The sequence below is a fragment of the Stegodyphus dumicola genome, chromosome 3 (genome assembly GCF_044657685.1).
Source record: "Stegodyphus dumicola isolate Sdum_Otavi_A_Nest chromosome 3, ASM4465768v1".
In the NCBI taxonomy this organism is placed as follows: domain Eukaryota; kingdom Metazoa; phylum Arthropoda; class Arachnida; order Araneae; family Eresidae; genus Stegodyphus; species Stegodyphus dumicola.
The window spans coordinates 229,834,239-229,906,327 of NC_140770.1; the positions used below are offsets into that span (position 1 = coordinate 229,834,239).

General features: G+C 32.1%; 1 protein-coding gene across 1 annotated transcript; it reads left to right on the top strand.

Moving 5' to 3' along the window:
- Nucleotides 1-30,676: 30,676 nt before the first annotated feature.
- LOC118193004 (uncharacterized) lies at nucleotides 30,677-37,637 on the top strand. The gene is made up of 4 exons (XM_035364036.2): nucleotides 30,677-30,830; nucleotides 32,548-33,336; nucleotides 35,520-35,836; nucleotides 37,406-37,637. The coding sequence occupies exons 1-3, from the start codon at nucleotides 30,822-30,824 to the stop codon at nucleotides 35,799-35,801; spliced, it is 1,080 nt and encodes a 359-aa protein (XP_035219927.1). The 5' UTR covers nucleotides 30,677-30,821; the 3' UTR covers nucleotides 35,802-35,836; nucleotides 37,406-37,637.
- Nucleotides 37,638-72,089: the final 34,452 nt, after the last annotated feature.

The following is a 72,089-nucleotide window of genomic DNA, read 5'->3' on the forward strand; positions in this document are numbered from 1 at the left end:
TACAGTGGCAGCAACAAAAAAGATAAATTTCCCGCCTCTGTTAGTAGTTTTATACTTTGTGAATTGCGCACTAGAAATGCGCACTAGAAATCCTTATGATCGCAATTCCTGTTTATTTGCCTTGAAACTTTGATCATTTGCATGTGCGATCAAGATGTTTTTGCATACCAAATTTTGTCACGATCGCAAGTCCTTCTTGGTGCTTCGATTGTTTTGCAATAAAGTGTATTTCAGAAACGTAGTGGCTCTGTTAAAAATTCGTCGGATGCTTGAGAAAGATCTAGAAATTTTAAACTATATTTTAAAATTAATTTTATTATGCTATACTGATTATATAAATTTTATATTTTATTTTATTGAACTGTCTTTGTTTAAATTTTTATGTACATCCAGTTAGACTATTTACCCCTTTCATGATTTATTCTTCATCTTTCGATTATTTAATTAAATTTCGCAGAATACTGCGTGAATTTAATAATTTACTATTTTAATTTAAAATTTTTAAAGTTCTGTTTATATGTTTATAATAAATTCCATAGATAACTTGAGATTCTTTACTGCTTATATGGAATCAGAGAGCTCCGTAGATACATATGATGCATAACGAAGGAAAACAACTTAGCAGACGTGTCCCTAGATTCAACACATGATTTTTAGGACACATATTCTTCCTTACACACTATCATTATAGGCTCGATAGGCAGCCCACAATTTTATACGCATCAATTTAATACGCATCAGTTTTTTACCTGCTGCTACTTAGAAAATTGACAGGTTCTCGCTAAGTTTCTTTTTATATTATTATAACGTAAACTGCATATATAGAAATCGTGGGGCGCGTTTAGCATACCAAACTAACCATTTGTACTAATTTACACAAAAATGTATCTGAAGTATTTTTCCTCTTCAAAATAAAAATGACGATTTAAAGATGAAGCCAGTTGTGACTTTCTCTAAAGTCATATCTACGCAACCGTTTTTTTACCGGCCATGACTGAGAGTGATTGGTTTCATCTTTTCTAGTCAGCTTTCTGCTAAATTCTATTAACGTACCAGGACTGCAAACCTCTAAAATAACACATATACATACAGACCATTGTATAATTTGAAAAGTCGTTGTTTGGTTACAATTTACTTTAATTAACATTTCCATGACCAGTAAGAGTGACTTCACACAAGATATGAGACGCTAAACACACAAGTTCGCCGTTAATCCAAATTGCTGTTTTTGCTTCATTTTATCTTTAGATCTTATTTTCATTCTTTTGGATTAAATTTCCGAAGCTTATTGAAACAGATTATTCAAGTAACAGTTGTTTCAACTTTGGTTATAGGTAAACGTTTTGGAGACTACTTTGCTTCACACCTAATTTTAAATTAATTTTGTATACGGATGAAATGCTGAAAATGTTAAATTTGACACATTCATAAAAGAAACATTTCCGAGAGCAGTTTTACAAGATTTTCCTGCATAACTAAGAAACAAAAAGTTTGATGAATGCAAAATTATCCCATTTTTATGAGCACATAAATATGATGCATACTGCTTCTATACTAGCACTCTTCTAGAACTTTCTTTTAGTACAACAGGTTTGCCTCTAGGTAATTTCAGAGTTATCCATCATTTCCTTTTCTTACCACCCCAGCTCTAGTGTTATTCAGAACACAGAACTTTGCTTTTCATTTAAACAGGTGTTTGATACAGGTCAATTTTGCAGATTTTAGAGTTGCTTTTTGTTCCTTTGAAAATGTTTAATGCTTGCCATTTCTACACCTGTCAACTTTTACATTCTATGTATTAATGGTCGGCTTGACGCATGTCACATTAAACTGAATCAAGCTTTAGACACATCAGTTTTACTTTTATGTCCAAAGCCTTGCATTTATTGTCAGCGGAAAATCCTAGTAAAACCTTTCCTCGAATGATCTTTGAATATTATGAGCAAATAAATACTAACGTTGTTAAAAAATGCCTTTATTTGATTCCTTAATGGGTTTGAAGAATAATAATTCTTGCATAAAGGATATCCGAGGAAAATTGTAACTAAAGGTAATTGTATCTAAAAAATATTTATCTTGATGAGTAATGCTAAGGTGATATATGCAATGGATATTCCTTACATTCTTCTGCTGTATTAATATTATGATTTGTAAACTTATCGTTTTTATAACTTTGTAAAACATACTGTAAACGTAAAACAATCACCTAACAAACAGATATGAGATGGAATAAAACAAATAGGAAAAGTCTGCAGACAACAGCCATAGTAAGAGTAGGTTAGGTTATTTGAACACGGGAAAGTCTCGATGGCTATCTGTTTAAGAGGAGGGACGTCTTTGTCGAAGATTTTCTGAGGGACACTGGCTCCCACTCACGTTACGCAAGGGAAAAACTATGAAAAACAACCATACAGCCAGGAGTTAAAATGTACAATCTTCTATTAATACATACTATCAAAATACATTACATTTCTTTGAACAGATATGCAAATATCAAATAAGAGTGGTTAAAAGTACCACTTTGGTGAAGATTTGTACACATTTTAAATTAATTGGAACTGTACAGTAATTTCAGTATTGTTGAAAACGCATTAATTATGCTAATAACTTTAGTCACAAGGAAATTTTAAAAAAATCTAAGGAAGTGCATGTTTATAATCTCAAAGCATTTTTAGGAAAATGCATCTTTTGAAAGATAGGCATTTCAGGTTCAGAACTTTCCAGTGGATTCATCTCCACACAGAACACTGATTTGGCACAAATTGTAATGCCTTTGCTCATTAGATGCATTAAAAGTGAAATGGAAGATATATAAAGCCATATTTAAGGATAAAACTCTGTGTGAATTAAAAAAAAAAAAAAAAAAAAAAAAAAAAAAAAAAGCTAAATAATGAAGGGGAAGTTCATTGAATCTAATAAAAATAAGAAAATATTTTTAGATTATTTAAGTAGACTATATATATATATGAAAACACAGAATGAAACATTGCACAAACAGTTCTGTACTCCACTTCCACAGTATTTCAATGTATTATCTATGGTTATATGCACTTAGGAAGATGGAAAATAAAATGTCTTCATATAAGAAAATTACTATTAGGGTAAAATATACGGAAAGAGAAAATATATTGCTTTACGATTTTAAATTTCAAAATAAATATTTTTGAAAATGAAGCTCTGCAATGAAAAGCCAGAAACCATAATTATGATTACTATACATGATTATGAAATTATAATGATGACAAGGCTGCACGTATAAAAATATTTTCTACATATACATACTGTAAACGTAAAACAATCACCTAACAAACAGATATGAGATGGAATAAAACAAATAGGAAAAGTCTGCAGACAACAGCCATAGTAAGAGTAGGTTAGGTTATTTGAACACGGGAAAGTCTCGATGGCTATCTGTTTAAGAGGAGGGACGTCTTTGTCGAAGATTTTCTGAGGGACACTGGCTCCCACTCACGTTACGGAAGGGAAAAACTATGAAAAACAACCATACAGCCAGACCGTTAGCCTGAATTTGAAACCAAGCCAGGTAGAATAAACCGTATTCAGCTGTCTTAAACACTTGGCAACTGATGGACCCAAATATAATAATAAGAGAAATTTATGTATATAAGAACGCAAAAATAAAGTTCATATAAATTTATTAATTTTTAATTGTACATTTAAAGAAATATATACTAAGTAAAACTCGTGATAACAGTCATATACAAATTGCGTCGTAAGGAAGTAAATTTCCTATTTTCTTCCATTAAGTTAAAAAGTCAAAATAATGCAATTTTAATTAAAATAATAGATATTAATTATTTATTAAAAGAATAAATAAATTTTTCTTAGATATAAAAATGTATTTGGGGAGAATATTTAAGGCGTTTAAATGCATTAGAAAATGTGATTTAAAAAATAATGTAAATAAAAATATTTCAGTATTTCACTTGTGGTAGGCAAATTTTATATTGAAACAAGACTACACTGATCACCAATAAGTATTTGGACACCTATCTGCGGTCCTAAGGTACGTCACGGACCTTAGGACCTATTCTGCGGTCCTAAGGTACGTCACGGACTCCGCTGGTATATATCGTGTAGGAAACAGCATCGGCTTTAGTCGCATGCAACATGCCTCGCAGTTCGGAGCCCAGGAAACTGATTCCGACGACAGGTTTAAAAGTTTGTCAAAAAACGATTTATAACACAATTAGAAGGTCTGGAAGGTTCACTTATACATCTAAATTGACTAAGCCTCAGTTACTGCAGAGACACAAAATAGAGCGTTTGAACTTTGGCCAGAAAGTCATGACATGGGACAACCAATGGATAGAAATTATTTTTTCTGACAAAAAAAAAAAAAAATGGAATTTGGATGGACCAGATGGCTGGAATTTCTACTGGCGGGATATAGGAAATGATAAAGAATTATTCTCCAAGCGCCAATCTGGTGGAGGGTCTGTCATGACTTGGGGCTGTTTTGCTTACAATGGTGTGGGCTCAATTGCATTCGTTCAGGTAGAATGAATTCACAAGGATACCAAAATGTCCTAACAAATCATCTTTTGCCAAATGCTGAATGTCTTGCTGGAGAAAATTGGAAATTCAGCAAGACAGTGCATCGATCCATTCGAGTAACAGCACAAAAAATTGGTTACAAGTCAACAATGTTGAAACTGTGAAATGGCCAGCTAGATCACCTGATCTCAACCCAATCGAGAACCTTTGGGGTGACTTAGCAAGAAGAGTTTATGCAAACGGGAGACATTTACATCAAAAACAGAGCTGAAATCTACTATCGAAGATGAATGGTATAAAACCGACCCCACCCTTTGTCAAAAACTCGTTTCATCCATAAAAAAAAGAGTATTTGAAGTAATTCGAAGAAATGGCTCCTACACAACCTTCTAAGAATTTGTAATTTTTTTTCTTATATGTTATTTTGTATGTTGGCCTTAAAGTTTTTACTAGGCTCAAATATTCATCTGTGTGTTCTGTAATATTTTCTAATAATGAAATATTTGCAAATTAATTTTTCTACTTTTTTTACTTTTATTTAAGCTCAATAATTATCAATCAAATGGTATTTTAATGCCTCAGTTTAAATGTTTCCATTTTCTCAAAATTTTTACTGGCCTTAATGTTTTTACTCAGGCTTTATTATATAAAATATTTAGGGCTCTTTGTTTCAGTTTTTCACTCTTCAGTTAATCAAAATAAAACCAGCTTTCTTATAAGAAATATTTTTGGTCGTAAATTTTTGTATCTTACTACTATCTGCAACTCTTTTTTTTTTTGGTACCAAAATGCCGAACACTTGCATTACTACGTATAATTACGGCAGGTGTAAATTAAATAACAATACGGGCTTTCCCTAAGATTAGTAAATGTCAATTATTGTTCACGGAGCCCGAGTAACACATTCATACGTACATGTACAGCGTGCTTTTAAACTTCCCTCCCCCAATTCAGTTCACTTTTAAGCCCAAATGAGCGTTTGCTCAGAAGGGCTATTATCCTCGAAACTGGATTTTTACGTTGAATCACTGTAAACGGCTGAATCACTTTTCAAATTATTGACCCCAAATATTATCGCCCTGTATTATTTTAAAAGAAATTAAATAAAGGAAAATGTGGATGGATGTAGGTATGTTCTCGCATTCTGGAAAAAAAAACGGTGCATACAGCCATCAAATCCTAAATAACACAATCCTCCACCCGCACACAGGCACCTGGAAATCGGAATTTCCAATTTCCTTGATTATATATTTCATATTTTGTAAAACTTTAACAAATGTTTGATTAGCAAACTCAAACATTTCAAAGCGAGCAATGGCAACACTGTATAGAAGAAAAAAAAAATTTGTGTCCAGCGCGCGTACTGTCTTTCAGAAATTGTAATGATGTGCGCTGTTTTTAAATATTTTGTGATATTGCTGTTGAATTGAATTTTATGTGGTTTATGGACGAAGAACATGATATTAATAAATAGAGGTAACACACAAAACGTTAAAGAAACGCCGCTTTGGGCGTAATATAAAATCTGAAAGCTTTCAGACATTTTTATTTTTTAATTATTTATTTATTTGGTGAGAGAGAAAGACGGAGTCATGAGATTAGGGGTCCTCTAAAACACACTGGACTAAATCGCTTACCTTGTGGCCTACGCAGTATCCAGTTCCTGTTATTCTATTTTTATGAAATAATTTAAACATTCACGCATACTTCTGATTAATAATTCTAACTTATCTTAAGTCAGAAAATAGCTGCAAAATTTGGTGATTTTGGAAAATACTTATACGATTTACGTAGTTGAAACCATTATATGGAATCTAATATATATTTTGAAAAATAAGGAATATAAAGACCTTTATTGGATTTAATCCTGTCTCATTCCGCTTTTTGAAGTTTATGCAAGAAATTAAACTAAATATAAGAAAGCATTCCCACCCCTGTTTTCGTTTCTCCTCCTGTTTTTAGTGCATTGCTGCAGTTGTGTAATTTTCTTTAATGTGTGTATTATTATTATCATCATCAACTGGAGACTGATTTTTTAGAAGAATTTTTCTCCCAAGTTTAATCAAAAGGAAATTTTAGATACAAACTATAAAAAGGGTATTAAAGCAATGGGACTGATTAAATATCAGCTTAAAGTATTTTACATGCTTTAATTGCCATAAAAATTTAAAATAATGTTAAAGGTACACATTACTGTCAAGCAACGTCGAAACTGAACGTTCACTGCGCAATCTAATGCACCCTCATTTTTCTTTTAATCCCTCCTTTGCAATAAAAGGAAAGGCTGATAGTTGTTAGTTTACCAGGTTAAGAAAACCTAATAAAATGTTTTGTTTATCTAGGTAGCAGTTTAATTTCTTAATTCCTTCATTTAAATAGCTATTTAGCATTTTTACCTGCAGCAAAACCTGACTATCAGTAACTTACTGCGCATGTAAAAGTTTTCCGAAAAATCAAACTTCAGAACTTAGCCTTTAACTATGTGTTAAACATTATTGATGAAAGAAAGTTTTATGATAACCCTTTTATTAAAGAAGTGATTTATTTACAAGAACAGGCAAGCTCATTCTGTACGCTACGAGATATTTCGTTAGCTAATTATTTAGAAATATTAATATAACACGAGAAAATAGGTGTCTGCTAAATACATCACTTTTAATTGCTCTTAATTAAGATCAAATCATTAAAGAAATGTAAAAGAGATGCAATTAGAGCAATAGATCCCCGCCAGCTGTAGCTGATAAGACAAGATTAGAAGGACTACGTTTAAATATTCATGAATAACTTTGTGTAAAGATGTAGCGGGTTCTCTTAAATTTTGCATGGTCTAGCGTCCTCTAATCTTTTCTACCCCGCCAAACTCCCATCGGCGGTTTACGGACTGAACAGAACTAATCTGAACATGATAGAAAACACAAGAGAAAAATAACTAAAGGTTTTACTTAGGACTATCATTTGTAAATTTCCGAATAAAAAAGTACGATTTAGATTCTTTTATTTTGGTAGACGTTAAATGGACTTAGATAATGAACTCAAATAATAAAATGACTTGGTTAGACTTTGAATCAATTTGAGTCAGTCTGAAAAAAAATTAAATTTTATCGCTCTTAAGTCACTCTAAATCTTTCATCATTTTTACACAAGTATTTACATTCATCTAACTTACCTTCTCCGATCTTGCATATCCTGCGTTTTCTCGAGTTAAGCCTGTATCTCCTATGTGACAAATGCTAAGGTACTTTGACAAAGGACATGTGCAGCTTTAAGCTTATCGTTAGCTGCCTGCTTATACTTATTGGTGATAGAGTCTAAAACCGTCCGTAAACACCCTATGGCTTTAGAATAAACATTAAAAGAATATACACTTTAAGTCTGTATTGCAGCATACATTTCGAGTACTTGGTGAAAGCATAGTTTTATTACAATTTCATTTGATGGTATTTCTCTCGTGTTTGATAAAAATCATTCTGGTTGAAAATTTTAATCCGCATTAAAATATTATGCTACATGCTTGTTTATCTCCTCTGTGTTCATATTTCAAATGACAAAGTCATATTCTAAGATAAACGAGCTTCAGATATTATTCTAATACTTGAACATCTCGCTTACTGAATCGAGGAGACATGCACATCTTAAAACTTCAAATGAAAAGCTATGATATATGATATGAACAATACTGAGGATACTAATAGTAAGTAATGATGCTAGATTGTGAGGTCTGTTATATTCGATCACATCCACCCAATAAAATCACTTCAAATTCAACCTCTTAAACAGAATCACATTCTATATTTTCTGAAACATAGAGGTTTGCATGTTGGAGTGAATCTGTAGGTTCTATCTTGTACCGTTGTCATTTCAAACTCTGAGCTCGGAGATGATAACAAAAGTACTCTGCGGGGAAAAAAAATACAGTTCTATATCTCCCGTTCTACTGGGCCGATTGAAAAAATTCAAATTGCGTTTTTGATATCACGAAAGCGCAACTTGGGATATGTATTAGATTTATATATAGCACTGTTTTAATATGATTTATATATAGCACACAAAATACGATGTTTTCGGAAAAGACATGCCAACTTTTTTCCATATTTCGATTCTACGACTCAAATTATGCGAATTTGCTAAATTTTGTAAAAATCACAGGAGTAGGTTTTTAAAAATTAGCTTTAAACTTACTTGATTCGTTCTCGCAGAATTTGAAATTTAGGCTTAATCCAAATAAATCGTACTTTTTTTAGTATTTATTTTAAAAATTTGTATTTTTAAATATTTTTTATAAACTTTCCGAAAAAATTTTGTATTATAATCTATAAAATTTTTAACATCATCTTAAAGTAGACGTATTTCTAAGCATATCTGTAAAAAAAATTAGAGTTTTTATTTAAAATTTCCTACGATATACATGAATATACATTTTGGCGCGTTTTTAAGTTTGAGGTATTTATTATAAGCGATAATAACAAATTGTTAAAATTGTAAGGTATTTCTCCCGCCTTCCTAGCGTGCCTTTGTGGCTTAGGGACCAGTACACTAAGCCGGTGTTTTAGAGGTCCGCGGTTCGATTCCCGGCGACGGCAGTTGCTGATTTTTCGATTCTCCTACTTCAAAAAATCCTAATTTCTCTACAAAATTATTTGAAAGAATGAACGATGGACCATTTTTTCCTCTCGTTGCATCAATTAAAAATAATGTAAATAGGTTACTATAAATTAAGAATTCCGCCAAGCGAATTATTTATGATGCAAACTGAAAAAATTCGCCAAGACAACTTTTTAAATTTCTCCATAAATATCTCACAAAAAGTTATAAAATTTAATATCTAGGCATAATTTCAGTCATAGAATCGAAATATGGAAAAAGTTGATATGTTATTTCCGAAAAATCTCCGATGTGTCAAAATACCTACGTTAGAATAATGCTATATATAAATCTAATATATATAATAATAATAAGTCGCGCTATAATAATAAGTCGCGCTTTTGAGACATGAAAAATGCAATTTGAATTTTGTCAATCGGCCCAGCAAAACGGGACATACAGAACTGCCCCTTTCTTTCTTTTTGCGCAGTGTACTTATTAACATACCGGCATGTAAAAAACTTTTAAGAAGCATAATATTTTTCATATGCGAGAGAAATACTGTCAGTGTAGATTCACAGAAAAAATATCTTCTATGAATATGTTGCTTCAATCAAAGTAACGCATTCCTTAATCGATTTATATTCTATGGCTTACACATTTGGCTTTAGTTAATGTTCGGTAAATGGTTTATGCTGATTAGATGTTATAAAGATTTATAACTACTACTTATTTTTTCTTTACTTTCGCTTTTATTACAAAGTTGTTACTGGATAGTTTTCTTATTATTCCATTAGGGTGCGCTGTAATTATACACTGACTACCAATAAGTATTTGGACACCTGTGATAGAAAAGAAAAACTAACTTTATTCAAAATCAATAGTTGGTAGAGCCTCAATGAGAGGTAATTACAGCGGGGACCCTCCGGGGCATAATTTCCACAAGTCTTTGTATGACAGCTAGTGGTATTTTCTTCCACTCGGCTTGGAGAAGACATAGAAGTTCCTTCACCGATTCTGCACGGGCAGTGTACCCCTGAATTCGGCGATGCAACTCGTCCTAGAGGTTCTCGATAGGGTTCAGGTCTGGACTCTGGGGAGGCCAGTCCATTCGATGAACTCCATTGGCCCCATAGCGAGCCTTGTTTAACGTCGAAACTTGACAACTGGCATTGTCGTCCTGAAAGTAACAGGGGTCCAACCCGTAAAACTGCCACAACGTAGGAAGCACATTGTCATCCAAAATAGTGCAGTAGGCATCGGAGTTGAGCTTACCATGAATGGGGACCAAGGGTCCCAGACCATACCAGGAGAAACACCCGAAGACCATAATTCCACCTCCGCCGAACTTGACTGTTGGCACAATGCATTCTGACAGGAGACGTTCTCCAGGTAGACGCCAGACCCAGACCATGCCATCCGAACGGTAAAGGGTGAACCTTGATTCGTCACTCCAAAGAACCCGTTTCCACTGATCTACGGTCCAATTTCGATGTGCCTTGCACCACATTAACCGAGCAGCGCGGTTGGACTTTGTGATCAAAGGCTTATGGGCAGCAGCACGACCATGAAATCCAAGCAGATGTGCTTCCTTACGGATGGTATTCATTGAAACAATACTCCCGGATGCCTGTTGAAACTCCTCGCGGATGAGGGCCATCGGTTGTGTGCGGTTCTTTCGAATTTCTCTGGACAGCACTCTTTGGTCTCTATCTCCCAGTTTCGTTCGTCTGCCGACTCGGGGCACATTCCGACAATCACCACTCACCTTCCACTTCTTAATCACATAGGCCACTGTCGATTTTGGGTACTTCAGATCGCTAGATATGTCCCTTAAGGATAGGCCACATTTGTGATACCCGATAATTATACCTTTCTCGAAATCAGAGAGCTCCGAACTGCGAGGCATCTTGCATGCGACTAAAGCCGATATGTTTCCTACACGATGTATACCAACGGAGTTTGTGACGTGCCTTAGGACCGCAGATATCGTCATTTGAATAGGTGTCGAAATACTTATTTGGTAGTCAGTGTATTTATGTAATCAGCTATGTTCACTTTACTAGAGATAGATATGATGTATATAGCCGGGAGTCGTTCAGCTGGAGGGAAGGGGTGTGGCTAGGGTTTTCTTTAGATACAGTATATCGTAAGCTCTTCTTATGCAAAAGCGCAGGCATTATGACATTTATGATTATCCGGGAAAAGCAAAACTACGCATCTAAAATGGCAGATTAATGTAAAAAGAGACTGTCTGTCAATTACAAATCTAACACCCACATTTTGACCTAAAATATTTAAGGATTACGTTTAAGTCACTTAAGAGAAAATGCAAACCCTTCGTGAATTTCTGATGCAGAGCTCAAAAGTGGTATATCGTTTCTGGATATGTAGTTCTTGCATTATCAGTCTTATATTATGTGCCGGCACCTGCAAATGCAAATACATGAAAAAAAATAAATATGAACGCGTAAAAACCGCAAATATGTAAAAGAATAAAAAACAAGAATACGCTGAAATTACCATAATTTTGATATAAGATTTTTACTAAAGACAGAATATTTGCAATCTCAAATTACTTATATCAGACAGGAATTAGATTAATATTAAAGGTAAGTATAATGAACAGTTAAGAGTTTTAAATTTAGTGATAAATATTATACATTGTACGTTAAAATAAAATGTATCGCTAACGATAAGCATAATCAAGTTTTTTAGAAGCAAGCATTACCAGGTATCATGATATAGAATGATTCAAAATGTAGATATAGAATATTTATATTCCAACTTTGTTTTTCCAACTTTATATTCCAACAATATTTTACTTTTAAGCTTTCTTTCTTGCGTTTACTTATTTATACGTGATAGTAGTTATTTGTATATGATATAATTTTATTTTGCAACAGAAGATTATCAGCTAGTATGTAATATAAGTTTTTTTAACAACTGAATATTAAATATTGAGCGAAATCATAGGTAAACTGATGTGATATTACATTTTAAAGTGCAATGTATGTCAATTACTGTCACCGACTGAAAATACATCTAGAGTTAGATCTTGCTCATTATTTTGTGATAGCAAATTTTTAACGCAACCTCATTTTATATTTATACTATGAAAACAAGAGATGATTATCTTAAAGTAGCTCGAAGCAAACACAAGAGTAATCAAGTGCATCACACTTTAGTTTCATAAGATTTTAAGTCATTTGCATGTTGAGAACTATAATCTCTAATTGCATGACTGGAAGACACAGCAAGTGTCACTAAACTGAAGAGGAACTGGAGCACATAGTTCATTTCGTTTGATGGCTGAAAAGTTTATTTTAGCCCTGTTTCCTTTTTATTATCAGAGTAAAATAAATATTCAATGCTACATGCGAGATATTTTCGGAGAGGAGAATATTTAAGAAAATGATGTAAAATCGCGAATACAGAGATTAGAAAATTTTTATTGTATAAACAGTAATTCGCAGGCAGAAGTAATAGATGCTGCTACGATGAATATCTCTATTCTTTGGCTAGAAAAATGGAAACGTATTGTCAATTTGCTTTCGTTTGTATGCAGAACAAAACAAAATATATGTTAATATGCTTCAGAGCAGCGTAAACATTATTCCACTCGCAAACTTGGAACTCTATTTAGATTTTGAATAGTTAAAGGTCATTATCATTGAATTTAATTTTTAAAATGTTTACAACAGAAAAATTAATGAAACAAATTATTAAAATTTTGAATCTACAATAAACATTTTTTTTTGCACAATACGCCTCATTTTATCATTCGTAGTTGGGTTTGACAAGCTCGATTTTACCCCAGTTCGATTGGATAGGTGATCTATGCTTAACAGAAAAATTAAGCTTCTAAAAATTCAAAATTTTGATTTTAATACTTATGAAAATAGGCAAGGTAAACGAATTTATAGGTAAGATACATTGAAGTAAGGAAATTTCCCAAGTTTACAGAAACTTTCAAAGGTACGCTTTTTCGCACTTGTGTTGTTAACACAAAAAGCTATGAAAACTCCTATGAGATGGAATTAGTTAGTTTGTTATTTCGGCAAAACAGTCTTGGGTGCTTTGCTTTAGTAGGGGTTCCTCCATGAAAGCCTCTCAGAGGGGGGGGGGTTGCATTTACGTTTCAAATGGAGGAAACTATGGAAGTCTTTTTCAATCGGGAACTAAAGATTGGATGATCTCTCAATCTCCAGATTTAATACTGGACCAATAGCGGATAAAACCTCTCTCATGAGAATTTCATTCGATTAAGGTTAGGATATATACATATATAAGGAATAAATGTATTTGCATATGAATAATTATTAAAAAATAGCAGACCAACTGTTTAATTATTTTGCTAAAGTTATTTTTTTAATTTATTTTAGGTTACTTGAGGATAATTTTAGAATTTTAAGAAATTATTATATACATTTATAAATATATATATAACTTTTCAGACTAGAAGGTTCTCCCATCAAGTTGGTGAATATGTTGACTAATCGCAATTTTCCTATTTATTTTAATGCGGTAAATTTGCCTTACCAGGCTTATTGTATAGTTTTCTTGCACATATTAAGTATTTCTCTTACACTTGTTAACAGCGGACGAGTCATGAAATAAAAGAAGGAAATATATATATATATATATATAAATTATGGATTCAAAGTTTTTAGTAAATTTTAAATTGACAAAATATGTTAATAACAATATTAAAGCAAAGATTGTGTGCGCATACTTCTCCAAAACATTCAACGTATTTCTCGCAAAATATGGGTAAATTTAATAACGTACCAGGTAAAATGGGTAGCCAAAAACGTGTGGATAACGAAATGAGATGGGGAATTATTGGTAGATTGGAGGCAGGTCAATCACAAGTGCATGTGGCTACAGAGCTCAATGTAGTGCACAGTATTTTATGGAAACAGTTTTGAAACATTGAAACCATATCAGGAAGACCTGAATAAGATCAAACAAAATCCACAACAACGAATGAGGATTGTAATTTGGCTTTTTAAGCGCGGCGGCTACTCGACTGCTATAGCTTCACAGCTCTGACGTGAGCTGTATGCTGTCACTGGAACACGAATTTCACGATTTACAAAATGCCCTAAGCTTTCATGAGCTGTATGCCAGAAGACCCGTTGTTTGCTTCCCGTTCACTCCAGAACACTATAGAGAGCATTTAGCATGGTGCAGGCTTCAGCCGAGCACCGTGCTTTTTACAAATGAGTCGAGTTTGTGTCTGGACACTGTTTCTCGGCGACAGCCCTGTGTTCAGCTTTTCAGAGACTCAAATATTATTTAAAAATACAAATTTTTAAAATAAATCACAGAAAATGGGCGAATATTGTTTGGAATGAATCTAAATTTCGAAATGGGAAAGAAAGAATAAAATAAGTTTAATAAAAAAATATATTACAAATTCAATTAACATTGATGAGCTAAAGTTTTGAATATTAATTTTTTAAAAACTACTCATGCAATTTTTAAAAAACGTGGCAATTTGGCATAATTTGAGTGATAGAATCGAAATATGGGAAACAGTTGGCATGTCATTTCAGAAAAAGTCCGAGTTTGTGTCAAAATTCTCATATTGGAACAATGCTACATATAAACCTAATACATATTTTAAGTCGCGTTTTCGAGACATGAAAAACGCAATTTGAATTTCGTCGGTTTGACCAGTAGAACAGGAGATATAGAACTATCGCTTTTTTTTCGTGCTGTGTACATAGCGATAGAAGGATATTAATTGACAGAGCATGTGCACGAGTTTTCGAAGTTCTCAGTGTCGCTGCTAGCCGCGATTAGCATGCGTTCTGCATGCTGCCGGCTGTTCCGGCTGTCGTGAGTTAAATATTTCTAAGAGGTCTTAAAATAGCGAAGTATGAAACTATGGGTCCAGAAGGAAACAGTAGCAGGTGAAAGGTGCGGGACTGAATTCTTAGCGAACATGCGCTTAAGGGTGACGTGACATCAGCGAAATGTTAAAGAAATATGGGTAGAAAAGTAAAACCTCTCCAAGGACATACATTAAATTGCTCAACACTTTACAGAAGAATAAAACATGTAACCAAAATATTTTAATCAAAATACCTGAAGAGAATCAATTTATTAAGTAACGTTAATAACATGGCAATGAAAAATGTTCTTGAGAGATTGATACTCCCCTTGGTGTGCTAATCAAAATTTAACAAATCCCTTAGTCAAAATCAAAGTGAATACGTGCCTTAATAAGAGTTATATCCTATAAAAGGATCATCAAACTTTGAACCCACATTTATCTTCTAAGATAAATTAAATTAAGCTATTAATAAAAAAGGGACTGACACCACAATATGAGAGACTCATAAACACACATACAGCTAGGGAACTTGACATAAATCAGCTTTGAAATATTCGTTTAAAGTGATTAGTATTCACTAACTGAACAAGAGATTTGAGAAAGCTAGATTTATGCTTGTTCGCCATTATACTAAAGGGTGTCCCAAAATTAACGCAAGATTTGAATTCAATATTAAAGAGAGTTTTTAGTCTTTATATATTTATTTTGTAAGTGAATCATAATGTACATAGGATAGGGTTATTTAAGGAATAACACATGGGGAAATGGCCTCCACGGTTTTGCTGGCACATACGCACCCTTTCGTGGAAATTTTTCATAACCTTTCTGCTTAACTGTGGCTGAATTTCCTTGATACAGCGTTTAATTTCCCCTTGTATTGCACGTGGGATTGTTGACATAGACCTTTGACTTCAAATAACTCATTAGAAGAAATCTAATGGTGTTAAATCACATGATCTAGGGGGCTAATTCTGATCACCGAAACGAGAGATTACACGATAAGGAAATGTCTCATGCAGTAATTGAATTCTTTCATTCGCGATATTGTTATGTCGCGATATCGAGCACCATTAACAGTTGCTGCTTGACCAGTCTCACTCTCAAAAAAAGTATCATCCGATGATGCCTCCTGTCTAAAATCCGCACCAAACAGTGACACGTTGTGGGTGCATTTGTTTTTTGTTAATCACACGTGGGTTCTCCGAACCACAAACACGGCAATTTTGACCATTGAAAAAGCTGTCGAGATGAAAATGTGCTTCACCGCTTAGGATTATTTTGCTCGAAAAACCAGCATCCACTTTTTGATAATTAATAATCCCTTCCACGAACACTCTTCGCTGTTCATGGTCATTAGGCTTCAGTTGTTGTGTTAATTGAATTGTGTAAGCATGAAGACTCATATCTTTTGTGATTATGCGCTGTAGAGAGCTTCTTGAAATTTGCAATTCTTGTCGCCGAATTAACGTTCCTGGGTTTTGATCAACACTCTCACGCACTGCTTCAATATTGACATTTGAACGGCTTGTTTTTGGACGACCGGTGTGTTTAGCGTCTGCAACTGATTCAGTCTCCACGATTTTTTCAATTAATCTTTTCACAGTTGACCAGGTTAAAACACTATTTTTACCATATTTTGTATAAAATTTTCGAACTGGGGCGCTAAACTTTCATTATTTTTAAAATATGTTCAATAATGAAGACACGTTGTTGTATCATATAACGCTCCATTTTCACTAAACCTAAACTCTCTGCTTTCAAATTGTTCATTTTTCAGGGTTGCCAACAACTTAATGCAAAAATGGCTCCAAATTCAAATCTTGCGTTAATTTTAGGACACCCTTTATATACAACTTCCTTTCAGTACAATAATAGTAATTTCAATGAAATTAAAAATTTAGTATCACATTCTTAATTATGAAATTTTACACATGTAAGTAAACAGCACTAACACTATTGTAATTTTAGCTGCTTATGATTCTAGCCTTTAAGACCTGAACTTAATACGGATGTGAATAAAACCATATCTCTAAATTAGGAAAGCGTGAATTAATGTGTACTGCTTAGGTAAGAAATTATTTTAAATCATATAAGGAAGACCTAACTTGGGCTAGCTTGTCTGTCAACTTCGTCATATTATTTAATTTTTCAAAGCTAATAGAAACAAAAAAGCCTTAGCCTAAAAAGGAAAACACTGTAGCCATTATTTTTACAAAAAATCGTTGTTTAACAAATGATTGGCGAAATATTTCCTGTTTAGTAAGGATTTCGAAGAACTTCAATTTTTCTACAATAGATTGGTGAGCAGTTTTTGAACTTTCTGAATCGGAAAACTCGAGCTTTTAATGTATCTTCTTGCGATATGTGCAAACCCTTTAAATAACTTATACAACACTGCCGTTAAATTCTTTGATCATGATTTATATTAAGGAATAGTATTTCATTATGTGCAATGCCAGTAATTTCAAAATTAAACTTAACTTGGAGAAATCATAATTTAATATTATTTTCTTTAAATGATGGAATCTGCACCTGCAAGTGAGAGATCTGCTGACATTGTTCATTTAAATCCTAGCTTTCATTTTCATTAGATACAATTCTGAACACAACTTAATGAACTGTGTAAAAGTAATGAGTATGATATAAAGCAATTGTAAAAAATATATTACGAAATTAAATTATTCCTGAGCAAACCAATTAAAGTTTGAAAACCCTTTACCTTTATCTATTAGAACAAATAATGATCTCTAAAAATGGCACACATAAGCATTATTCTTTTTCAGTACCTTGAAAAGCTCAGATGTGGGATCATCATTTCTTCATACTTGATGTAGTTTCATCATTTTGATAACACAGTGTCAAATTAGAAAAATAATCATGGCTATTATATTGGTTGTATTACTTAGTGTAGAGTCTAACCAAAATTAACAAAGACGTCATTATATAAAGAAAGTAAATATAGTTAAGCTGCCACACGGTGATATACTTTCTTATTTTCCTAAAATCATTTATATATTTGTCGATGAAATACTTCAGAATGTTTTCTACTCTGATGTCCTGAAAAATATATAAACATTTCATGATCACAGATATACTGATAACAATACAAATGACGTGCCTAATTTCTCAAGCATATATTTAATTTAAAAATAAGTCAAAATATTGAGTCTCACCAGAAGGCTTGTTAAAGACTTTTCTGCTCTCGCATAGTTCGCAGTTTACTGTTCTTCGACAAATTCATGCTGACACAACTTTATCTTTTTAACCTAATAATTAGACATCGTTTTCTTCATCCTTACGTCTCCTAAAATTCAGCATTAAATTCACATGGTTTTAAAAGCAGCATGCTTTTAGAGCAGAGCACTAAATTAGCCATCATTTATTTGAATTTTCAAAAACTTTATTTATGACAAAAGAATGAAATTTTTTTGAACTTATAATCATCAGTAAAAGTTTGTTTGTGGCAATTTGACAGTTTTAGAAAATTGTAAGCGCAATTTTAGGTTCTTGTTCTCCTTCTGAAATATAACATTAACTGCTGTAAATCTTCTGTGAATCCAATAGATCCATATATTTACCATAAAAAAATATAAATGCAAAATTTGCTAGCGTTGCATGCTTGAAAATTCTAAAATCTTAATTTCAATTTTTATTAAAGACCTTTTTCCCTACTTTTTTAAGGAAGGAGATAATTTCTGTTGTTGTTGCTTATGCTTTTGTTTGAGCGTCTTTACATCGCACTACTTTACTTGCTTTCTCATAGAATTCGATAAAATTGATCTTAATTATTTATTTATTAAAATCCCTCTCCTTGCTTTAAAAAATTACTTTAAAATAAATGAAGCTTGCTATAAAAGGTTTCCGCTATTTTATAAATGCTATTTCTCCCCCCCCCGCTTTACAACGTATATATTTTGCTTTATTTCATTTTGCTATTTTCATAACCAACAGAGTTTAAGGATTAATTAGCGTATAAAATTATTTGCAATGAAATCAACTGCGTCAAAATCAACTGCGTTTTTTTTGTGTTTCTTAAGTTATATACATCTTTCAGCAATTAATTTTAAAATTTCTTTTTCTAAATTCTACTGCGGTGTATAATGTTACATTCTTCTATGGCACTTTAAAATTCTGACATCCAAAAATATATCTATTACCAAGAGTAGGAATTTTCAAGGATTTTTAAAGAAACATTTTACCCTGTTGTAAAACAAGAGTGAAAAAAATATTACTTATGCTACTTTTTTTCAGAATTCTATTAAAAGCTACCAGCATTTTTATAAGCTTTTATTTAAATCGCTAATGGTGTTTATCTTTTATGATCAAAACTTTGCAGCCGATATGTTTATGATCTTTATGATCAAAACATTGCAGCCGATATGTTTATGATCTTTATGATTAAAACTTTGCAGTCGATATGTTTATGATCTTTATATGATCAAAATTTCGCAGTCGATATGAGCCTCAAAGTTTACCCACACACTCAGCGTAAATGACATTTATAATGTGATGCAATGATTCTTTTGGAAATGTGATTTAGATTCTTAGTCCAAAGGGGTTTTGTCCCTGAAGGACTATAATTTTCGTTTTGCGATTTTGCGTTGGTTTACTATAAATGTCCATTTCGCTTTTCAAACTGTTGCCACCAAATGTTAGAGTCCTGCATTATATTTGAAGAAATTAAATAATGAAGAATCTGCATAAATGTATGTCTGTTTCTCGCACTGTGATAAAACAACGGTACATTAGAGCCATCGAACTTTGAATGACGTAATCCTACTGCGAATATGGGCATGTGCAAGCCCAAATTTGAAATTTGGAATTTGTTTTATTATCGATTTCCTTATTTGTAAAACTTTAACGAATTTTTGATTAACAAGCTCAAGGATTTCAAAGGGAGCAATGGTAACATTGTGCAGAAAAAACCTTTTTATCTCCAGGACGCGAGACTCTGTATCGGAAATTCTAAAGATATGTTCAATTTAAAATTATTTTGCGATATTTTTCTTGAACTGAATTTTATAGTTTAAGTGCGAAGAACGTGATATTTAATAAATAAATGTAACAGAAAAAATGTAATAAAACACTCCTCTGGACGTAATTTAAAATCTGAAACCTTTCAGATTTTTATTTATTTATTTTAATTAAATGTTAAAACAATATTTCTCACGTATCTTCATTTAACGAACAAACTAAGTCTTTTTCCCATTAAATTATTTTATACATTATAAAATTACTGATTGACAAATAAAGTATAAGGATCATTTATTTAAAACCATAATCATTCTCCACCTAGTTCCTCCTTATTAACTTGAAATATAAATATTCGTTCTCATGTATATTACGAAACATTTTAAACTCGATTTCTGAAATAACTCATTAATAAAGATAAAGCACCACTTTAATTACGCACCATCAAACTAATTAGCACAGCAAAAACGATCATCGGTCACAAATTCCGATAAGCATTGTCCCTGTTTCACCTTAGAGTGAAATTGCTTAATTAGGCCGTTTAGCAATCACAATGCAGAAAAGTAAAAGAATAAAAGTTAACGCCAAGGGTGTATTTTTAAATCTATTTTATTTCGTATTAAAAGAATGAATAATGAATACGATTTCAAAAGTATCATATCCTAACATCCGGAGATTTTTACTCTCAAACTAGAACATATTTACTTCCCACTGAGGGCTTGGCAGCTGCCGAAAAGAAAAATATTGCAAGTAACATCGATGTAGGAATGCCAAGCAGCTGTTTCTTTTATTTTATTCGTTTTAAATCAGCATCACCCTAAAGTAATAAGGTGATCGAGAAGTTCACCTGTTTCGATAAGAAGATAGCGGGGGCTGTCACCATGTTTCTGAGATATTATCGGTCTGTTGCGGTTAAAGAATAAAGTTTTTGATTACACGTTGTGGCAGCACTACAGTTGCATAACGACTTTTGCTTTTGCCATATTTGAGTAACTTGCTTCTAATAAAGTGGGTGTGCTTCGACGATCATTATGCCGTGCGATAATAGTGGTAATTTGCTTTTCTATTTAATTTTTACAAAGAAACGATTGTTTATTAATCTATTAATAAATCTTACATCTTACCATACATCTGATTTCCAAAGGAAATTTACTCGTTTAAGGCAACTTCAATTTCCTTATAATAAACCCATATGGACTTCCAAATTAATGGAATCTAATCTGCAGAAATATATTAACTTTATTAATTCACTTCTTTTTCTTTAGTCTCATTCCATGCAGTATGAAAATAATTGTATCAATCAGAAATATTTTCGAAATTGCATCTATGAAGATGATGTCTTAAATATTGTTTGCCCATTTTGAAGGTTTCGCCTGTGCATGTGCAAAGGATTATGTGACAAAATACGTAATAGCTTTAAAAATGCTATGCTGGAAAACGAAAATATCATTTCGCCGAATTTAAACCTAATTCTGATCTTAATTAAAACTTAAATTTTTGATGATATAAGTTAAATGTTACGGGTTAATTTTCCAAAGTATTTATCGAAAACTTTTCGTCCTGCCTAGTGAGACAGATAAAAACAGTTATGAGGTTGACATAAATTTTAAGTAACATAATTTATTGGCATTTAATTTGCCCGAAATTTGTATTTCAAATCATATTCTTTTTTATTTAATTCTTTAATGGAATCATTCTAAAAATAAATAAAAAAACCTTTGTATTTTAAAAAAGCATTGGAAATACACTACAGTTTTAAAAACGGTATCTTTCTACAACAGGCAAAGATCCGAGAAATATGTAGAAGAAAAGTTTCATCTGATAAACAACAACAAAGACAGAATAAATTGAGACCTTTCTTAATTAAAATACCATTTCCCATTTCACTTAAACTGTGAGGTTAATAGTAATCTTTACTTTTATCACTACTTAAGCAGAAACGTTAATATGTAATTTAGCAGCAAAAATATTGGTTGATAGTTGTATTCCAATTTTAGCGTATTGTTTCCAAAGACGAAAAGTATCCATATCCTATCAAATCAAAATGCTTCTGTTCTGACATAATTTTAAAGCTGGTTAATATTTCTTTTTAAAATCTAAGCGACTTTTCACAAGAATCTAAACAAAATCCTAACTTCACAACGGAAATGCGATTCGTATTTAAAATACAAACTCAAGTATTATTGAATAAAAATCAATTTCCATTTTATTCAAGTAATAAGAAAAATCATTCATATATTATCAGAAGCAAAATTTGTTTTATACATTTTTTATATCAAATAATGTTAAAAGAGAAGATTTGGAAGATTTTTCTTTAAATATTGGATTAACCTTCACGAATACATAGATTTGTATATAACTAAAACACAATTAAAAAAAATTTTTTTTTTCAAACAGTTCGCATTTCCTTTTCAGCATGCACAATTTTGTGCATTTCATAAAATATCGATCACAGGTATTCTTATGAAGTCTTATATGCAGTGGAATTTAAATATTTTGTTTCCAATGGCAGATTGGGAACAGTTACAGCTTTGCAACAGAATCCACTAATCTATACTAAAGCCAGATGTGGTGGTCTCTTTATTATGACCACCTAATGGAGGCACCTAATAGGTGAACCACCATTGTCTCCTATGAAGGGACGGACAATTACAATCATGCCTTCTCCGGGATTCGAACCCAGGCCCTTCGGTATCGCAGGTCAGGCTCCCATAACCACTAGACTGGGCGGCTGTAATTTAAATATATAAAGACTGGTTTCAGAAAACAGAATTATGGGGCTGAAACGAATGTATATTCAAAATAAAAATGGTCATTTCGGAAGAATGATTTCTTTTCAGAGTCTGTACAATTGTTTGTACATGCAACATTCTTTAATACTTTGATTACATATGTGATTATACTAGGTGTCTACTGTTTATGCAGTACTTCGCAGGAGCATACGATTATTGGGCCTTGTGATGAGAAGTCTTTTATTAATATTTTATTATTCTCGAGGCAACACTTACAGAATCCACCTTTTCAACAGAACGTTCACACCGTGTCATAACTAATAAAATTGGCGTAAGCATTATACCTTTCCTTGCCAAACTTCTGTGCATCATCGAATGTGGTGTTAGACATTTGGTTTATAAATTCTATCTTTCACATTTAAGCGAAGACTGGTATAACAGAAGGAAAAATGATCAGTTACAGAGAAATAATCATTTTGCAATGCCTGTAAAACACTGAATTTTGGTTTCCACGTTTGTCTTATAAAAAGGGAAGCATCTGACAAATCAATTAAAACCATTTTAAATGTTTTATGTTTATCGCGTTAGAAAAGAGAAATGTTTGAAGTTTGAGATAGCAACAGGTATTTTATCATGGCAGATAGCCACTTGAGAGGAAACAAAAATGGGAGTTAATTTAGTATTTGCCAATGAACTAGTAAAGTTCCCCGGAATTTACTGAAACTTTAGGTCGAAAGGTTTGCGTAGAATTATTTTTCTTTGATTGACTGTGACGTAAATGGGATCAGATATTTTGCCTGCACTAATATTAATATTATGCTTGAAACTTATGCCTATGATTTCAGTGATATAGTTTCCATAGTGTGAATATAGACTAAGCTACAGTTCACAGTAGAGTTCTCACAAAGGTCACAAAGAAAACGTCTTGTTATGAAACTTCGCTAAATAGTTTAATCACCTAACAAGTGGTGTAAAGCATTTAGTGTACCTAATAATATGTGGTATAAAGTATTAAGTTTCAAATATTAAATTTTTCATCCGTATTCCAAAACTATTATAAAGGAAGTAAACCGGAAAATCACTACAAAATCACATGATGCTACTTTCGACTGCCGTAAACAACTATGATTTGGCGTCCTTGTTAGGCTTAGGAAGAGCCTAAGTGTAAATTCGAAGATAATTTAGCCGTCTGAGTTGCTACTACGGATGATTAAAACTTACGACTATGGTATTAGGGATATTTAAGCAATAGAATGAAGCAACTTATTATATCTTACGGTTCAACAAGCATTGTATTTTTCATCTTTCCTCTGCATGCAAACCAAGGATACCCTCATCATTTCTTTTACTCGCCGACTGATACGTTTGCCACTTTCGATGTTGTCTCTGAAAGAACAGGAACGTTGATATTATTTTTAAACGCTAATGATCAATCTGCTTCAACATATCGTAGGTTTCTGTCGAAAACTTGCCAAACGCGATTTCCGCAATAAAATCATCTGCTCGTTATTCAACAAACAACATTTTGTTAGCATATCGCTAAATACAAAATACCTGTCTTGGAATACCCAGGTGTGCAAAAGGAACGACGTGACATGCATATACGAAATTTTCTCTTAAGCCAAGTAGACAAGACAGTAACTAAATCAAAAAAAAACTTAGTGGTTTTGCTATACGTATCTTTACTCATCTGGTATCATAAATTTTAGATGCTTAGTAACACATCCAGAATTAGTAGACGCATGTACGCACAAGTAAAATATTGTTAGTTTTAAATTAAATAATCAGTACGTTTGTAAGTTTGAACAATACAAACTCAGTCAAAAATAATCATGAAAAGTAAATTTACTATTCCTCTACTTCAATAACCTTCATGAATGTAAAACCGTTTTTAATGACTGGATTTTTTTATTTTTACTTTTACTTTTTAAATCATAAACCTGACATATGTTTCACATCTCTTCTTAACACATAATATATTGCGTATCATGCATGTAATGAAAAGCATCAAGTATTGTTGTTTTTACAAAAGTATTTTATACAACTGATATTTTACCAAAGTTAGGTTATAATATCAAATCAGGAACTCATCTTCAGAAAAATTCAGCTTTTTAGTTAAAATTGTTAACTTAAAAATTAAAATTAGTCTCAATTGTAAACAGACTATTTAATAGTTTGTCGTTTATATAACGCAAACCAGAATTAGAAGCCTCCAATTTAATAATAGTTAAAATAATTAAATAAAGTGAAAATTTTGAGATTAGTGGAAATTATTTATTAAATTACTCTATTGAAAAAATTGAAAAAACATTTTATACTTCTAGTTTGTATTGATAAATGTTCTATAATCGCAACGAAATAAGATAGAAAAGCACAAAGATAAAATCCCAGTTCTAAAATTTTATATCAAGTGACTTATGTACCAGTTGCAGTTACTACATATCGTATATTTTGCTTTAAGAAGTTGTTTTTGCATTGCAGTTATTAAACAAGAAATTAATATTTGGAACTTGGATTTAGATCAGGATGTGTGACTCTTATATGTCTGACAGAAAATATTTTAGAGATAATGTTTAAAATTAAAATTTACCATCAGATATTATTAGTTGAGTATGCCCAAAAATTATCTTAAAATTTGTATCTATTACTTGCTAATTTTCTTTTTATACCTCATATTTCAAGGCCATATATTTAGTTTAAAACCTTTCATTTATTATTTGTTAAATTTCATTTCCAAGAAATTTTTAAAACAATTTTTCTTTGAATGTGACCAAATTTACTCTTAAGTTTATTTTAAGGATTTTTCAGCATTAAAAGCATCATTATTAATTAAAGCAAAGTGTTCAAACTTCAATTTTCTTATGTTTTTGAAGATGCGATAAAATTATAAAAGAAGAATCTTTAATTTGGACAAATATTAATAAAATAATTTTGTAGACTGTTTCAGTATTACGTTTTTTTCAGACAGTTCTGTACTAAGAATAATTGGATTAAAACACTGTCATTTTCTCATTAAGTTAATTTTTACTTTATAAAGTAAATGCCTAAACATTTAGTTATGAATATTACAGACTGGAAAAGTAAGAATATTCTATGTTTTCAGTATGAATGTAAGGAAATAATATAAATAAGATTAAATTTTCCTGAAATTACGCATTCTCAACCGCTTAGTTTGCAGTAAATAAGAGAAACAAAGAATCTGACTCAAACACAGAACTTTGGTAATAAGAAAATTTAACATTCATTCGTTTTAACAGAGAAATTAATTCATCATACTACTGAAACGATCAAAGCCAAATTTTAAAGAAAACTCAACTGCAAACGAAAAGCAGTTATAACACCTAAAATTGGTTTCAGCTACATGTATTTTCCTTAAATAATTAACTTTAATCTGGTGATTAACATGTCACTAAATGATAATCATCCAAATGACGGTTGAAGATTTCCTTACGTAAAATTAGTGAGATGACTTATAATGTGGCCTGTGTTTATCAAAAAATGAACTGAAAACGAAAACCACGTGTTTCTTTGTGACTAAATTACTTTTATTTTTGTCTAATATTTATTATCTTTACAAATTATTCCAACTTTGTTGAATTACAACAGCTTGAAACTGAAAAAAAATGTAGAAGTAAATTTTAAATTAACGAGTTGCAATTAATTAGTGTTACAGAATGTATAAGATTTCTCTTTCTCTGCCTTGGTATGATTGTTGCTGTTATGAAACAAATTAACAAAATCAATCTTCTATGCAGCAGCAAATCTCAAGATGCCGTTTTAAGACTGTATTAATAAGCATATTATTGCATTATTTTTACCCTTTATGTTCTCTGTTTGCCAAATCTCTAGTCATTGTACAGCCACATAGCCCCTGTAAGGCCATGTAACCTAAATCTTTAAAATGTTCAATTAGATAGTGACATGCACCTGCTTACATCTGGTAAACGCCAGGTGCCCCCCCCCCGTTCTCCGTCATTTGTCACCTATACTAATAAGCAAAGAGAAGGGTATACGTAATTATTGATAAAACTTTGCTATAATACCTAGCTTTCTAACTACTCATATAAAACGTTCTTAAGGATATATATAATTTCAGATGTTGAATGCAAACCGTTCAGCTAGAAAAAAGTTTGAAATGTACTACAAAAGTAGAACCGCAATCATTTTCTTAGCAATGATTTCACAAAGTTGGGATTCTCATTATAATCCTGATTACTTCCAAATAAATATTTGGCAAATTTATGTCTCCTCGTGTATTTTGGCTTCCATCTAGTTACTGACTGAGCTAAAAAATTGGCTGCTGAAAATGAGAATAAATGATGCAGACATTTGAACAGTTCTATCCCAATTTGTTGAAACGAGGTGCTCAACTGAGTCAGAAAAGTTTGCAAAAAGATCTGCAGAAGATTTATGCTGATTTGATATTGTCACAAAGGCGATCACATAATATCTGTACAGTTGTTTTCTTGTTTTTTACTAAAAACACAAAGAATTCCCAATGTATCATAAAGTATCAAATGGTGTTTACAGAAGTAAGTATGAAACACAATATAAAAAAAATAAACAGTAAGGCAAAAATTTAAAACAAAATTATGAAGGATTACTAAAATTTACGATGAACTGACATAAATATTCAAAGGCACTTCTCTCGGAAATGAACTGATGAAAATATGAAAGCCAGTTAATATTAATATTCTTCAAGGCCATTTTCAAGGTCATTCTTTCACTGTCCTAATTGAAACACAGAAGAAGCACATTTTCAACATTTTTCTCGCCACCGACTGTGCAATCACAAAAGGTCTCTGGACTCAACTTAAATATGCTCAGACAATTTTTAAAGTTTACTTCGACAGTAAGGAATTGGGTTGCTTTATGATTTGTAAAAAATGATAACACAACAATATCATTTTGAAGGAGGTTAAAAAATCTTAGTTAAGTTCCCTTTATTTGAACTAATGTATTCTTGATTTCACAACCTTACAATACTATCATTGATGACCTTCTTATAAAAGGATGTTGAAAGGAATGTGAGTTGCCCTTTTGGTGGTAGTCTTTGCAAGAAAATCGGCTTGTCCGTCCCCAGCAACAACCGTATGTCCGCGACCAAATGCAAAAGCAACATAAATGTTTTTATCTTTTAGGTCTTTAAGTTGTCTTTGAATCTCAACGGTTATGTTATTATAAAAAGAAATCAATTTTAGAGTCTCCAAAGATGAAAGGGAATTGGTACAAATGAGATAGTCTAAAACAGCACTGTTAAGAGATCCATTTGATGGCGAAGTTTAAACACAAATTTTAGCTATAAAAACCTTGCATTCATCTCGAATTCTAAATTAAAAATTATCGCTTTCAAGATCACTTCTGAAGCTAAAAAATGCGAAACTAACTTTGCGATCAATTTTACTGTCATCAGTATAACAAGTTACAAGGAAATCATATGCATTATTCGTAAATTGAATAACATTAACAGCATTTCTTTCTGAGTGATGAGGAAGAATAGACAGAGGAAACACAATCATAATCAGAGGCAGAAGCAGCAGTGAGATTATACCTAAAGGCAAAGAATGAATCACTGAAGAATGGCAATTATATCTTTCGAAGAGTTTAAATATGTGTGACACAGCATTGAAAAAGTCCAAAGTATTGCTGATTAGTTGTAATGATGATATGCTTGTAATGATTAGTATTTTGCTGATTGATTTTAAAATTTGAGTTTGAATTTAATTTTTAATTTCAAATTTTCCGTCTTAATTTTAATTTCTCCTTGCTTTTCTTAAAGTTTTTTTCAATTAAACTCATTAATTAATACTGTTATTTGCCAGAAATTCATATTTAATCATTCGAAGATGTAACCAAGGTTGACTTATAGATAAGTAAATAACAAAAGTCTATATGTACATATTCATATTCCTTGCATATAATTAATTACGAGGAAAAAATGTTAAAACATTTGGTTGCTTTTTAAACTCAGAATATTAAAGATTAAAGGGAAAATGCTTGCAGAGAAAAAAATCTTCCGAGACATAACGGTTAGAAAATTTTTGTAAAATGTATTCTGTGGAAGCTATTATTGCCACAGTAAGTTTCAGAAATAAAAGAAAAAATTTCGATAGCTTTCATTTGCGTAAAAACATCAAAATTAGTTTTCTTGCTTTCATCTGATATTTACTTGAAGCTTTAAATGAAACAGCTTGGTAAGACGTTTTAAGAGGACAAAACTGATCGCAAATGTCTTTTTAATATTTAAAGTCGACTACAGTTTTATCAGATCATACCAGATGCGTTCAACATGACCAGATTTGAACATAACCAACATGACCATGATTCGTAAACGCTCATTTTAAAATACTGATTTTTGTATAACATTCCTGGCCCATTTAAGCAAACTATTTTTATCTTTAGAAGTGTCATGATGTCCAGTTAATTACATTTTACTACTGATGAATTTAAAGATACGCAAAACTATAAGTCTTGTTTAAATTCTGTTTATTTTTGTGTGATTTTACACCATCTTCTTAATGCTATAATTCATTGAATAAAGTAATTGATACCTGCATAGTAAATAAAATGACATGTAATTCCAAATTTTGATGTATAATTAATGCTTTTCAAGAAGCAAAAATATTCTGTCGAGGAAAAACTGACATAAATTTACATTTTTTACGGGTTAACTATATTTTTAATATTTCAAACTGACCCCCTTCCTTTCCACATACAGCAAATTAAGTCTATAGTTAAAGATTCAGAACGCTAATTATTAGCTTGGTATTATTTTTAGATGTATTTGAAGAAACTTATGTTTTTAAGATTGATTTCTAAATTACACACATGCACAATTTTAAATACTAATTTGAATTAGTATAACAACAGAGCTTATTAACAGCTTATATAATTTAGACATGAACTAATTAAAATAGTTAATAACTGAAAATGCATTTTGCTAATGGGTTTGATAATTTAAGAGCTGTTAGTTTTTTAAAACTTTCAATCAATACATGCTAAGCCAGTGATTCGCAAACTATGATACCAACATTTTTAAAGAAAATCAAACACAACTTTTCTTTTATTTCTTAAAATTTTAAACGAAAGGAGAAAGTAATTTCTTAATTCTGGTAACCAGGACTTCACGGTGCATTTTGTAAAATCTTTACCTGTGTAAGCATAGTTCTTTGATCAAAATGTACCTGTATTAGTAGTACTACACGCTAAAATTTGGAATTGAGCTTGAATTTGATATTTTAAGTTGGTGAACGTGGTCAAAGAGATATATCATACCATGGAGCCACATACTCTCACAGGAAAATGTCTTCGAGAATTCACAGTTTTTATCAATTTCCAAAAAATTTTTCTGATTAAAATTATGATTTTTCTCGTTAAAAATTTTATTTACCAAAATTTGCGTTTAATTTTTTTTGTTCTTTGATTTGCAAATAATTCTCAAAGAAAATATGTAACAGGTTTTAATAATATTTCATAATAAAAAATTATATATCTTACTTTATTTTATCAACTGTTTATAACGGTTCTCCATGAAAGATAATGTTAAGGCTCTAAAAATAGGATTATCAAAAATATGTTTGAGACATTTTAGTACAAGTATGCTTTTATAATGCCTTAAAAATAGCTCAGAAGTTTCCAGGTAATTAATAATAAACACCTATTTAAACTTCTCTGAAAAAGATTTATCTTACGGGAGCATTAGATTTTAGTCATGTCCAATTGATATAATCTACGAAATGTTTGATGTGCCTATATCATTAACGACACTAAACTAGTCTAGCTTAACACTAAACTAGTCATTCGTCTAGTTTAATTGTTGTTCCTAGTAGAAAAGTATACATATTTCATGTTTTACCTCATCGAAATAATTTCACTAATTGCTGTTAAGTGCTTAATATTATAATTTGCGAACAGTCCCCTATTAGACGTCATCTTATCTTCCCCCTTTTATTGTCCTCGTAGTCCAGATTCAGTGTGTCCCCCGCTCGCCCCCGGTTGGGCCCGAGAGAGTGGCCCGCTTGAAACAGAGTATTCGATGTCCACGCCCTTTTTCGTAACCTGTCATAATTTTTCACTCACTATATAAACCCTGAGACCGACTCTATGGCCAAATTCATCATCGCAGGTCAGTTCCTGATAACCAGTCACCAGTTCCTTTCTCTGAAACAGCCATAATGATGAAAGTAAGTGAAAGTCAATTTCTTAAAAAGTCCAATCACTTTATTTTTAATTAAATGAAAAGTTTAAAAATCCGTTCTTATTATTAGGAATAATATGTTAAATAACCTGAGAAGAGTATTTTATCTTAGTCTATTGCTTATACGATCACTAAAAATTATCTTCCAATAATAAACTTTAATGAAACCTGTTAATTCTTAAAGAATCTAATAGGACTATAAAAATACATTATTACGCTTTATTTTAATAACGTTGACAGATTAAATGCTAATCTCTTCTCTAAACCTATATTTTAAAGCATGTAATAATTTAACAATATGTGTATTAGAAATCATATGATACAGTCTAATTAGGAACTAGTGAGAGATAATTAAACTAATATTTACGGATTAAAACTAGATTCCGTGTAACTAGTTATTCTAATGTTAAACTCGTATGAAATATTAAGTATAGGATGGAAAAGTAATTTTATTTGATTCCATAGAAAAAGGTATTGGAGGTCTAGATGTTGGGGCCATCACCATTTTAGTATTAAAGAGAAACGTTTGGGCCACTAGCGGCCGAGGAGTAAAACCCGCTGAAGACAAGTAGTTCGGTCCTGGGCTCGAATCCCGGCGAACGTGCTGACTGGCTTGGCGCTTTCGTGGGTTTCAATAAGTAAAAAAAAAAAGCTTTTTTTTAATTGCAATAAGTTTAAATAACTGTGAATGGATAATGTCTCTTGGTATTTGAATATAAGTTTAATTTTATTGCATTATTTATCTGTAATATTTATAAAAGTAGCAATTTAATTTAATGGTAATCGATTTAATAAAATTTAGTTTGAAATATGACAACTTTATCACTAACGTAAATACGAATTGTTAAATACAATAATATTAGAGGCAAAAAACCTAAAAAAAAAAAAAAATAACAAGCCACTAATGAAAGTGTAGCTATCTAGCCGTTATTTTCGAATAATTTACATCAACGCATCTTAATAAATTTAATCCTCTTTCCTTTATATATGTTGTCGGCAATATCATACTTTATCCGACAATATCACAACTAGAAAAATTACCAGTCATGCAGATGCATTCCAAAATAATTTCAAATAGTAGGTTATTCCATCTTTGCCTTTTTAGAATTTAAATTTTGAAATAGTTATTTCATACTTCCATCATATATGCCCCTGGTGCCAGAGCTTTACAATTAATATCATCAATCATAGGTTTTTGCATTTGTAGCATCTAGACAAACCTACCTGATTAATGGTGCAAGTTTTAATTTGGAAAGCACATTTTTGAAAATATTTGTGAAAATAGAAAGGTTAATAAAACTGATTATCAAAGAGCCCCCGTTATAATCTGAACATAACATTCTTGTGTAATGAGCTATATTTTAATCTCAGCATTGCATACAAGCATTCATTCTACCACTAATACTTACCAGTTCTATCTCTTTATACAAGAGTGTTGAATACAATTCCTCTTAATTAAACTGTGTATTAAGCACTAAAATTGTATAAAACTCAGCTGGTTTACGCAATGTTTGAATTATAAGTCCTAAAACTCATAATTGAAGCTTATTATACGAGTGATTTGGAAGACTATTAAAAATCGCTGTTACGAATGCACACTAAAATATTAGAAATAAGTGTACCACAAACAATATAAAAATAGGTTTATTATGCGACATAATACATCAAAAGATGTAACATATCTAAAAATGTTTTTTCTATAGATCCTCCTCCTGCTTTTCCTAATTGGCTTAGCTTCAGCTCAGTATGGATATGGAGGGGACTCCGGGGGTTATCGTCCTGACGGTGTGAGAAACCGTTACTTCATTCTAGGTCACGGAAAGGTTGGCCCTATCTCTACTTCACTCGGAAGCAGTATCTACGGACCATCTGCAGGGTATGGCGACTACAGAGCTTCAGGAAACCTTGGATCTTCTGGATCATATCACAGTAGCCCTGCTGTATCTTCTTATTCAGCCCCGGTGAGTTACCGCCCAGTAGTCAGCCATGGTGGATACGGAGGTGGATACGGGGCCGGTAGTGGTTCTTCTTATGGTTCTGGATACGGAGGTGGTGCAGCCTATGGTTCCGGATATGGAAGCGGTGCCTCTCAGGGATCCGGATATGGAAGCGGTGCCTCTCAAGGATCCGGATACGGAAGTGGTGCTTCTCTTGGCTACGGGTCTAGTGGTGCTTACAGATCCCAAGGTAGTTCTGGATATGGCGGTGCATCTTTAGGACATAGTGTATATGGACCATCTGCAGGATATGGAGCTTCTGGTGGTTACGGATCTTCTGGTGGGTCCGCTGGGTACAGGTCCGTTGCTCCAGTTAGTCACACTTCTTACGCCCCGGCTGTCAGTCACCAAACCTATGCTCCAGCTGTTAGTCATGCCGCCCCCGTTTACAGATCTTATGCTGCTCCAGCTGCCAGCCATGGACTCTACGGACCCTCAGCAAATTATGGTTACAGTGCTCCAGCACATTCTTCATATGGTAGCCATGATGATTATGTGAGTATTTTACGAAATGTTTTATCTTTATTTATTACAAGCTCTAAAAATTATTTCATTTATTAATTTTTAGTGTTATCTTAGTAGAATAGGTGTCGATTGCATTTATAAAAGGAATATTCTAATTAACTCAAAATTCATTTCTCGGTATAGCTGATCTTGTTAAAAGAAATCGGTCCTCTTTAATGGTAAAATACATAAACAGCTTCATCTTCAGTATTAAATATACAGCAGACAATATGCTGAATTAAGAATAATAACAAACGCTGGTACTTGTATATCATTTGAAGAAAGGTGGAATTTTAGAAAACTTTGACACTGTATTTGTGCTCTTTAAACAAAATGTCATAAACTAAGAAGTGAACCTAATTTCGTAGATACTTATAATTTCATTACGATTGTTTCTTGAATAACGTGACTACAAATATATGATAATATAAATATAAATATTTCATTTGTATAAATATTAATATTTCATTCGATAAATAGGTTTTTAAATTATTTGAAGATTTTGACATTTTAAAAAACTTGCACACTAAACTCATCAGATAGAAATAGTTTTAAAAATACGTTAAGAATACCTGAATATTTTAATAGTGCCTAAAGTAGTATTATGATGTTACCACATTTAACTACCTGTGAGAATGCATAAATTTTCAGAGTAATGATCTTGTATTTCTCCTACCATTGAAGGTTTGTTATCCGAAACATGTTTCTTTGGAAACTGTAACCCGGCTAGCTAAGTGGGTCTTTTTGAGAACGTTTTGAAACTGAACCGAAACTGTTTAACTCAAACCTTTGGCTGTCGCACGCTTTCTATAAAAAACTGGTTTTGTCATGAGTGAAGCAATCAGATATCCCGAAAGAAAGAATTCTGTGAAATGTTTTCTTTCAAAGCACTGTTCAGGGTAGCTTCTAACTAATCAAATAGAAATCAATTAATTTCTTCAGAATAGGAATCAATTAATTCAATAGAATAATCGATAAATTAGTACATGAAATAAGTAGAAAATAAATGAATAATTACCTAAATTACGGGTTTTAATATGAACATATTTTAACTTGCTTAGATTTTCTTCATATTCTTTACTTTTTTGTAGCCCCACCAATGACCGAGTGGTTAAGACCGCTGAAGGCTGATAGTTCGTCCTGACCTCGAAACCCTTCGAACGGGATGGCTGCCTTATGGATTTTCATGGCTTATCCCATGTGTAATGTGACTAAGAGCCAATTTTCCTTAGAAAGTGTTCTACGAACATCTGTCCCCTTGGACAGATAATCCCCATGAGCTTTAACATATTTTTAGTCAAACAATACAAATAATACAGTACTTAACATGTATACAGTACTTAACAGTAAAACATGCTCAATTCATGGTTAAGGATTGTTTAAGATACCTGCATACACGTCAGGCCGAAAGAGCTTGTCCATATGAATTTACAAAAGTTATACGTGGATTTTGACAGCAAGAGACCTTAAGGCGCTTAATTCCCTGCTATATTAAAAAGTTAACCATATTTGCTAGTTGTAAGAATTAATCAAAATAGAAATAAATTAATTCAATAGAATAATCGATAAATTAGTACATGAAATAAGTAGAAAATAAATAAATAATTACCTAAAATATATGTACCTATAAACATAACATTTATTATGATAAACATGTTTGTTGAAATATAAAATTGCAATGGAAACTTTTTTTCCATTTATGTTACGAATTGCAAATACTCTTGAACAATGTAAGTTATCCTGTAGATGAAACATATTTAGTTATCCTTACGGGTCTTAATATGACAGTACTAATATGACACTTTAGTATGACATTGCTGTGAAAGATCATTTCTATGAGCCTCAAAATAATAAGTTTGCTATTTCAGTGGAGGTGGGGAAGACAGTATGGATGCATATATCAGATGAAAACAGTTACATCCATAACAGTCCTTTAATTACTCATTGTATTGTTATTTCGACTATGAAAACTACGATTTCTTACCTTACCTGCCTTAAATAATTTTTATTAATTCGGTTAGAAGATCCACAGAAAACCACCAGTCGTTTTCAAGTTTTATGGTACTTACCTTTTAGGAAAAGGAATATGCAGATATATTAGCTTTGATTATATATTTTTAGAATTTTCACATATCACATTCTTTTAGGAAAATTAATTTGCACCTTGCATTTAGGCTCAACCTACCCCTTACGATTTCGGCTACCTCACCCACAACGAGCATGGAGATCAGCTGTCCAGACAAGAGAGTGGAGATGGTCATGGAAATGTAAGAGGTAGCTACGGTTACAGAGACTCTTACGGACTCTACCGTCATGTTGATTATGTTGCCGATCACCATGGATTCAGAGCCAATGTAAGGACGAACGAGCCTGGAACCGCTCCTCAAGATCCCGCAGATGTTAAAATGCAGGTTGAACATGGTGGATATGGTGGAGGCTATGGAGGTGGTTATTAATTTACGAAGCTTTCAGATATTGGCAGTTTGAAATGGTAAGTTGTAGCAGAACTTTCTTCGTCTTGCATAAATATGTTAAGAAAGATAATAAAACTCTAAAGTAATGAGGTAATATTTAGCTCTTTTAATCGCACAAGCTTATAGCTTTGTATTTCTAAGGTTTCTTAAACTATTTAATTCAGTACTTATTAATTATTAATTACTATCACACTCTTTATAGTGCTGGGTATGCTTGTTATAGTACTGGATATACTCAACTTACTAGATAATTTATGAGTTTATAAACAATGCTGTTATTTAATATTTTTAAATAATACTCTCCATTTTGCTTCTATGTAAAATGAAGCATATGAAACCGTTTACTTTTAACGACATCCTCCATGCTCAGTTTTCTATTTAAAATGAAATAGTAGATGAGCTTTCTTTCAAGATTGTGAAGGTGCTCATGAATCCAAATTGCTCATTTCAATAAGGAATGATGCATAATGGTCTTTTTATAATTCCATACAAAAGAAACCTAGTTACATTAAATACGATCTATGAAGATGTCAAGGTTTCATAATCATAATCATCTCAACAAATTATCTTCGTTAATAGTAGAAATAAAAGACGAAAAAAATGCAATGCAGACTTCTTAAAATCATTTAATATTTATTTACGAAATATGGAAGAAGTTTGGTGGATATTTTGAACGCATGGTGAAGCTTTAATCAAACACTTATTCTTCCCAGATTTTTATAGCAATTACTACCTTTATGTGAAGAGACAACAACTTATTATACATAAATTCGACCAATTAAAAAAAACTTTCCTAATAAACCTATATATACTTTTAACTTACTAAAAGGCGTAAAGTGCAATGAATGCAGAGCTTACATTTTGTACTGAGATCATGTTTCATGTACATGTACGAAATTTGAAGTACTCAGTGTTAATGATAAAATAATGTATACCAGATAAAGCTAGATTCCATCAACGCTTAACGGCTAGCCTATCCACATATGCTGATAACAAATTAGTATGCAGGCTTGTCGGTTCTAAGCAATGAAATTCTCCGTCATATTGATTACATTGTAATTTAGAGTTATCATAAAGATGAACGAGTCCGAAATTGATTCTTAATTCTCCGCTGATCTAAATGATTAGTCAGTTGGTTATCAGTTTTAGCAAGATAAAAGAAAGCTTAAGCCATCATATGAAGGTCGAACTTGATTATCAGTTCAGTTTTGCTTTAATTTAATCAATATTTAAGAAAATAGGTGAAAATGCACAAATTTGTTCTGCACAGAATTATTTTGGCCTTTATTGCTTACAGAGGAATGTTTAATCCTTCCCTTATGAATTGGATATGGAAAGAGCAATCTAGAGAATTGTATTGAAACACACTGCTATTCGTACTAAACTCTAATGCGTAACAAATTGCGTTTTAAACAAAAAGCATTTTTGTTAGATTATATTAGTATATTTCTGTATTACATAATGCAATATAAAGTAAATAAGCTCAAATATAGAATGAGAGTAAATTTTTTGACAAAGTAATAAACATGCAATGATTCTGGATTACATTTGCGGTATATTTTGTTTATAAATCTATTTTTTCCCAGGTAACAAGAAGCTAAAGCCTCATGCTGGTGGTGAGATAGTCAAATGAGATGACAAGGAGAAACTGTGCATAGATTATAACAAACATGTGATTTACAGTTGCTGCACTGCCTTTCAGAACAATTAATTAATTATGGGTATTGTCACCTCTAAAGAACAAATGTTATTATTTAATGTTGCGTGTGTTGTATTCCTTGTATAAAGCTTTTAAAAATAAATATATGAAATATTTTATATTTTGTGTCTTATAAGTGTTTTATTATTTTCAATATGAGTTCGAATTTTGGAACATATATATACAGAATAAATGCAATGTATAAATTAGAAGATGGTATAATCCTTTAAATTAATTTTTCTGAATGTTTCACGGGTGATATAAACGTAACGTTTTTATTTAAAGGCCTTTATAGATTTTTTTAATGTTTTTTACCAAATGCATAGAAAAGAATTGATAAAAAACGTAGTAAGTAATAGTTGTAAATTCTGACAGTTGTAAAAATATATTCATTGATACACTATAGAGTTTCATGAGCCAAAAACAAGACTTAAGTTGTAGAGACATTAGGATTTTTAGAAGCAGGCAAGATGAAAAATTAGCAAACGCCTTCGCCAGGAATCGAACCACAGACCTCTGAAATACTGGCTCAGCGTGCTTACCACTAACACCACAAAGGCACGCTAGGAAGGTTGGAGAAATACCTCATATACTCCACCTTTTAAAGGGCGACTGGGGTTTTCAGGGGATCCATTCGCCAAATCCTGAGTAAGGAGAATCATCATCCAGCATTCTTTTTTTAGTTCGAGTGCCACTTGTAGAGACATTAAGATTTTTGGAAGCAGGCAAAATGAAAAATAAGCATACGCTTTCGCCGGGAATCGAACCATGGACCTCTGAAGTACAGGCTCAGCGTGCTTACCACTACACAACGAAGGCACGCTGGGAAGGCGCGAGAATTACCTTATAAGTTTACAACAAGAATTTAAACTTTCACAGAGTTAATCTTCTACAAAAGTATTCTTCATTCGCACAAATTTTTTAAAACTAAATATAGTCATATGCTTCATTCCTCACGTTATAGGGTAATATATATGAATTAAACTACACGTTTCTTTTCGGAGGTCATAACAAAAATGCCTTAAAGATCATAGCATTCAAAATTATTAAAACAAATCTGATGCTAGATTTAATTTTTTTCTAATCGTATGATACAAAAAAATGTGAAGTGGGTAGAGAATTAACAGAAACGTAAGAGGTAGAAATAGATGCATTTAAATTTGAAATCTATTTACTGATAACTAACTATTTTAAATTCAATTTTATAGCATGCTGAGTATATTTTTGTATTCATTTCTAATTCTATATCTTCTACTTAATTATTTTGTGTGTTGGGCATTAGTTTAAATTTCATATTGTGACATATGCATTCGGAAGTAAATTATTCAATAAAGATGGATCCAAACTCATGCAGTTTAAACGTTAACTTTTGAAAAACCATGCCAACAAAAGCTTATGTCTGTAAATTTCAGCTTTTATTAGGAAATGCGATCAAATTCAAAGATATATGCCTAAATTTAAGCAGTCATAAACTTACTTGGATGAAGCAATATAGGCCTAAAACATTCAAATGTTAAATGATTAAAATCTTAGAATTCTGCCATGAGGTTAAAAACTTTAATTTGGGGCAAATTACAATACGGATATTCAATTCATAATAATCAAAACTGATGTAAATTAAGCTCATTCCATAATAAATATTTTTCATCCGGGACATAAATTTGGAAACTGTAATAAGAGATAATTACTAGAATTTTGCTTAATTATTCTGTGAAATTTATGTTAACCTGAAATAAAGGAATAAAATTTAAATGAAATACTTAAAAAAATGAAATACTTAAATTATAATTATTATTAAATCCATAGATATTTATGAAAAGTGTTCGAAATCGTGTTTATAAACATTTACAGATACTTGCTATACTCATTTGTCAATTTAATATTCAGGATGAAGAGAAAAATGAGGTACTTGGTCGATCTGAACAACTTAGGAGCAGCGCCGAATTAAGTAAAGAATACAAGAAATTAGTTACAAAAAGAGTTATAACAAGCCAAAGAAAAGTTAACTCTGAATTAATCAGCTTAATACTTTACATGCCTGTTTTACGCATTTTAGAAAATTGAAATCAGCGTTTTTAGTATCTAATTAGTCCGAAGAGGATTTGTTCCTGAAGGACTATTGTTTTCGTTTTGCGATTTTGCTTTGAATCACTATAAATGTCCGTTTCACTTTGAAAACTGTTGCCACCAAATATTGGAATCCTGCATTATATTTGAACAAATTAAATAATGAAAAATCTGCATAAATGTATGTGTATTTCTCGCATTGTGATAAAACAACGGTACATAGAGTCATCGAATTTTGAATTGACGTAATCCTACTGCGAATATGGGCATCTGAAAGCCCAAATTTGGAATTAGTTTTATTATCGATTTCATATTTTGTAAAACTTTAACGAATTTTTGATTAACAAACTCAACGATTCGAAGGCGAGCAATGGCAACAAACTACGGGGGGGGGAAACCCTTTTTATATCTAGCTCGCGGAACTGTGTATCGGAAATTCTAAAAATAGGCTCATTTTAAAGTTATTTTGCGACATTGCAATTTATGGTTTAAGTGCGAAGAACATGATCTTTAATAAATAAAGATAAAGCACAAAACGTTTAAAAAAAAAATATTTCGACGTAATTTAAAATCTGAAACCTTTCAGTTTTTTTTTAATTTTTAATTTATTTTCTCCTAATATAGAGAGTTATATTATAGGGTATTTCTCCCGCCTTTTTGGCGTGCCTTCGTAGCGTGGTGGTCTGCACGCTGGGCGCGCATTCTAGAGGTCCGTGGTTCGATTCCCGGCGAAGGCATTGCTATTTTTGATCTCTCCTGCTTAAAAAAAATTCATATCTGTATGTTCAAATTAGTTGATGAAAAAAAAACAGACTAAGTGGAATTTTATGTTATAGAAGCTCAAACTAAATTAACAATAGACAATCAAATAACGTTATTTCATTCTTATAATTGTTGTAGTTTATTTTCATAGTATTTTGAACAAAGCTTGTTTTGATTTTTACTCCTATGTACGAAATAAAGTAAGTACTATAATCGCAAAAAATTTTGGGTATCACATTTCAACAAAAATGTCCATTTTGACCGCTTTCGAACCCATTCGAACGATGTTTTTGAGTGACATGTGGCCGTACGGACAGAATAAAGGAATTGTTTTTTCAAAAATGCATTGTAAAATGGATTCAAAAGACGTAAGAGTTTTTTTTTTTTTTTCTTTTCTGTGTGACATCTGTACGTGCGTACGCACCGTATGTATGTATCTCGCACGTTTCCAAAACGAGGAGATTTAGAACGTCAAAAATTTTGTATAACTGACTACTATAATATGCAATTGTGCACCTCTCTATTTGGTAGCAATCGACCTCATTAAACGTACATATATTTACTCTAAAAGTTATTGTGCATTTTGAAAAGTGTAAAGTGTAATTTTTGCTTTAAAAGTTGTTGAATTAAGTTGTTTTTATGTTCCGATTAAGATTTTTATGCATTTAGTCAATCTACGTGCAATAGTTGTTTAATTATCAAGAATTTAATAGTTTACGTGGTGCTAAGGCTAACGAGGCCGCCATTTGTTTACATTTGAAGCTCTTAGTAGAGTATCGAATTAGTTCAGTTTGTACACGAACTTCAATATCTTTTTGTTGAGTTGGATCAAAAGTAAACTTTCATTTTGTGCACCGCAAAATCTGTCTTCCTGGCTGGTTAAATTGCTTGTTTTCGAGTACAGAATCTAATTTTAACTGTAGACCTTCTTTATTTTATTTGTTTTACCTGTATTTGGGTTTTATTTATTTTTTTATTATTATTACAATTTTTAATGAAGATGCTTTGAGTTTTTTTTTATGTATTTTTGCCTTGGAGCAAAGTGGGAACTGCATTTAATTGAATGACAAACGTATGAATTTCGAAGAAATAAGTTTAAGCCAAATGGAGCAAATAAATGTGTGCAGTTTAATTATTTATATAATCTTGATGCGGCCAATTGCAACCAAAAAGGGAGGTACACAACTACATGCTAGAGCAGTTCTATGTACAAAACTTCAAAGTTCTGGGGCTAATTGCTTTTGAGTCATGTGAGATTCGTATGTACGTGCATATGTATGTATGTATTTCGTAACAGACGTCACGAAAAAATCTCTTCTGAATCCATTTTAAATCAATTTTAGAATCCATTTTGGAAAAAGGTTCTCTTGATTCTACCCTTAGATACAGATGTCACGCACAAATATCGTTAAATTGCATTCGATAACCGTCAAAATTCATATTTTGTTTGAAATATGATACCCGGAATTTTTCGTGATTACAATACTTCCTTTACTCCGTACAAGGAAGTAAACATTTAAATAAAATGATAGATAGTTATATAATTGTTCACTTTAATATTGAAACAGAGTAGAATTCTAATCATCTGGAGCTTATTTTTTCTGAAAAATACATGTACCCAATCTGAGTCATTAAAATTTAAGCTCGTTGTTATTGCAGTTACCTATTTTTGATTTTTTCGGGATTTATTTAGTACCAAAATATAAAAGAATATAATGTGTACTTCTAATGCAATTTCCTGAAACAAAGCAAATGCATCTTTCACTATTTGCCTACAGCTGATCTAAATCGTAAAATTTCGATTCCGCACGTTAGAACATGGCCCTTTTGGAACTGTTTATAAGAAATATGGATTTACCAATAGTGATCATTGTGTCTTCAGATCATTAAATATTAGAATGTCCATTAACGAAACAATACCATATTAAATTTCCTGTAAATTCCATATTAAAGTTTTCCTGTTTCCTACCATTCCTTTCAAAAGATTCCTTACTAAGCAAAGCCATCTTGTTCTTAGTTTTAGCTAAGAAAGCGCAAATTTCCCAAAAATACTATGGGAACAATTTTTTTTTTTCATTTTAATGTAAAACCTCTCCTTGTATTACATACCTGGATTTGTGTACTTTTGATATATTGACTTAATTTCTTTGACATATTTTAATATACACGTATATATACGTTCTTACAGATATCACAAAAAATATTTTAGGCCGTATATAAACGTCCTTGCCGCTTAGAGGGTTAAATATCTCTATACGTAAATCTACTGAAGGGAATAACTTTATGTGAGAAGTTTTTTTCAAAACATCTAGCCAAGATATTGGATCGGATCCATCAACTGCCGAACGGTAAAGAGGCTGGAAACTGGCAATTCTAGCTGCTTCAAATCCTGGCGAACCCACCAGCGGCCGAGCGGTAAACGCGCGGGACACTGATAGTTCTGTCTGGGCTTCGAAATTTTGGTGAAAGGGCTTACTGCATAAGTGTTTTCGTTGGTTTCCCCATGTATAAAGTGTATACGAACAAGTTTCCCTTATATAGCCTTCCACGAAGGCATCCCTTTTCTTAGGCAAATAGCTCTCGTGTGCTTCACCATAATTAAAAAAACCAAACCAAACCCAATCCTGACGCACGGGCTGTTTACATGGGGTCTTTCGTTGTTTTCTCCATGTGTAATGTAGATAAATGATAGTTTTTCTGTGAAATGAAATTCATCTTCCAAAGCATCCCTCGCCTTGCAAATATCTTTATGCGCGTCGGCAACTCTTTCCTCAAAAAGCCTTTAGGCCGAGTTGGGGAATCCACTAAAGTTGCCGAAATCGAGTTCATTTTTACGCAGGAAAAACAGCTCCAGTAGAATATTACCTGAATCGCCCATATTTTAATGCATGCGTAACGAAACAGAACTTTTTTTTTCCTTTTTTTCTAATTGAAATTCCTAATAGAAAAGAAAATATTAAGTTTACGATCTCGTTGAATTTATGTGGAGGATGTGTAAAACTCTAGAAAATGTTTTGAAGTTATTCTTGCAGCAAATGCAGAATTATAACCACCAAAAGATTTTTGTGTTTAGAATGGTGTTCTTTTGGTGAGAATTTGGCGAAGTAGTTGATCCCAGATCAACAAGTACCTATGCTTTAAATTTAATAAACGAAAGAATTCAAATATTTCATTTTGATGAATATATTTTGTTTCATTTTTATAAGATCTTAGAGTATATTAAGAAGAATCTCGATCGGTAATTACGCTTAAGGATTTGCGTCACAAGCGATTCAGGTGATCTGCTGTATTCTTCTAGCATTAGAGACAATTCAGCTTATCTCTGTTTTTCTCCTTAGGCTATATATAGCTGTTTATTCTGCCCCAAGAGCCGTCATTTATTCCAATAATATTATTAAATAATTTAGCTCAATAATATAGTTTTATTTATTTCCATGAATGATTCACTTATTTCAATAACGTCTCCTATTTCATTGGGTTAGTCAATTATGATCTTTACGAAATCATAGCACATACCAGTACTCATCATGTTTCCATTAACTGAAATGACTTGAGTTTTGTTTCAAAGATTTTAAATAAATATGATTAAAGTAAGTTTGGGGAGAACAATTTAATTTTTCGGAAACAATAAGGAATTACTTTTTTTGAAATTTTTAAAAGTTTTTATAATAATCCTATAGGTATGTAAACAAGGAAACATTTAAATTTAATACTATCCTTTTGATTTCAAACTCTGAATATCTATTTGTGTAGATTAAGCGAACTTGAAACTCTGATTGGGTAATAATTGCAAAAACAATACTTCACGGAAGCAGAATCTCTTCTGGACTTCGTTTCTTCAATAATCACCAAATTCTATTTTTGAGAAGCATGAGTTTGCAGCTTAAAAATAGAACAAATACTATTCACGTATTTCCTATTCGTGAGACATCAGTTTGGTATTTTATGTAACATGGAAACGCCCAAAGTTTTAATCTTGACACAAGCCGTAAAATTCCTGCGGGCATGAATATTAAAGCAAACATACAGTAACTGCATATAGACTAAGCTCTGGAAAAACATAAGTACATTGTGGTAATTTCTGAAGAAAATATTTATCTATTTTTTATTATTTTTCATATAATTGAAAGAGATTATTATTTTACTGTAGGCCATAGGGTTTTTTTATCGTATATATATATATATATATATATATATGAGATTACAATCAATCTGTATGCGATAAAGATAAAATCACAATAATTTTAATTCGGTCATACATACACGTAATATAAGAGCCCAACTGCAATAGCGGAAAAATATTTATTCATGAAGTGATGACTTCAGCGTATAAAACATTTAATAGTGATGTAGGGTTATTAACTAAGTGTTGGGGAGCCTAGTGAACAGCTAAGCGAATAAACGCTTAAGTGCAGTAATAGAAACGTAAACTGAAGAAGGGTTAATTACCCTTTTTTGCTCACAATAAAGATATGCCCTTTCTCAAAATGTACAGCAAAGTACACCACAGCAAAGTACCAAGGTGTACACCAAAGTCTCCATTTGGTCTTAAACTAAAAAACTTTAAGAAATAAGAATTTAACTAATGACTAACTAAAGAAATTTAGCCGAAGCTAACACATTTCTAACTAGTTGGCCCCTAAATATCGAATTTGCTAGCGAAGTTATCAAGGGTACGTAATACGGCCGAGCGTAGTAACAGCATACAGAGACGTGGCCAAAAGGCAAACGCGCGTTATTCAGAAGCTATTATTATCTCTCTCGTAGTCAGTGGAACTTCGACTTAAATACTACTCCTCCTCATTCGCATTAAACGCGATTCTAAAAACTCATTCTGGTAAGGAATTGTAAGCTGAAGCTAGGAGAGATAGGAAAGGTGCATAAACTTAAAAATAACTGTTATAAACTTAAGATAAACCTTACAGTGTGATACTAAAATTTATCGCTAAATTAATGTTATGATAGTTATTTTTATTATCATTATTATCAAAAGCTCTGAAAAGGTTTCTCAAGATTTCACTAAGAAATTTTTTATACTGTCAAATTAAAAAGTCTCGCTACTTGAGTATTTTTAGCAAGCCTCTTTCTGCAAATGATCTACTGAAATAAATGCACAAGCATGCCTTAAAAAATTAAATCTTTTCATTACCAAATAATTGCATTGAGGTACCACGATGCTTAGTTTAAAATAATATCACATAAAGTTTATTATGCTAACACGTTATTTTTATGTAAATTCGTTTTTGTATCTTCTACTTTTGTCATCAGCCGTCACCAGAACGGAGATCAGGTGATAGCTAGTAAATTTATAGTTTAGGAGTGATGGGGCAATTAGTCAGTGAAGATTATTAGATTCAGACACCACCGAGGCAATATGAATTTTTGTAGGGGGGGGAAGAATTCCCATTATATGGACCCTAGTTATTAATAGAAGGAACTTCGTATGATGAAGTATCTAATTAAGTATTTCATTAACGGAAACACCATAAGTAGTGAGGCTAGTATTTGTTAATTCTTAGTTGTACTTCGAAGGCTTAACTTTTAATAAACCGTTTAATTAAGTTTTACCCTTTGCCTAGTTTCAGATTTCTATTTAATAAGAAAACAAAAATTCTTCAAAACAAGGAAGGGTCAAATAGGTGGATAATTAAGCTACTTTACAATCGCATCGATTTATTCCGCCGTATGGCATCGTTTCATTTAATAGCTTGTTCTCTGTCAATATCGTTTTAGGCTTTGAAAGGAATTTGAATGTCATTAAAAACATACATACATATCTATATCCGTAAATAAAAATTGCATATCCTTTTAGGCTTACATTTACCAAATCTCTGGAAAATCAAGATGTAATAATTAAATAATTAAATCAGAATTTTTGGTTAAAAGGCCAACAAGAAGAACATGCATCAAAATTTGAACAAAAACTAAAACAATTCGGTAAGACAATATAACAAAAATAGTATAATAAAATAATATAATAATACAAATGATTTAAAATTACTTTAACACTTTCAAGAAGCAGCAGAAAATTTTCAGTACAGCCACGTTTCTGTATTCTATCTGGATGTTTATAAATACACGAAGTAAATCAAAAATAAGAGTCCAGCAGATCTTCCAGAAACTTGGAAAACAGGCTCTCTTGTTCATGGCTCACTTAATCAAATGATAACAGAATATTGCCAAAGTAAGACTTAAAATTAGACAAAAAAAAAAAAAAAAAAAAAAAAAAAAAAAAAAGGTTCGTTAGTGTAATGGAGACTTTTTCCAGAAAGTTTTGGCCAGGAAAAAAATATGCAGAAGTCTTTTTTTGCTTTTTTGCTTAAGAGCAAAATGGGTTTCTATCTGATCGCCCTTGAAATCGATAGAGTTATTCAAATTCGACTCGAAACTGATATTGTCTAATTTTTAAATGATTAACTAAATTCAAGCTGTCTGGTAACCTAGTCCTTTACTTGGCGAATTTTTTTCTGTTATTTTTCAAATTTATAGTTTATTTTGAGCTTGTATAGCGACTGTATACTTTGTTTGGCAAATTTATTTCAGTTTTCAAAAATTCATTACGTAATACTTGTAAAACTTTGATCATATAAACCGAATTATTAATTTAAACTTTATATATACATTAAATCTTTTTCTTCATTCCCATTCTTATTTGCCAGTTTCTGTGACTCTATGTGTTCTACTTTCTTTTTCCTGTAGCATGCTTTCCTGTAGCTTTCACTTACGTGGAATAGGAGGTAGTGAGTTTTAATTTCAGGTTCATTCCTTCATATGAAAGGCTAATTTCAAATAAATGTCTAAGCATATTTATATATATGTCGCCTTCATAACTATTTTAAAACAAAATATGATGTTATACAAGAAAATTAAAGCTTTGATTTAAAATTAAAGATTTACAGGGGTGAATGAGAAAATGAGAAAGAGCTGCAGTATTCTCAAATAGAACAACTCGAGTGCACAGAACAGTCTTCCAACAACAACTGAGATAATGAATGCCTCCTTTCGTATTTCAGTCCCATGTAAAGAAATTACTGTGAAACCTTCTTCAGGAGTGAAATTCATTCCAAAAGATCGTTCATCACCAGAAATCTTCGTAAACCAAAATTATTTTGCTTTCAGCAATTAATGTAAAATGGTTGTTATCGTTGCTGGAAGACTCAAAGTTGTTTATTTAAACTTCAGGACAGTACTGCGCATATTCATAATACGAAACTTTGAATGTTAATCAATTTTTTCACAAATTTCCTGGATCAAAGATCTAAGATCATCGTCGCTATCCTTCCTTTGAAGATATTTCTTTCACACTTGTTTTTTGTTGTTGCTTCTGAAGTTATTCTAGTTCCTTTTTGTTCAGTCGTATCATCCTATAGTAACTCCTTCGTATTTTCGATGTTACCTTCTAAGCCCATGTTTTGGCGTACAAATATTATATCACAGAAAAAAACTTCCTCGGTATCAAATCCCTTCAAGTGTCTGTCTGCAGTTCTAGCTATCCCTAATTTCTTTCATGTCAAATTCTTGGTCCAGTAAGTCGTCACATGACCCCAAAGTTTTCTTTATGAGAACTAAGCAACATAAAATATTTAAATTCTGTATTTCACGTTTACCTCAAAACAGTTACCTCAAAACACATTTGAAGATTATTTGCTGCCGACATGAGGTTTAGTAAATAAACACATCGTCATCAATCGAGACGTTTTCTATTCAAGCAATTTGTTTGTGATGACAGGAGTTCGTGATATCCGCACTTCCGCCGTATAAAAGAAGGGTTAAGATGAAACTCTCATTATAGACCTTTGTGTGCCTTCTGAAACTACTTTGTCATTCCCTCGGGTTTTTGTTTTCTACACATTTAGTTAGAAGGTATTTCTCCCGCCTTCATAGCATGCCTTCGTAGTGTAGTGGTCAGCACGCAGGGCGCGTATTCCAGAGGTCAGTGGTTCGATTCCCGGCGAGGGCGTAGCTCATTTTTCAGCATTCCTGCTTCGAAATTACCTGATGTCTCTACATAGTGGATGTGTTTAACAGACCACCCACAGTCAGATAGTGTTCGGCTATCTTCCAATTTTTTCCATACTCACACGGACTGCAGAAAGAATCATTTCTAAAAGCAGTATATGATACTGTACAATGAATGTACTGCATTTTTTCATTACTCTATCGCCTTTTGAAAACGGGAGCTTCTTATTTTTACTTTAATCTAATCCTCGAAAATATTAATCTAAACGTTTTATTCGAGATTTAACGATACAAAGGAAGTGTATTACCGCATTCAGTATACAATTTTATATTAATAATTGAATTGTAAGGAATTATGGCATTCTTCTGAGAGTTACTTTTAGGTGTAAAATATTATTATATTAGTGAATTAGTGACTGCCCGTGGTTCAAATCCCGGCAAGGGTAAAGTTGAGCTTTCATGTTTCGTTAAACTTAATTGTTGTTTCATTTAACCTTCAGAATACTTTCCTGTAAACCAATATCAAATTAATTAAGTCACATACATCATAAGCATACCACATTAGTATAGCAATAACATTAACACTGCGTTTCAAGAGTATCTGTGGTAAGTTTCTGAATGCGTTACATGCGGATGAGGAATTACTACAATCTGTCATAATTTTATTCGCGATTTCTAAGTTTTATTCCTGTTGTAAATATAGAAATAAAGATGCTTTACTGCAATAATAAAGTAATTTAGAGATTGAGTAACTACCACTGGACATCGTTAATTACAGTACTTAATCAATACCACAGAAGGGATGCCAGATATAAGGTTTATTTTCTGTTCATATAATCCACCTGAAGAAGCTCCAGGTGGTAGCAAAGAGCTTTTTTAGAGCATTTGCGCATAATTTAAAAGAAACTCACACACCCGACCCCCCCCAAAACAAAGGCCTTTCAGCAGGAAGAAACGGTTTTGAGTGTTTCATGTTTTAGCGACCCACGCTAACGGCAAATGTCATTTCCTACGTTCTACAATAAAGTAATTAATAGTGTTGTGTTTGAGCCTTTGCCAGTCTTTGAAATCGCATCATTTGTAAGAATTCGGTGTTCGAAACTGGAAAGTAAAAATTTACCTTGTGTACATCATCGTACCTTTTCACTTTTCTCTCATTTTGTTCTTTTAATTAATTTTGAACTGAAGAGTTTTCTAGATTTAAAACTGGATACATTTACCTCAATTAAAACTACTTGATTAATATTTCACTCTCTATGGTTGTATAAGAAACGACAAAATAATATCCGCACTTCAAAAGAAAATACCAAAGTAGCGAGAGATATTACGCAGAATTTTAATTATGATTAGAATTTAATTATGAAAAGGACACGGTTCTCCATTTTGTATCATATTTACAAAGAACAAAATGTACCAATGTGTTGGAAAATTATAATAAACAACAAAATTGGGAAAAAAGTATTCGTACACCATGCATAACATTTTTTTCCCTATCTGCTTTACGCTAATTACATTGTAATTTGCTTGTAAATACATCTCAGAATAACAATAAAAGTCCAATGCTCATAACTGAAAATATTTTGTGTAAAGTTAATTTAACAGTACTTGTTAAAACATCCAAAATGCTTAGAAATATCCATGAACTTAAAAAAGATTCAGTGATGGATTACAAAAAGATGGGTTACAATAGCAAGACCTATGCAATCTAGTGCTTGTTTCTGTCTGTTTTACAATTTGCTTGCCTACATGTATACATGTCTGGAGGCTCCAAGGAGACAGCACGTCGCCTCCTTGCTTTCGATCTCGGCTTAGGGGCGGCCTTGCACCTGGTGTGATGGTTTCTCCCGCCATTGGGTACCCGACACACAAATCTCTAATTTGGATCAGCCGTAATTTGAACGCAGATCCACACATTTCTGACATCTTACGTCTAGTAGTTATGCCCTATATTCGAGGCCTGCCAAACACCATCTTCCAACAAAGTAATGCAAGACCACATGTTGTACGTCGTGTTCTGATCTTCCTCGATACACAGGGTATTTAATTGTTGCCCTGGATTGCACGGTCTCTAGATCTGTCACCCATTGAAAACATATGATCATGGGTTGCTGAAAGACTGACTCGCCACCCCTCTCTAGCTAATGCGGTTGATGAAGTAGGGCATAGACTTGAAGCAGCATGGAACGAGTCGCTCGTTTCTACCATCCAAGCCCCGTTCAACTCCATGCTTAACCGGGTGAAGGCCGTTTTAGCTGCCAGGGGTGGCAGCTGTTTCTACTAATTTCGCACCCTTGTAAACCCCCAAACTGCTTACAAATTTAATCATTTTGTCTTCATTAATCATGTTAGACTATTTACGTACAATAAATATCTTTTTTGTATTTCCTTTCCTTCATGGTGTTGCAATTGTGATGTTCAACAGTGTATATATAATATTATATAGAAATTAAACATTTCTATTAAATTTTAAATTGTTTAAGTGAACATGTGTGTGAATATTTTTTTCTGCCACTGTATGTTTACTGACAGTTTAGGAAATTTCAGCATTTTGTGCGACATAATCCATCTTGTTTGAAAACTGATATCATCTAAATGCCAACTTGCACAATAAATGTCTTTCTGAAGTCTTTCTTTTAAGTCCTTCATTAGTCTCCTGAGTCATAACTCTCAAAGGCTACCCTTGTAGTGCTCTTAGGTTTCCAAAAAAAGGTAAAAATTAAAATTCAGATTACCTACTTATATGAAAACAGCAAAATTGAAACGACGTTTAGAGACAAAATGATAAAAATATACATCCCGAAACCTACCGACAATGTGTTGAAGAAATGAATAAAGAAATTAAAGTAGTTTTTAATATAGGTTCGGCAAGTTTTAGAATTTTCCTGTATTGCAAGTTTTAACATCGCCAAGAGCGGAATACGCTATTTTGTTGGTAAGACCTTAATACTTCTAATTGCAAAAGATATAACTAAAGATATAGCTAAAACAATGCTTTATGAAAAACCTTTTATGAAAAACCTTTTATTGACAATGATTTAAGACCTCTCTTAAACGATACGAGTTGCACGCAGACTGAATGACATTGCCAATAACATTATAATCAGGATATGTCAGTAGAATAAGAGAAAGTCTGATTTAGTCACTTGAAATAGACGAGACAAGAGGAGTTTGGAATGATGTACAGTTGATTTGTTATGTCATGTATGAGTTTAACAGAATTGCTTATAAAGATATGTTTTTTTCAAAGAATCTGCCAACTTCTGCAATAGGAGAGGAAATTTTCAAAAGATACTCAATGAGTACACAAAAGGGTATGAAACTGAATGGAAATAATGCATGTCTTTGAATGGGCTCGTGCATTCGCCGATAGCCATGATGGCGTTGTAGATAAATGCTGAAATGTGGCACTTATGTGATCCATTGTTTTATTCATAGAGAAGCTTTGAGGGTCAAGGGTATCAGAGTATATTATTTAAATTCAAATTCGTGTAAAGAGACAACATTAAGATAATCAAATATATTAAAGCGCAGCTCCTGAACGACAAAATATTTTCATTACTTTGTGATGGCCTGAGTGGTTAGCCCAAACAATTTCTTCTTGTTCTGAAGTTCTCTTGCTCTCATGAGATAAGGTTCATATTCAAGGTCCTTGGATTCAAGGAAGAGAGTCTTGTTATTAGTAAATCAAATTAATGACGATTTTACATCATTTCTTGCCAAAGACATTTGGCTAAGCACATTCGCCTAAATTTCAAACGAATTCTGAAAACTAAGCAAATTGAATCTCTCACTACAAGGTAATGTTTTTATTGTTTTCAATGCAGATGAGAAAAATAAACGGATTTAAGGAATAGTTTCATAAAACAGAGTAAGTTTTTACCATTTCGAGCATCAGAATCATTTTAAAAATGTAGAAAAATAATATTCCTATTGGCAACGAACTATGCAATAGCGCATGTTCGCATCTCCAAACTCTGAGTTCAAAACTCGAAATTTATTTTCCAAAATGGAAAATATAGCGAATTTTCATATTGTTACATTATTTTTTCCTTTTCTTGATGTTATGAACGGGGTTCGTGTGGATTTGGAGTGAATAACGACGTAAGCACTTGATGGAATATCGAAACACACTTTATTTCGCAATATTAATCAGGACTGCTCCAAAACACTTTTACAGCCGTCGAAGATCTAATATAAAGACGCTGCAACGATCAGCGAAGAAGGCTTTATGCTGTCAGGCAATAACAGTGGAGACGACTTCATTGCAAAGCACCAGAATACAGCTCCCGACTCTGCTTGGTCGTTCTCGGAACTCCACGTATTCTAGAGACTCCCCACGCTACAACTCGCGATGCACTCGACGACACACAGAGCACAGCTCCCGACTCTTCGGTTCAGTCGTTCCTGCAGCTCAACACGCTCTCTCGACGATGCACTAACCGCGATACATTAAGAGACTCCTTCGGTGCACTCGACGACCTACTCGGCACTCGCTCAATGACTGACTATCAGCTCGCTAGACGAGGCACTCTCACTCGCCCTCTGGACGAGGCACTCGCACTCGCCCTCTGGACGAGGCACTCTCACACTAACTGACTGCGGACCAGCAGGGTTTATATAGCTTTCGGCTTGTGTTCGAGAACATTTTGGGCAAAACCGGTACGAATTCGTTTCAGAAGGTTCTCCATCCGTCCATGGCATATCGCCAATTTTGTCCCCAAATGGGGATTTCTCGCCAAATGTGACAACCCCGCCTTATCTTGCCATTTTATGACAACCCTAAAACTGCTTTGTGGGGAAGCCATCTTACCGCTCCTGTACATTTTGTAATAATATATTCACAATTTGTTGCTACTTTGGTAGACGGTTGCACGGATTTTGGCGATTTTTTTTGGCGAGCGATACGACTTATAGTAAACCCATTGCTGGACAAGTTATTTATGGTAACCCGATACTTTGTCGCCATTTTATTTTTAAAATAATGCGTTTTATTATGCATAAATTCAGTGTTTTAAATATTATTTATGGCTTCTAAATATTAAAAATCAATTTAATTTTGCATTCTTATTTGAAATACAAATTTTATTGTTTATGTTATTTTATATAATTTTATGTTGTGGATGATGTAATTAATGACAAAAAGTAATTGGTTTAAAAGTAATTTCTTTAAGAGTAATTGGTTTTAATATCTATAAATTTAATCTAATGTTTTAAACATCATTTATGGCTGTTAAATATTAAAATACAATTTAATTTTGCATTTTTTTAAAAACGATTTTATTATGTATGATTATTTAAATAATTTTAATTCTATGCGCGATGTAATTAGCTCCTTGATTGGTTATAGAACATTTGTGCATTAACGATCTGCAATCAGCTCCCTGATTGGTTATTGAATATTTGTGCATTACCGCGCCATTTTAAAATTTTATTATTCACTTCTTCGAATTCCTTAAATTTCATAGCTTTTCAAAGTCATTCATGTCCCTTTCAAAGATTAATATTGTTATTGGTAAGTACCAAGAATTATTGGTATCGGAATCAAAAAATTGTCCTTTGAGACCTCATTTAGGCCAACCTGGCTTTCCTAATCAAAGATTTATTTATAAATTGTTACAAATCTATTTAAATTTATTTTAAATTTTTTGGAGGAAACCTCGCTAATTGCTTCTTCAATGAAGTGCGATATATGTGGATTACAGATGAAGATCGTGAAAATAGTCGATTCTGAGGACGGCCGTATATGGTATTGTGGTCACGGTGGAAGAAATAACCGCTGTAACGGTAAAAAAAAATATTAGACATTCCTCCTTTTTTACGGGCAGTAAACTTCTAATTGCTGTCATTTTAGCTCTAGTGTACGAAGCTTTCTTATTTACTTACTTTAAAGTATTTCGATTTAAGTAATATTTTAATTCTTTTAAACGTTGGTATGATGGTTTTTAATTCGATATTCATTTTAAGTAATATTTTAATCCATTTAAGCATTGGCGCAATATTTTTATAGTGGTGTTTTTATTCTATTGCATTGCTATATGAAAGTATTACTTTAACCTTACTTTAGTATTTTATACTCGTTAGAAATGCATTTATTTAATTTTTTCTGTCATCTTAAAAAACAAGGTTTTCGACAAAAGGTTAATCCCTTATTTTTAACAATATTTATTTTTCTAAAGTCTTGAATATTCTACTATGCGCAAAATATGTAAAAAGAGCGTTTTTCAAGATGGCTGACGATTGTAAAAACCGCGCCAACAATTGCGCCATACTAAATCTCCAAAAATCCATGCAGCCGTTAATATTAAAGAACCTTGGCAGTCGTCTACCGAAGTAGCGCCCACAATCTTTTCATAGCGAATTTCCTAATAACAAATTGTCACTGTTTGAAAGAGAAGAATTAATTAAACTCCTTAATGACAACGGACTTAAAATTAAATTCCAAGCAAAAAATATGGTAATTTAAGGACCCTATCACTAGTTAAAAATAGAATGCAGTAAAAACTTTTCAAAGACGCTTTAAAAATATTATAATTTAGTTCACTTCTACCCATCTGTATGAAAAAAAGTTCAGCTTCGCTAACTGAAATTTAAAAAAAAAAAAAAAAAAAAAAAAAAAAATGTCGAAAATGAGTTGATGTATGAGTATGTGACGATTTCACTCTTATGCTTGCAGCATATGTCGAAACATAGAACAGCAGTTCAAGTATCGCAAGCTTAACCATCTAATTAAAGCGAGTACGAACATTTCTTTAAATTTTAGTTAATAGGCTAAAGATTAGTAGTCTTGGGTTATTTAAACTAATATATTTTTCCATTCACTTAATATCAAATTTAATTAATTGTATTTTAAAATAAGTTAAAAATTGCTTTCGAAGGGGATTAGAGTAAAGCGATTCCAGGAACATTCTGCTCTGTAATACTACTTGCGTACTTGAAAAATGTTTGGGAAACGCTGATTTAAATGATCGTGTTCCACATGTACATTTGCATACAATATTTGACAAATCGGTAACGTATGCATATTAATGGGATAGCAGTTCTCTGCAACAAAATATTGTTATTTTCTTGCTCGGTAAATTATTACCTAGTTTTAAGCCCTCTGACAAATACAAATTAAAAAAATATTGAGGAATTATCCAATTCTCTTCCAAAACAAAGAGCTGCTGTCTTATACTACAACTTTACGCAGTGGTTTTCAACAATTTCTCTCCACACTCCAAAGTTTTGTCAGCGTATGATGCATCACATTTTGTTTATGCAAATTGCGAATTTCCGATAACCGTTACAGTTGGAAGTTGAAAATATTTTAAATTTTATATTAGTATATCATTAAGTTTTACATAACTTACGTCAGTATATCATAACGCTCCATAGAATTTTAAGTTTTATTACATATAAATAAATATTTATGTGATTATTAATGTATTAATTATATTAGTTTTAATAACTTAAAATACAAATGACTCTTTCTGGTTTCCTTAAGTTTACAAGATGATTAAATTTAATTATTTCATCCCTTTTGTGTCAGATGATTACAAGTAATCGGTTGTGATGTAATCGGATAGCGGTAACAGCTATAATGTAACAGCTGCAGTCTCCCAAACTAAAGTCGAAGAATTCCTCTCGGTACTAGTTTTTTCTTGTTATATTGCGGTCTCTCTCTCTCTTTTTTTTTTTTTTTTTTTTTTTTTTTTTTTTTTTTTAAAGTATGTAATTTTTATTAAAAGAAAATTCCAATAAAAGAAAAAGGCAAAACTATCAGAACAGTTTCAGATTTTAAATTACGTCCAAATGGGCGTTTTTTTTTTTTTTTTTTTTTTTTTTTTTACGTTTTGTGTGTTACCTTTATCAACAGCAATATCACAAATTAATTTTAAAACGAGCATATCTTTAGAATTTCCGATACAGAGTTTCCCGCGCTGGAGATAAAATTTTTTTTTTCCGTACAGAGTTGCCATTGCCCGCTTTGAAATCGTTGAGTTTTTTAATCAAAATTTCGTTGAAATACAAAATATGGAAACGATAATGAAACAAAGTTCAAATTCAAATTAGGGCTTCCACATGCCCATATTCTATGGCAGATTACGTTACTCAAATTTTGATGGCTTTAGGTACCGTTGTTTTATCACAATCCGAGAAATAGACATATATTTATGCAGATTTTTCATTATTTAATTTCTTTAAGTATAAAACAGGGCGGTAATATATGGTGACAAGGATTTGAAAAGTGATACAGCCTTTTAGAGTTTTCGAAGCAAAATGCCAAAACGAAATTAATAGTCCTTCAGGGCAAATTGCCCCTTTGGACTAATAAAATTCTAGCTCTGGCGTAGATATCTATATTTTACTCCCCCCCCCAAAAAAAAAATTAAGTAAATACATAAAAGTACGCTATCTATGATTTTTTTAATATTTGAACGGGCTGGAAGTCCATTTAATCCGAATAACTGGAGTGCTACTGTACTTTTAAACGAAACAGTAAAAGACTTAAAAATCATGGGAGACAAACTGAATTTAAGCATGGAGATCAAATTTGTGTGTTATTTTGAAGTTACTTCTCGCATACATTTCTTGTGGCGCCATCTGCAGAAAATAAAAGTAACTTAAATAATTAACAAAGCAGATGAAATAAAGAGAATAAATTAATGAACAACTTATTGAATAAAAAAAAATCAGATAAGTTTAACTTGAAAAATTTCTAGAAGTAGTGCAATGAAAGAAATCTTCAGGACTTTCCAAAACTAAGTATGAATTTACAAACTAATCACCCTAAAATTATATTTAAAGATTTAAAAAATTAATTATTCATATCACGATAGTTTTTTTAACTTTTAACTTTTAAGACAAACTGATGATAAATTTTTTCTATATATAAGGAACATGTCTCTTTGTAAACAAAGAACTAAAATAGAATGAATGATACACTTTAAACACTTTTATCGCCAGTATTTGCTTCGATATCAAGAACATTGTTGTAAGAGGTAAGAAAACACTTTTAATTTAAAAATGGCCACAGATAAGCCTGTTGTGTTCAGAAGGCTATGTTATGTTCAATATGCTATATCGGCTATGATATGTCAAATAAGTCTTTGTTCTTGTCTCTGCACATTAATTCACATTAATAAGAATCAAAGAAAAGGTGACAAATATCATTCCATACTATCTTGCTACCGAAATTATTTGGCTGTGTTGTTCTCTAACGGAAAACATTCTGAGTTTCCTATCTAACTTAAAAAAGGAAAACTTAATTGAGAAGATTCGTATTGAACGTAGTGTACGAACTATAAGCCATCATAAAAATTAATTTGCAACATCAAATATATCTTCAATACTCAAAGGAAAATTCTAAATACTTTAATAATAAATTAAATAAATAATAATAAAATTTAAATACTTTAATTCTTTTCTAATAGCCATTAAATGCCTGTTTTATGCTTCATTAAACAAGTCATTTATTAAACCAGTTTCAAAGCGCAATCTCTTAAGCAATGACGCAAAAATAAATGAGGCCTTGTTATTTTCGGTTTTCACGTGATACATTTTGGAACTTCCACTGATGCGTAAAGAGTCCATTCATATCAATGTCATGATCAGAATGAAAAATAATTAAAAAAAAAAAAAAAAAAACAAGGATTACGTTCAATTACGAGTTCTTTCATAATTACCTACATCAGTTATAATGTTATTCTAAAGATTATTAAATTTCAATGTTATATTTACTGAGCATATTTCTTCTTTGCATCTTTTAACTGTGATAAAAAATAACGAAATCCTAACATTCACGACCTCAAAATACTACTTGAGTCGTCCCTTTTTAATTCGTAAACACTATAATACTAATTATTTAAAATATATAATGTGGCTTATTATAGTTTCGAATATATTTTCTTTCCGAAAACTGAATTGTAAAGAAAAATAATTAAGTCTTATATATTTGTAATACAAATCATTGTTTTGGGGCAACTAAACTGTTATACAATTTATTTTTTAAATTCCATAAAACCGTACGTTTAATTATATAAAAGATTTTATTTAGAGATTTTTACTGTATTTCTTTTCTAAAGACTTGATTGAAAAGAAAATTAATCATATTATGCACTTGCATTTCTGACGGTTAATTGAAATCTTGAAATATTTAATAAGCTTTTTTTAGAAGTTAAATTTGAACGTGCTACTACGTATCTCTGTACCAGTTCAGCCTTTGCCGGGCAGTTCAAACTTCTGGATGTCTTAATTATTATTCCCAAAAGTTAAGATAACAAACAGAAATATATTCAATGATGTAATTTCTCTAGAACTGTAGTTGCTAATGTTTCATATAAAGACAATTAATTACATACTGGGATCCACTATACTAGAACATAAGCTGTATAAATTAAGAAATATTTTTACCGGCGGAATGCAAAGAATGATATAACTCAGATTACCTAATTAGATTCTCTAAAAGCAAAGTTTCAGTAAAGATTATTGGTTGTTCTAAAAACGCACTGATTAAAAAAAAGCTAGAATTTAAAATTATTTTTTATATTATATATAGTCGTTGACTGTTTCTAAGTATGCGAATTAGTATCTTAATATGTTTACACAAAGTTTGACGTCGTATAATTTTATAGTATATATGTACAGTGTGCATTAATTTTGAGAATATATTTCAACAAAGATAACAGACACGCAAGCAAATAATTATTTTTCTTTCAAACTTATTTAAAAAGTTATACTGAAAAAAGCAAAAATAATTTTTAAAATAAAATAGTTTATAATTTTAAAATAATTAATTTAAAAAATAAAATAATTTTAGAACGTTTTCTGTTAGAAAAATATGTATCTCGGTTTTTTCTCTAAAGGTCCTCAAATTTTATTTTTCTACGGGGGTTTAAAAATCCAAGCTAAGAGCAACTAACATTTTTCATTAGTTCAAGTTAAGCTTCTGCTGTAAGTATATAGAAGAAGGAACATTTGTCTGTCGCGAAATGTGAAAAACTTCCTGAAAATTAAGATTGAGATATGAGGTGAGCAGCTAAAAGAATATTCAGCGGTAGATAAAATAAATTGCAGTAATATTTCTGAATTTATTTAATCTATCCCTGAATATTCTGAATTCGGAAATCCAATCTCTATCTTAGACATAATTTATTTTGAAGGCAGGAAAAAAGGTGATATTTTCAAAGTCTTCGCACATGCGAATTTACAAGTATGTTTAGAGTGTAACATCTGAACTGATCGCAGTGTCTCAAGCTTCTTATATCTCTGTATATTGGAGACTTAAATTAGGCATTTTCATTGCAGCTACCAAGAAAGTGGAAGTGACGTTATACGTGAAAAGTGAAAAGTATCCATTGGAGGCACGTTGATATTGGCCCGTATATCTCTTGCTCGCTGTGAGTAAAATGTTAGAAACTATTGCCTGCTCAGACTGCATTATTTCTTTAACCTTCTTTAACTCACTTAACACTCAGCAGTATAACTTCAGAGCAGGCGTCTGCGTTGACAATGCACCCAAAAGGCCATTTTAACTTAAACAGCAGAACAAGTTGCATATCATTTCTGTCGACATCCAAGAAACTTTCGATTCATTGAGGATTAGTATGTTCAAACCACAGCGGATAAAGTAGTTTATATTTCAAGGATTAACAGATGCTATCGTTAAGGGACAATTTCTGTGGAAGTTATTGGCTGTCTTCTCTTTTAAACTAATCTGCAAAAACAACAACATCGAAATTCTTGCCTCTGCGGACATTTTCTTAATAGTAGGCAGAGATGACAGAAGAAGAGGCTAAGAAATAAGTCTCTAAAACGTTTCTGAGAAATCTGTCAACTGAATAAAAGCAAACAAACTGGTTATTTCAGCTAAAACGCTCAACCTTGATAACCACGGAAAGAGTCTCGACTGCAACCTAGAAATTTAAATAGGAGGGAGAAGCATGAGAACTGTTTGATAATTCAAGTACTTATGGGATATTATGGATGGTAAGCTCCCTTTAGGCCAGCACATTATTTACGTCACGGACAGACTTTCATAAACTTTTATTTTATTCAGAAAAACAGCGACGAAATAATGAGTATCTTGCAAGTTCTAAGAATGTAGTATTCTACAGTTGCAGAAAGCAAGAATAGTAGCATGGAATTTTCATATGGATCACCCATATGATTGATAATATAATAAATCAACGTAGGTCGCTTTAGCGACCATTTTTACTGAGTATCTGAAGAGGATACCGCATATCCTTCACTAATATTCTGAATCTGTTGACTGGACTTATCTTCTTCGCTTCACGTTGCAAAGATAATGTGGAGTATTTCGGACACTAAGATTAAAGCATATAATAATACCAAGGAATCGCAACCACCATCATACAAAATACAAGACATGCGTCTCGTTAACACCGTGACACTCAGCGTAATTTGATGTACCTCAAAGCATTACTTGTACCTAATCTTTGCAAATTCTATGAAGTGCAAACATATGACATAATCTAGATTTGTTCAGAGCTAAATTTTAGCAAGATCAGCCTTCTAAGTTGAACAGCTGAACAATTATGCATTTAAAGAGAACAGTCCCTGATAATAGAGCGAATCAGCTACAAGGCTTGATGTCATCCAAGGCCAACGATGCAAAATTCAAACAGTGAAAGACATTCAGAGGGATTCGTGTACTCCATTGGGCTGTATTGACATTCGATAGCATTTAATTAGCTTAGTGTTGCAATTGTGTTTCTTCGTTATTCTATATATCAGGATAGTTAACATAAATGTGGCAGGGAAAGGTATTTATTTTGAGCTTTTATTATTGAAATTAGTAATGCTTCTCATTCGTATAATTTATATTAGATTTAATTTATTACTTTTGTAAATATTTGAACCATTATTATAATTATAAAAGGTATTCTAAATGTCACACATTAATTCCATACAGATAAAACACTTGTTCGCCTAATAATAAGACTTTTATGTTTTTCAATATTTTATTCATTGTATTTTAAATTCTTATCAAAATAATTAAATGAAATTTACTTGTGTGATTGGGAAGAAGCATATTAAAATTAGTCTTGTCGTATGCAAATTAAATTAAAATTCAGTAAGTATTTTATTTACTTTTTTCCCTATTCATATATTATTATTACATCCATCAGATTTCCATAACTTTCATTTATTAACTTTATTATTAAGCTTAATAGAATAAATTATTAATCTCGTCTCCAATTAATGAATATTAGAGGTCCTCGAGAAACCAAAGGCCTGGAGCAAGGGGCTATGCTTAGTGCTTCTTTTCTTGCTTTGGCTTTATAAATGCGAGGCCCTCGACCTATGACTTCTTCTAACTTTAAGAATTCAGAGGAACTGCATTTTTTTGCTTTAAGTGAAGTAAGAAAAGTATTAGTTAGTTTTGTTTTCTCAATCTACTCTTACACTGGCAGTCCCTTTCTCAACATCTGTTTCCTGTGAAATGTAATTTGTACTAGAAAAAAAAAAAAAAAAAAAAAACACATGAAAGTCAGTAATCATGATTGTTGAATCATGAAAGTTGATTTCATGAAATTCAGTATTGATTTATAAAGTTGATCAAATCAACAAGCCGCTGAACACTAGCAGTTCCTCTTTCATTTCTTTTCTGTAGAACGAAATGACTTTACGGGGTTCGGCGGTATTCCTCAAGTGACTATACATGCAAACCATTTTTTTTTTCATGAAAAATTCACCACGAAAGCATATATCTTTCGACAGGCATATTCTTGTGTGCTTTACAATAATTCAAATCAACGAAATGTGAAATGTAAGATACTATTATTCCCTTTCCTATTAAATACAGTAAAACAGAAGTGGAAATAAATAATTTAGCAAAAAAAATGTTTTTTAAGTGAACACACTTTCTGCTATCCGGACGGGAGAAACAAAGAGTTTCTATGTCGTATTCTCTAAAGAAAACAACGTAACAGCATAACGTATATAATAATATAACGCAACAGCATAACATATATAAGACGTTAATTTATGATACATTATTTGTACACTTACAACTTCTGGTACACTTACTGGTGAAACTTAAAATTATTTTAAATCACATAATGCCTTTAAAAGAATTGCTTTTTGAAATTTAAAAAAAAAATCTAAAGGAAAAAATATTGATATATATCCTCTACCCAAATGTTAAAAACATCGATAACAGAGTGGAAACATAAAGAAATATTAATATACAGGGTGTCCATAATTTAATCACCGGATAATAAAATAAAATTAAAACGTAACAGTATGAAGTAAAAGGAAATAGTTTGAACAAATATAATCTGTAATTCAAGGATTTGTTTTTCTAATTGTTGGGAATCGCCACAGGGAATTTGTTTGTTTACAGACAAACTGGTGTCATGCATTTAAAACGTGATGTGCTTTCTCTGGTGATGGGAAATGAAATCTTCGGAAGCAAATTAGAGGTGATTCTAACATGAATTTAATAGACCTCTAGCAAAGGAATAATCAATTAAAAGATGGTTAAAAACAGTATGGAGAGACCGGAGATGTTTTGAGTAAAGAAAGTACAGTTAGGCCAAGCGTTAGAGATGAAAATTATTTTCGCAGTTCGAGATGCGCTTCTGTGCTGTCCCAGTTAATCCATTCGCAGTGCCAGCCGGCAAACAATAATTTCCAAGTGGACTGTTTATAGAGTTGTTTGTGAAGGATTGAAATTGATTGTGTATAAATTCACAGATTTGTCAACAAATCAAACCTACTGATTGAACCATACGTAAGGGATATCTACAGATATTCTTCAATGTATCAGTAATAAAAGTCAGTTTCTTCAGAAAATCGTATTCGATGATGAAGCAAAATTTCATGTTTGAGGTGAGGTGAACCGACATAACTACAGGATTTAGGTGTCAAAAAAGCCGCGTTTTGTAAGAAAAATTGAGCGAGGTAGCCCTTATGTTATTGCTTGATGTGCACTAACTCTTAACAAAATGACTGGTGCCTTCTATCCTCAGAATCATCAATTAATTCAGAAAATTACTTCTATATGCTGAGATTATTTACGGTACCGAAATTAGAAGAAATGCAGCCAGTTTTTTTCTCAACAGGATGGAGACCTTGTCATTGAGCTACACAAGTACATGTTCCTTCATGAAATATTCCCAGATCGTTGGATTGGTAAAGGTGGACCAATTTCATGGTCATCCCATTTTTCGGACGTCAAATAATTCGATTTTTTTTTCTAAGGATACTTGAAGAACCGAGTTTATGCTGCAAACATTCGCGGCATCGAAAAACTGAAAAATTGAATCACCAGAGAAACAGCTACTGTGACTTCACAAATGCGTTATTACCTCTGGAAGAAAATTGAGAACAGACTGTATATTCTGTGAGCAGCTGAACGTAGAACCCTGTCTTTCATACATCTCTAGTTAGAATAAATTCTGCAATTTGTTCTTCATGCTATCAGTTAAGCCTATCAGACATTGTTTGGGAACAAAAATCGTATAAACTTCAATTCCTGTAACGGCTCATTTAATAATTTATCATTTAGATTAAACATAGAATGTATTGCTAAGCCTAATAAAGATGCAGTAATGTTAATAATAGTAATAACACAATTTTTAGTTAATTATACACGATTGATATTTATTATAAATAATTGTCAATTTAAGTTCACCCTGGAAGTTAGAAATGTATCTAAGTTTCAGGATTTATTAACAATAAAAAATTCCTTTTTTCATATTTATATTCTATTCTCAATTTTTACCTAAGAATTAATTTTATGTTAGCTGCTTAATTCAAAGAAGCACTTTTACTTTCCTGATGTTTTCCCTGCCACCTTCAATTTCTGACGACATTTCGTATTACTTAGAATAGAACAATATCTGGTTTATGTTTAAATACAAATATGAGACTAGTTAGTATCCTCAGGAAATATCTGAAAGGCGTTTAGCTTTCGGGAACAGAAAACCAGCAATATTATGGGAGAATAATGGTTTTGGTATTCAGGAAGAAACAGTCGACAGAATTAAATCTCTTAAAAATGTTAACGAAAGATCTTTAACGGCAGCAAGTTTTTTTAACGCTGATTCTCCAAGAAATGCGTGTTTTGCGGTGGAAAACATGATTTCTTTAATTGTTTTAAAGCTCATAAAATACCATTTGCAGGAAAACGAAACCTTTTGAAAGATAAGAGGCACTGCTTTTACTGTTTAAATTCTGATCACCGTGAGAATAAATGCAGCAGTTTTATTAAATGAGAATTCTCTATAAAACTGAGAGTAGAATAATGTGTTTGGAACTACCTAAAAATAAAGCAGATGTTAAGAAACCTGTTTGAAATAACACTGGAAAAGAAATTAGCAAGGAAGAAAGTTCGGTGATTCTTGTTAATGTTAGCAACTCTCTGCAAAGTGCTTTTGTAGACCCTGAAAGTAAAAATAGTTAGAAATAATTGTACGCTTTTTAATCGAGTTTTCTATGACACATCAATGCGAGAATCATGTGTAGCGAAAAACTTAATTTATACTCTGTGTGTCATACCTTCTAGACAACAGAGTTTGATCCATGCCCTTTCTGAAGGAAAATGACAGCTTGCAAATTTAAGTAACGCTGACAAAATTAAACAAAAGAGCTAAGTGATGATTTTCTTTGTAATTTGGATATCTCTGAGCAAAATACAATTTCTGATGTTGTATTTTTTGCCTTAAATGCCTCATTGGTTAAAGAGCTCTAGTTCATGAATAAAAAATTTTATGACACTAAAGATTCATAAAGGGATTTTGATATATGACCTACTGCACCCACTGCTTTAAAATCTTACAGATTTCTTTTCTCCTGACGAGAAGGGACCTGTACATGCTTCCTCTCGAAAACGATTGAGATCTTGACACACGTCTACGCCAAACTCAAAGTTGTTGTGTTACTAATTTTTATGTTTCACTTGGCGAGTTTTTCTTCTGTTTTCAATTTGTGAGCTGCTTTTTAGAACTTTATTTGTTGAATGGAGTGACTGTATCATCGCGGTTTTCGATTTAATCAAACAGACAAAACGGTTCCCTGCATACTTTTTTGACGCTAATCCTTCACTGTTTGCAGCAGCTGTTTTCATTCGTTTGGAAAGCTCTGAAAATGTCCAAGTTCATCTCCTAGCGGCCAAAGCTAGAATGGCTTGCATAAAACTCGTGACTTCCTCTTGGATGGAGCTGATGATCGGTATGGTGGGAGCAAGAATGTGCAAGTCTGTTGTATCAGGGCTTCAGTATAAATACGTTGAACAAAATTATTCGATCCATTTCGAGCCCGTTTCAGTGGATTCAGCTTAAATAATCTCGGACGGTATTTGTGGATAACAAAGTAAATGAAATAAATAGTTTTATCATAGAAACAGCTCCCTGGAATCCAAAACCCAGCAGATTTGCCTTTGTGGAGGTGTTCCGCTGGGCAACGGGTATCAAGTAAATGTTGGGAGGGAGCCGCTTGTAATTAGAAGCTTCAATTAACTAGCATATCAGAAAACAAAATTCTGATAAATATTCTCTATCTAAAGAAGAAAGAAAAACAAAATCTGCTAGGCATTCTTCTAGTTAAATTACTCAAATAAGTGTATCTGCAGAACTGATGAAAAGAAAAATTATGAATGCCGACATTAAGGATCAAGTTAGTTTTATCATTATTTTTCAAGATATGACAAAGTGATACGGTTGACTGCTTGAATAACATTTTCAATTTTTCAAATGAAAGATCTTCACGAATTATTAGAGAGTTATCCTGCGAACAAGTGTAGGGTCCTCAAAGGAAAGTCATATTGTTAACCCTTTCCGGCACGATACCTTTTAAAATCGGAGTTTTGATAACAAAAAAAAGTAGGCAGTCTAATTAGGCCTAGAGGAGTACACAAGTAAAATTTTGTGAAGATAGCAATTATCATTTTAATTCTGTGGGTGTGCCCAAAGTGGCACACTGATTGGATAGAGCTTCGAAAAGAGTGCTGAAACGAGCATTGTTGTCAATGAACTGACCGATGAGATGCGGAGAAACAAAGAATACAGACTCTCAGTTGTCCTAGATGATCGGTGAGCCCGGTCTGGGCACACCTAGGGTTCACCGTTTGATTTTAGGGAAGATTTCAAGGTAAAAATTTAAAACTAATATAGAATAAGGAGATTAGTATACAGCCAAAAACATAACATAGAAATTTATTTTCAAACAATTCCTTTTATACCCTAAAAAAATAATCGGGAAGATTTCTTTTTATACCCTAAAAAAATCGGGAAGATTTCTTTCAAAAATAAGGGTCTTAAAAAACTAAACATGGCTAAAATATATGGACTGGTTTGTGCTGAGCTACCATATACTATAAATAAAGAAGGTTCAGAGTAACCTATAGTAACCTATAAATCCTTTTTCATTCAATTTTTCTGTGCGTACAAAAGGAAATTTTTAGGTGTGTCCAAGCCGGACACACTGTGCTGCAAAGGGTTAACACAAAACGAATGTTTTTCTGATCATTGAAAGAAAGGAAACTTAGTATTATACAGGGAAGAAGAAGGAATTGTTAGACTGAGAACAAGGGGAATATTTTTGAAGGATGCAGAGGACGTTTACAAATCCAGTTGTTTTACCCGGTGAGCATCAGGCTGTCAAACGGTTAATTATGACAGAACACCAGAATTTTCATACCGTCTCAGAGATATCGCCGGGTATTCTAACAGAACGTTATTGGATTTTAAATTCGAAGAAGATCTTAAGATCTCTTTTATACAATTTTATACATGAAGATATGCAAACAGAAATTTAATTGATTTCTGCATTACCAAAACATTGAGCAAGGTGTGCATCCATTTTTAAAGTAATTGGATTTGGCATGACTAGGAAATTAAAATTTACATTTCGATTGCCTAGTCATTGACTAGGCAATTAACTTTTCCATTTAAAACGTAAAAGCGAAATATTGGATTTGCATTTATACTTCTGCTGAGTATGGAACTGTCCATTTTGAGCTCATTTGCTTAACACCAGTAAAATTGCAGTTAAGTTTGCTTTAACACCAGTCTTGCACAAAGAAAGCATAAAGCTCAAAATTGAATTACCTAATGAAGCTGCAAAGATTATTAGAGTTCTGGATTTTATTATTAGAGCTAGGTAACTCAGAAAACAACCGTGACATCGCCGGGACTCGAACCACCGATCCCCCATTTAATAAGTGGATATTCTGACCATTTACATCATAACAACACGCAGGGGGGAATTCTATAATTTCTTTTAAAATCTTATGCCTATATACCCATGTATTGAATTACAACTCACAATCTTGACGAACCCGTTATTTGTGGACTATCCTGGCCTGGGTCCGGGATATTAGGTCTGGATGGTCGACTGAATTCTTCAAAAAAATTTCCACGACATCAAACCACCCTGTTTTCTACAATCTACCATAAATCAAAATCTGCTATCATGGAAGGAGTGAGATTTATTGCCTTTAACAGTACTTAATATTATTGTCAGTGCCATGAAGGCTAGCTACTAAAGGAACACGGTTAAATCAGGGCGAAAACATTTCCGTTTATAGTCCTCATTCTAGGATATATATCTTTGGGTGTCTTTTGTAAAATTTGCAGGCTGTTTGAATTTTCTTTTTTACTTTGTTTTGTTATATGGTCTTTGTTTGTTTTGTTATATTGTCTCGTGGCATGAAATATTTTTTCCCTAAATTTCATTTAAGTCCACTTGTCAGTGCTCGTTTACATGTGACATAAATTTTACTTGCTACCTCAATTTTGAAATTAGTGTATTAAGGGTATACGATAACATTAAAATCTTTTTGACATGGGTACTTCCCTTTTTATTTAAGAATATGATTAAAAAGGCTATTTCTACTTTTCTATTTTTATCCTTTTTCTACACCAAAACATTAATATTAAAAATGGCACTTATCACCCAACGTGGAAATCGGCGAATGTTTAAACCGTTTAATTCTCGCTTGAGTAAAAGATCCTATTTTGTGATAAATCTCCCATCACTGTGAGTAATAAAACATGCATAATAATTCCTCCTTTTTTAAGTGTTGTGTTTATATTTCCAGTCCTGTAAAAATCAAGTTTTTAAAACATTTTATGTGAAGTTAATGAGTAGATTCGAAGGCTATTTCCAGGTTAAATAAAGTTATAAATACTTTTCTTCATTATTTATTTATTTATTTTGAAAATGTTTTCTTACTTCATTTGAAAAGTATCTTCATGGACTATATTATCCACTTGTCTCCACTTAAAATGCGGAAGCTGAAGAAATAATCATAAAACTACAAAACGAATTTGGAACACTACTCTGCAGTTAATATCACGATTAGTTCCTTTTTTATTCCAAAGCAGAAAATTGCACTAATTTCACAGCAATTGTGACTAGAGGCATTTAAAACTCGTATGCAGAGTGGCACGTTAATTTTCGTAATTTGGTCGCAAGGGGAAAAATAACAAAAAGAATTTACTGGTTTTTTAATATTTAACCAGGTGGTATTAAATTCAGTTTTAAGCGTAATTTAAAATGAATAGCTATTCGTCTGCATGTCGAATTCAAAAAACAAAATGTAAGTTTTATTACCTGTATTACTTCGGTAAATGAAATAATCATTTTCCTTCGTAATGGACGGCAACTACATTATAAGCATTAATATTAAGCTTTTTCTTTGTAACACATCTTGAAAATTTAACATAAAATTTATCAGAGTAAGTACTTACTGCCTAAAATGCAGCTAAATTTGAGTTAAAATAATATTCGGAATAACGATTATTGAAGAAGTTACAGCAGCAAGATTCAGCGTAATATTCATAAATTTACAGGATTAGTTTCGAAGGTTTTTAACTATAGAATTTTCTATTTCAGTGAAGTGAAGTATAATCAGGAGTCACATAAAGCACTCATGAAGATTTCAGATATAAGTAATCTATAAAAAAAAACATATGACCACAAAATCGTAAAAATAAAATACAAACACAGAAAAATTATGGTAAAGATGCAATTACAGAAAATAAATAAATCACAATAAATGCAATCACACACACAAAAAAATCACAAGACCAAATGCAATTACAGAAACTGCAAAGCAGTGCTATCACAAGGAAACAAATTATGAATTCCCACAAAATTTGCCTTATAGTGAGAAATCTGGATAGTATTACTCATAAAATATGATTTTGACTTTTAGCTAGAGTTCTTTATGATCAGACGTTTGAAATTTTATTTTATAGCATTACTTCAGTGCGGGGATTCGTAAGTTACAATGTATAAATTTAAGTAATATACAAAAATGAAGTAAAGCTACACATTCAATCCTGCATTTATAAGTCTTTAGATTAAAAGAATATTTTATTACATCTTGCATTGAGAAGATGAGAAGTTAAAAGTTAGAATACATTTACTTATATTTATAAATATTGTTGCCTGCGTACGGGTTCGTTATGAAATGAATGCACAAGTCCGATGAAAAATGAACAAAAAAAATTTATTATTATCACAACAAAAATGCTTAAATTTTCTCAAATTATCATGCAGTATTACAATATCTCACAGTAGTTATCTTTTAACTACTCAAATGTCCAATAGAACGCAATTAAAAACAGCTAAAGAACGCTAATCCGCGAATTCGCTACAATCAACAAGAGCAGTTTTCTAAACAACAACAAACTAAGCAACTACTACAAACTGAGATGTTTTCCTCCTTTTATAAGATTTTAAAATCACGCGCTGGAATTTTCCAGTACTTTCTCGAAATCAAAAAGAGATATTTATTTATTTAATGCACGCGCTCTTGTAATTTCAATTTTACGGCTTAGCTTTCTTTTAATATTCGTCACGCGCTGCACTGCGCGAGAAATAAAATCATTTAATTTGTAATTGAACCAACATTAGCTTTTTAAATACCAAATTCGTAACAATATATATTAAACCCCAACCTCAATTGTTTTAATATACCTCATTTATCAGTGCTGTCTTAGAATTTTACGTATTGTTGTAATTTTGTTATGTCGCGAATTTCAATTATTAATATGTGTTTTAAGTTATTATTATTCTAATATTTTTATTTGTATTCATGTGTATTTTAATCTGGAAAAAAAGTATTTTTAGGCTCTTAAGGTGTTGTTTAACTTGTTGTTCTTGAGTAGGAATTGTAACAAAGGCGAGAGACGATTGCGAGGACAAACATCTGGTTTATGGCCTTTTCACTAACAATGTCGCCCTTTTAGCTAATGCGTGTGAAACGGAAGTTGTTTTCCTGTCGCTTTGTTTAAAGTTTGCAGTTTTCTTACTTCAAGACAGTGGGGGTGGCTGGTAATTGGATTCTCGTAAAAGCTAGTTTTACTTGTTAGTTGGGGGGTCTACTTCTTTTTCTCACGTTATGTGTGCAGATGTTTTTCGGATTTCATTGTCAGATTTTCTGGTGTTTGATTCGTCCTGGGTGTGTCATTTTCTTAATTTAGATAACATAAAATTCCGGGATTGGTAAGGTTTAATTTTATGATTTTTTGAAAGCCTATGAACTCACAGAGGCGGAGAAACCGAGATTTCCTGGGTGCTTGCACCAGGCTAGAGATCATTCTGATTCAGATTTTTGAGCGAAAAGGAAAAGGAGAAGCAGAAAGTTTTGCGGGGCGAGCGACTTGTACAAGCGGGCTGCGGTGATGGTTGTAGCGGAGTTTGATTTGAGTGAATTTTGAGCAGCCGCGATGTGAAAGAGAAAGAAAGATTGTGGGACGCTTTGCTCTGCTGCGGGCTTCCTGTGCAAGAGGGACTGGGTACCGTTTTCATTTTTGTGGGATATTTAAAAGTTTTGTGCGAGATGCAAGGAACATTTTCCTGCGTGATGTATGGAGAACTGTATACGAGCTGCAAAGAGCATTTTTACCGAGAGCTGATTGAGATGTATAGAGAAAAATCTACCAAGAAAATTTAGCACAGGTTTTCTCTCTTCACCTGAATCGCCGGTTAATCTCCAAGAGCCTTTTTCCGAAACATTCAGCATAAATGTTGCCTCGACGCTTCGATGATGCACGTGATTGTGCTAAAAAACTGGTGTATATTCAGCTACCTGTTATTGAATTGAAAAAAGATCCTTCTGAATTGGACTATTGGTTTCCACCTAATGGACAGTAAAGAAAAATGGGCTTGGCTCATTTCCATGTGGATTGGACACTAAGGATCCGGCTAATCAGGAAAAACTGTTTTCCATCTGTGAGTGAAATTTTTTTTAAGTATATATTCTCTCTCTCTCTCTTTCTTAGTTTTCCCGAATGCAGAACAGTTAATAGTGATTTATCTACCAGTATATTGTTATTACTTATATAAATTAAATATTACAGTTAGAATAATTGAGAAGTTATATATAATTTCAAGTGAATGCGAGTTTTGGGAGGATTAAGATTTGTTTCACCTACTGAATTTTGTGAGCTAGAAAAACGTTACTTTCTAATTAATAAGAACCTGTTATTTGGAGGATTAAATTTTGTTACACCTAATTAATTTGAAAAAAAAAACAATGTTAATCTTAATTAATGTAAGCTGTAATTTGGTGTAGTATTATGTGTTATTTTGACTTCGAAAATATGTGGTAGGATACTGATCAGTTATCCATTATTTAATTATATAAAATAGTCAAGAATTTAATAAATGTGTGTTTAAAATTTAATTGCATTTGTGTATTTATGTTGTGTATATTTTACTGTGGTCTGTCATGTCACTCCATTTGTTTGAGCCGGGAGGCTTTTAAGAAACATGGAGTTTAATTGAATTTGGAGTTATTGATATTTCCTTTTATATAGGTCACT

Bases quoted from the DNA above. Each gene is read 5' to 3' on its own strand.
- LOC118193004 (XM_035364036.2), top strand. The intron at 33,337-35,519 runs GTGAGTATTTTA...CCTTGCATTTAG, and splicing joins ATGGTAGCCATGATGATTAT to GCTCAACCTACCCCTTACGA.